We start from the raw sequence: 72,089 nt of genomic DNA on the forward strand, positions 1-72,089 counted from the left end.
GGAAAAGGCTACACATTGGGTGCAGGAACGTCGAAGAAATCTGTTGTCCGAAAGAGCGGAAAGACAGAAACGTTTAGAACTCAAAGATGCAGCCAAACAAAAACAGAAAGAAGAACTGGAGGAATTAGCGAAACAGGAACAGCAGGAAAAGCTTAAGAGAGAGGAAGAGGAACGGCAGCGGCAGGAGACAGAAGCGGCGAGAATGTTAGCCGAAGAAGAGGAGAGGTTACGTCGCGAGGAGGAGGAAAAACTGGAGGAATTCCGACGACGGCGTGAACAGTTGTCTCGCCAAGAGAGTGAGACGGCGGCAGAGCGCGTGCCCGCCGCCGAGGTGCAGGCCGGCCCGGAGTCTCAGCCGCCGGAGCAGGGGGCGACAGTATCGTGCGGACCGGAGCCGGAGGAGCCGGCGGCTGCCTCGCCTCCCACCGGCACGCCGAGTCTGCCGACGGCGACGGCGACGGTGCCCTGCCCGCCGGCGGCTGACGCGTCGTCATCGGCGCCTGAGGCCGCGCAGGAACCCGCCGCCGCTCCGGCGGCAGCCGCGCCAGCAGCCGTCGCCCCAGTCGCCCCAGCCGCCGTCCCAGCCGCCGCCTCAGCCGCCGCCCCGGCCGCCGCTCCGGCCGCTGCCCCAGCTGCTGCCCCAGCTGCCGCCCCAGCCACCGCCTCAGTGGCGCCCGGCTGGCCGGCGCCGAGTGTCGTCTCGTCAAACCCGTTCAACCCATTCGCGCGGCCGGCAGGCTCGGCCGTGCTGACGCCGCAGTCGTGGCAGCAGCCGGGCGCCGGCGCCGCACCCTTCCGCGGCAGTGGCTTCAACTACCGCGACTTCGAGAGCCAGGCCAGCGACCCATTCGACAGCGCCGAGCTCAAGACCATCAACGACATGGAGGAGCTGGCCTGCGTATTCCGGCCTTCTGCCAACGCCGCCGCACCCGGCCCATCTCACTCGTCGGCCGCATACTATCAGCAGGCGGAGCAGCGGCAGAACCAGCAGCAGGGACCACAGCCTCCGCAGCAGCAGCAACAGCAGCAACGGCAGCGGCAGCAGCAGGGAGCACAGCAACAGCGGCAGCAGCAGCAGCCACAACAACAACAACCACAACAACAACAGCAGCAACTGCAGCAACAACGACAACAACAACCGCAGCAGCAACAACAACAGCAACAACAGCAACAGTCGCAGTCGCAGCCCCAGCAGCGACCACAGCAGCAGGTGCAGTCGCAGCAGTACTTCCCGCGCGCCGGCGGCTCCACCAGCGGGCCGGTGTCCGCACCGAGCCCGGCCGTCACCGGCTACAGCTACCAGCGCGGCTTCACGCCGTACCCGGGCCAGGCGTACGGCCGGCCAGCTTATGGCCCGGTCGCCAAGTTGCCGACCGACCAGACGGGCTACCGGTACGCCGGGTACGCGTACAGCGCGGCCGGCGGCGGCGGCGGCTCGTACGCGGCTCGTAATCCGTACCCTGCGGCGACCACCGCCGAGCCGACGGCCGCCTACCCGGCCGTGTCCTCGGCATCGAGCGGCGTCGTGGCGCCGGCGCAGGCCGACGCCCAGCAGCTGCATGAGTTCTACACGCGCTACTACGCGTCGCCCGGCCTGCGCAGCAGTCGCAGTGTGCCCGACCTCTGCGAGGAGGTGCAGCGCGAGGCGGCCGCGGTCGGCGACGTGAAGCGCACCAAGTCGCACACCCCGCCGCCGCAGTGTGCGGCTGACAGGCCCGCCGCGGCGCAGGTGCGTGGCGGGGATAACGCTCGCCTCCTCTGGGAGGTCCTCGTGCTGGGTCTGTGGTTGAATTTCGGTCATTATGATCAGGGTGGAAAGGCCGGTGCACGAGTGCAAGTCGAGTACTAGATTAGCTTTGGATGATACATAATTATTAAACTGTTAATGCCATTTTATTTCACATTTTCCAGCAATGTCATGAATGGTGGTATATGTTCTTCACGAGTAAAAGGCTTAAAGGCCAAAAGGTACGCGTGTCTTGTTGCGCTATGCCGCCAAAAACGTATCAGTTTACGGAATGTTTGTTATTAGCTGGTTCTTCGCAAACATTTGTGTAGGTGGCGGATGTGATTTTTATGCTTCACAATAAGTTCGAAATGATGTGGTTGTGGTATGGTGATCACGTGTTCTTTGTGTGCTACATGTAGTGCATATACATCAATATGTGTCTTTTCCCTTGCTACGTCAACATCGTTGTTCGGCCTGGTGCTCCGCCACGATGTCTGGAATGTCAATGAACTGCCAATAGTCGGACGTGCTGACGACTTGTGACTTGACACGGCAGGGCCTGGTGCCGCGGCCCGAGCCGGCGGCCGAGGCGGCCGACCCGCTGCACGGGCTGGAGCCGGCCGCTAAGGCCCGGCTGCAGGAGCTCGGTCAGATGGGCTTCCCTCTGGACCGGCTCAGGCGGCTGCACAGCCAGTTCAACGGTGACGAGAAGCAGGTAACGGGGCCCGACCGGTGCCCGACGGTCCTGGCGACGCCAGCGTGGTAACGGGGCCCGAGCGGCGCCCGACGAACCTGGCGAGGTCATCCTGGCGGGAATAACGGGCTCACCTGGGCTCTCCATCTGGGGGACGAACGGGGATTCTGTGATGCTAAAGCTGCCGGTGCGGTCCTGACAGCAGGTTTGGGACAGAAGATGTCATACGTTTTGATTGTGACTGTGCGTACCTGGCATGAGCCTGTGCTCTCAGTTGCTGCCTCTGCTCCCGGACGCCTCCTCTGCTCCCAGTCGCTTCCTCTGCTTCCAGTCGCCACCTCTGCTCCCAAACGCTACTTCTGCTCCCAGTCGCCACCTCTGCTCCCAGTCGCTTCCTCTGCTCCCAGTCGCCACCTCTGCTCCCAGTCGTTCCCCCTGCTCCCAGTCGCTTCCTCTGCTCCCAGTCGCCACCTCTGCTCCCAGTCGCTCCCTCTGCTCCCAGTCGCTACCTCGGCTCCCAGTCGCCAACTCTGCTTCCAGTCGCCATCTGTGCTCCCGGCGCTGCTTCTGTGCCCGTGGCACTGGCTTCGACAGTGATCTTGTGACACTGACGGGTCACGACGCCGTCTAACTTCTCACCGCGCGTGCCCCGCCGCTAACCGCGCGCTCTCCGCCTGCGGCAGGTGATCGAGTTCGCGCTGTCGGCTCAGCGTCTGGAGGAGGCCGGCCACTCGGCGCTGGAGGCCGAGCGCGGCCTGCTCGAGTGCGACGGCGACCTGGGCCGAGCCGCCGACTTCCTGAACTCGCTGGCCCAGCTCACCGGGCTCGGCTTCCCGGAGCCGCGCGCCCGTGACGCGCTCCGCCGCGCGGACATGCACCGCGACCGGGCACTCGACCTACTCATCCAGGGCTAGCAGGCACTGTGACCGGGCGCTTGACCTGCTCATCCAGGGCAAGCAGGCACTGTGACCGGGCGCTCGACCAGCTCGTCCAGGGCTAGCAGGCACTGCGACCGGGCGCTCGACCTGCTCATCCAGGGCTAGCAGGCACCGCGACCGGGCGCTCGACCTGCTCAGGCAGGGATAACAGGCACGGCGATCGTGTGCTCCACCTGCTCAAGCGGGGTGTGCGTCGGACCATTCCCAGGCGGTAGTGCACCGTCGGCATTAAGTGCGGCTGTTGCCCGAAGTATTTGGTGGGAGCGAGCCTGCCACGTTCCGTGCGTCTGATTCCATCCCCGGTGATACTCCCGGAGCGGGGTCCGTCTGCCGCTCCGGGGACGGGCATAATCGACCCTCCGCTGTTCCTTATGCTGCTCGGGTGGTATCTGTGACTAGTGTTTCCAAGATAGTAACTGGACATGGAATCTACAAGTCTCTGGCAGGGAAAGGCTGGATTCCTAGGGTCCGGCGCGTCCCGTATCCCTGACAATACGCGAAGGTGGCCCGCTGGTTGCACGGTCGGCTGTGCAATGTATAGTTGTATAATAGGCGCGGACGCGTCGGCGGGCGCCCGCTGTCCAGTTCATCTGCGGTGATATTCGGTGGCTGGCCGCCGCGCCAGGCTGTCGGGACCACGTTCAGGCGGCGTGTTGCCGTGTGTGCGCCGTCGCAGGCCGGCCACCGCGGCGCGGCGCGGCTCGGCGCCCACGTGTTCAGGGACAATGGCGGAGTCGCGATCTGAGCGCGGTGTGGCAGTTCACTTGTATTCATGTCTCTGCACCACGCGCTGTATGGTATATCAATATATTGGAAATGTAATCGTTCCGTGTGCTGGACATGGCTGACCGCCGAACTGTAAATCCAGCGGCGGTTACGTGGCGCGCCGCTCGGAACGGCACCTCTCGGCAAGAACAGACACTGGAGGCGGACGGAGACGAGACGGCCGTCGCAGGCCATGTCCCGGCTTGTTCCTCCAAATGTCCTGCAAGTGGCTGATGCAAGCCGTTGGCCGGCGTCGTGTAGGAGAGAGCAGATAGTCTCTGTTCACGAAGGGGGAGATCGCGTGTGGTACGCCAACGCCATCTCGCGGTGGATGGGCTATCAATAGGCGGCAGCACATATCTTATTTGGGCTCCAGGACGCTCTTCTGTGAAGGGAGTATCATGACAAGCCTGATAAATTGCATGCCGGCTTGCAATGATTCTGTTAATTTAAATTTATAAAGAAACAGACACGTATGTACAGCTATTCGCGAACAATTAAAGGACCTTATGCCGTTAATGGATTCTAGATTCGTTGCGTTAGCGTGAAAGTGAAGTTTGTAGGGAGTGTTCCACTTTTAAATGGGGTTTTCAACTGAAATAACCATCTTGACAGCCTTTCGGCGCTGTTCAAAATCCTGCCCTTCTTAAGACCTAAGCTTCTCTAGTTTTCTGAGCTGCACGCCCGCGAAAATGGGGACGGGTATACCAGCAAACGTATTTCAAAGTCACCTTGGCATTCATGACATTACAACAACAACATTTAAATCCTGTCATTACATTAGCTTTGCGGCGATTAAGGCCAAGAATCATACAATTATCGAGGTGTTCATATCTGGCGATCGTGAGCGCGATTTCCAAACATTAATGTCGTCAATGCCCCACCAATGCTGTGCAAGGTACGATGATGCAATTAAACCGCAGGACTTTACAAGGAAAAGAGCGAACGGCCGTCCAAGCAAGACATCACAGTTTTTGCTCATGCCTGTGTAAACCATGCATTGGCCCTCGCATTGATTTCGTGACGTTATGCTGACAGGATGGTTGCCCGTCGCGTAATGAATGTCTTTGAGACACTGGGTGCGTGGGTATCTGCGGAATTGTTCGCGAATAGTCGTACAGCTTGGAACATTTTCTGGCATGCCAATTTACACAGTTCCCGAAGTTTCTTGGAGAAGTACGTCAGATCATTGACAAATAACTTCCGGCTGGGGTTCGTTGAAGTGAACCCTGGTTCAAAGTTACATCTACAAGAAAATGTTTCTCAACGTGGTTAGTTCTGGTTTTCATAGTTTTTCTACGTTGCGGTTTTACTGGTCTGCTTACTGGTACGCTTACGTGGTCTGCAAACGATATTTAAAGTCTCCCCTATGTCACAGACCTGGATGGAATTTAGTTCTGAATCTTGGTAAAAATATGCATGTAATGGAATCACGTCTCGTATATATATATATATATATATATATATATATATATATATATATACATATACAGATAGGCATGTGTGGGAGGGGGGGTGCATACCTTTGCCCTGAAAGTGAGGTTCTCACCAGTTAATGACATTCTTTCACCTTGTAAGGTTATTTCACGCCACCAATCTAAATTGTGCTTTGGATACAATCTTTTGCATCAGAGAGAATCTCGAACATTCCAAAGCATTCAACTTTGAAATCAAGGTCATGGAAAACCAACGGCCTGATAGTTGATCCTAGCGGTAAACTGACACGATATTTTATAATGTAAAAGGTGATAAATCAATGTACACAGAGAGTTAATATGATGAAAAATGCAATGAACATAGCATTTTAGTTAAACACACATTTAAAATGCCTGCGGATTCCGTCATCACCAGCACCTTATGAGGCATAATTCAAGTATTGTGGGCCTAATATGTCTTCCATCACAGCATCACATGCAAACATGACCTCACTTAATACTGTATCAAACTGCAAGATTTCCTTAGCTTCGTCTGTAATCGTAGTGTGATGGTCCGTCTACTGCCCCATACCTTTAGACTAACAAGTAGACTGATTTTAGGGCTACCCGCCGCGCGGAATATGTGCCACAGGCTATCAGTTCGACAGATATCAGAATAATACGGAACCGAGTGAGATGCGGCCTCTGTTCTTTGCTTTCACAGTACGCTGAGCGCCTCATTTGGTGTCATGAGGGATACCTGCTCCGTGGTGGCCATCAACAGGATGAGATCAACGCCGCGTTTATACATTAAGGAATAGTGTTGTTGGCCTACCTCGGCATGACTCGTGCTAAGCCTTTCTGTTGCGGACTGCAACACCTTCTGAATCCTCTGGCAAGCAAAGGTATTTTTGATATTTTATTCACGCTTGGCATTAGATCACGTTTGTGATTAGCCATTGGATACGTGCTTTTTCCCACTGTTTGAGATGAACAAGACAGTAACCAGGGGCGAACGCAAATTTGCGACGGGGAAGGCGGGCACAACCAAAAAATATTGGCCCAAAATTCATTTAGGTGTGCAGGAGCCGCGCAAAATTTCTTGCCGGCAAGAAAAGTACGAACGAAAGTTGTTTGGAACAATGCATGACATCCATCAACATCTTGTGTTTCGATCAGTATAGTTTTACGTGTCTACATGCAGTTTCTAATTGCCAACATTTTTTCACACACAAACTAATGCATGCAATGAATTTGATACGGGGTGGAAAGGGCACGTGACCCTGGTGCCACCGCGATTACGCTAGCAATGCCTTGATATAATGTAGTAATGCTCCGGGAGTGATGCCTTTTTAAAAAGCACGAAGCTGCTAGCCCAAGTACGAATGATCGCTTACCGGGACATAGAGGATGTTATCACGCAAGCCATATATTGCTTGACATCACTCTACAATTCATAGTGTTGCGAACGGCCACGGAGGTTATGTTGACCGATTTTACTGAGATGCACAGATTTCCACGCAGAACAAAAAAACCGTTTGTGACTTGGGTCCTGAAAATATGTGCGTAAATAGCCGAGTATAAAGCGAAACACTAAGTCGCATTCCCTTCATTCCTCCGGGCCAATTGTGGCCAAAGAGTTCCTGGGATGGTCATTGGCTGTCGGGTGGCAAGCCACCGGGATCTGCGTGTGTTTTGCACATGTGCGGTACGCTGAAGAAGTCTTCTTGACCCTTGAGATGCTTTGAGAAGCAGCTACCCGGAAGTGCAAGGCATTGATAGCGAAGAGCAGGCACGTACCGCTCACAGCCTCCCCCCCCCCCCCCCTGCAGACGCGCGCTTCCGGCGCGGGCACGCCGGACACTCGGCTGACGTCACATCTCTGACAAGCGCTTGGCCGAACCCTCGCCTGACCGGACACCGAGCGGGCCGGACGTCGCCCGGCTCCGCGCGGCGGCCGCTCCTAATGACACGGTGCGCCGGGTCGTTCCCGCAGGGCGCCGTCGCCGCTGGCGGCGACTGTCCGGCCGGCTTTGATGCAACATCGGGCTGCAGCTGCTCCGACCTCACGCGCCGTCCAGCGGCGCTCGACGAGCACGCCCCTCGCCAGCAACAAGCGGCACGGACGCTCACATTTTTTCGGCCAGCTCGCTAATCTGCCGTGCCGGCTGTCATAACAGCGCTCTCGCTAGGCCACTCTCTCATTTGATATTCATAAGCCAATTTGAACCAGTCATATTGGCGGCGGCGGCCGAGTCGCCGGCGCCGCTCGCTGCTCAAAAGGCGGACAACATTCGGCCTGGCAGTTTCCGATGAGATGTTGTTTAGCGGAGCCCGACTCGGCGCTCGTCTGTTTGATGATGCTCCCAAATCGATGAAAAAGTCCAAAGCAGCGCAGACCGGTTGAGGAAATTTGTGTCGGGCCCCAGCGTGCGTCTAGAAATGGCGGCGCGCGAGTGAAATGGCCGGATGCCAGCCATAAACTGGCGTCTGGCATCAGTTAACTACCACAAGCAAAAACTACCAGCAGATATGAACAATCGACTATTCCCTCGGTGTGGCATGTTTAATGTGCATTCATTTGGCGTACTGCACCTAGCTTAGCCTTGTACGTCCCCTATAACAGTATTTATAGGTGTTAGTGCGTATAACGTACGTGGTATACACATCTATGGTACATGTGTACATGCTGTATTTATAGAACTACATCATGATCTACCGCCGTGAGTGCCCCTGAACGTAAATGCGAAGGCCATGGCGCTACAGATAATTCATGGTGCATGACCTACGAAAGATAAGTTTTTCAGAATTGCGAAGAATATGTCAAAGTGAAACGCTCAGGTACTGAAAGCTTCAGTGCCATGCGTTCCATAATTATTCACTCACTCTGCTGACATTTCATACAGGACCAAATGTGCGCCGATGTTTTTTTTTAGCCTGCCTGTCCTTATGTTTATTATGTGTGAACATTTGGACAAGCAGAGCATACACGGATGGACCAATCGTCGCTAAACCTTCATCGTCGGATTCGACGCGACGGCAGACAGCTTACAGTGCCGGTTTCGAGCCGATTGACGCCTGTTGACACGGGCCACGCGCCGGTCCTCAGAGATATACAAAATTGAACTGTCACGAGTGCGGGTCAAATGGACGGCCGCACGGGCGCACCCGTCGGCGAGAATAGGACCGCAGACGCGATCTACGATCGTGTTAGTGTCCGGCCCGCCTGCGCGGGCGCGAGCCTTCGTCAGGTACGTGTGTGGACCGGGACGCCTCCGGGTCTCCGACGCTCCTGAACGCATCGATACAGTTGCTTGGCCGTGTGCGGTTATCGTCAGAGTCACGAGTGAATTCGAGAGGGAGCGAGTCGAGAGGCTCAGCTCAACTCAAGCTCTACCAGACCTACCCCCCCCCTTCCGCGCCATAATGCACGTGGAGTCCAGCCTCAAAGTCAGGAGCATAGTCGAGAGCAAGGGATTCGAGACGATCAGCTCAACATCAGACCTACCCCACCCCCTCCCTTCCGCGCCATAATGCACGTGTGAGGCCAGCCTCAAAGTCAGGAGCAAAGTCGAGAGCAAGGGAATCGAGAAGATCAGCTCAACATCAGACCTACCTACCCCCCCCCCCCCTCCCTTCCTCGCCATAATGCACGTGTGAGGCCAGCCTCAAAGTCAGGAGCAAAGTCGAGAGTAAGGGAGTTGAGAAGATCAGCTCAATATCACGCCTGCACCTCTCACACATGGGGTGGGCTGTGCCCATATAAGGAGGACCTCGAGTTGCAAAACTTGATACACCGTTGGTATGTACAATATTCAAGACCAACATACCGGCAGATATGCTCCTGCGATTTGGTACTGTCTGCAATGGGCGGTGCGTGGTACATGCGCAGACCTTTTGATGCCCCTCAGCAATTTCCGTTGGTCAGGTGGTGCTCCATGCAATGGATTTCGCATACAAGGTCCTTGAAACATTTCAGACTCACCGGCACGCGTGATTTACCTGCGCGCGGTCGGCAACAGAGCTGGCAACTGCACCCTCTCACATACACAACCGTCACGTACCAGACGGGAGGAGTCCATAACGAGATGAGCTAGGACTACGAAAGCTGGTGCACTTCACGACCTATGCAGCTGCTATGAGGGCACTCACTTTTCCGTGACATAGTTGACTTGGGTGGCTCGTGGCACACGTAGTCGCGTTTAATACCCCCTACTTCCTATAGCGATGTCTGACATTCAGACGTGAGGTTTGGACATTGCATGAATGTTCCCTAGGTCCACAGATTTTGTATGCTGGCCATGCCAGTATTTTGTTGGAGTTCGGCCAGTGTCGATACTGGCAGGTACACGTGCAAAGTGGCTCCCCCTCCCCCCCCCCACACACACACTGGGAGGGGCCGTGTCGGTGATGGAATGAACCAGGGCGGCCAAAGTTTGCATGCGGCTGGATGTGCGGAGTGCCAAGATGGATGCCAGTATAGTCACATTTGTTTCAGAACGTCGCGTTGAGATGGCTTATGAGGCACATGTGCACTCGGGCATTCGCGCTTGCGATCCTAGAGGGGCCCGGTCCGCGAGCAGCATCGGCTGCCCCGGCAGGTGCACGATTCATGTTTGATTGCAGTGCTTCTCCCCTGAAGTCCTGGAGCCCTCAAACTGCGCATGTGAACACGGCATAAGTGAGGACATCAGGCTATGTGATAATCGTAGCGACTGAGCCCCCCCCCCCCCCCCCCCCCATTAGCATGTGTCACATCTCTCGTCCTTAACCGGGCCATTGCTCGTGTTCGGGCGAGGTGTTTGTAGTGTGACAAGCTAGATGGAAAAGCGAAGAGCTAATTCAAGGCATTTGCATTAGGTGCAGGATGCCAGTGAAGTCGGACTGCACGTGGAAGTGGTTTGCCCCCTCCCTCCCCCCCCCCCCCCCCCCATTACCGTCGAGTGGCCAGTGCCCCGTGCGCGACAATCCGGGGCACTGGACCTTGGAAGGTAAGACCATCATCAATACACGTGTTTAGGGCCAAGTGCAGTCAGCTTCGAGCTAGGCGGGTGCAAGCGCAGACTTGCCAACAGCTACATGAGTCGAAGTCACCACAAAACGTGCAATGATTGACGCTCATAGTTGTTCGCTGGGAACGAACCTTGTCGTGCAATAGATAGGACAGTAGTATTAGCATTATTCCTCGGAAAAAAAAACGGGAGAACAGGGATATAGTTAGGTTCATATTTCGGCTACAATGCTTTTCTCGAAACAAGAGCAGAAGACGGTATAACTGTCATAACAACAACTGTGACAATAACTGTGACAACAACTGTGACAATCTCTGTGACAATAACTGTCTCATCTATGTGCCTAATGTTCCTCGGTAATGCACCGAACAACTTGTCGTGCAACAGCTGCATTGTGGGGCACGTGGGAGCGCAGGCTTCTTTCCAATGCTAAAAGGCCGTGTCCCACAGCTGAAACTTGGCCCACTAGATCCTTATGGATCTGTACCTGATCGATGGGCGTGTTCCATCTGGGTCAAACCTACTGCATGTTTACCATGCCAACTGCAAGCCGCAGACGTATTCCATCTGTCATATTTATCATCCGAACTGCAGCTACAGGCGTGTTTCATCTGGTCATGTCTACCACCCGAACTACAGCTACAGGCGTGCTCCATCCGGTCATGTCTACCATCCGAACTGCAGCTACAGACGTGTTCCATCTGGTCACGTCTACCATCCGAACTGCAGCTACAGGCGTGTTTTATCTGGTCATGTCTACCATTCGAACTGCAGCTGCGGGCGTGTTCCATCTGGTCATGTCTACCAGCCGAACCGCAGCTACAGGCGTGTTCCATCTGGTCATGTCTACCATCCGAACTACAACTACAGGCGTGCTCCATCCGGTCATGTCTACCATCCGAAATGCAGCTGCGGGCGTGTTCCATCCGGTCATGTCTACCATCCGAACTGCAGCTACAGGCGTGTTCCATCATGTCATGTTTATCATCCGAACTACAGCTGCAGACTTGCCTTCTGACCGAACATCTGGCGAGCTGTGCCAAGCACGGGATGGCATGGAACCGACAAATCTGGTGCACCGACGTGTGCAATTGTTACGTGGCCACGCACATTTTCTGATGTAGGTGCGCTGCGTGGCTTGTGGTCCATGCGTCCATATCCGTGCCCTTCCTTCATTCAAGCCCCCCGTCTGTAGCGCACTGTTTGGTGCCCGCCATCGCTATGTGAGCGTTTAGTTCTTCTTGGGGTAGGAGCGCTAGTTGGCTTGTGGTGAGCGAGCACAGATTTGGTATCAACTACTGTATTTGCTGTAGCCTGTGTTTAGCCTTCGTGTGGGCCATTTTGGCTTTTCGTTGGTGTTGATGCATGATGGCGTGCCGCTGTAAGGGGCAGCCGTCTTCGAAGCGATGGTCAAACCTGACCTCGAGAGTGTCATGCGCGAAAAGATATCCTTAATAACTCCCGGGTGATGCTTTCTGTTCCCTCGGGGAATGTTCAAAAGCAAAATTTATCTCGCTAAAGCTACTTAAATTTTCTTTAAAGTTGAGATGTGTATTATTCTTTACCCAACTTGAGCCACCTGGGGGGGGGGGGGGGGAGCATGAGCGGTTAGACCTCATTGTGTCTTTCCTTGGTCAAAGGTCACAGCGCTCTTTCTAGCTATTGATGAGCACACATATGCCCACTTCAATCAGAATATCGGGCACAGAGTGTGCGCGCTGGCCCGCCGTTGGCTTGGTGTTGCCCGATCTAACAACTGATATTTAAAGGCACACCACATTATGCTGTCATCTCCTCGGCTATTTGCGGTCGCTTGGTCATAGACCTTGCCTTTGACGCAAACCAATGTTGGGTATATTTGGTTGACTCCAGTTATAAGCGGAAGCAGAATATAACAAACCCTACATGTGTTTACGTCACCCAGTCCTATGTTCAATAGCGCCACAGAGATGATAAACCACCAGGCCTCATAAGCCAACCGTTGGCAACACCTTCGTGCCTCTTGTCTTGAGGCGCAAGAACAGAAACGGGGTTTCGTAGCTAGTTAGACAATGCGACCTTTTGGTAGAATATGTGAAATAAAGACACCATCTAATATACATCTTTGTGACTTCATGGTTGCCGTTCAAGTCAGCAATTGTCTATCTGTGTTCAATTATTTGATGCAATCGTAAACCTTGGTCTGTCCCATAACCTGGCGTTATGTACTTACGCAAATTTCTCCCATGGTCATTGCATTCATTTGGCAACGTTTTGTGACATTGAGAGGATGAAGGTCATTTAAGCGTTTTGTAACTCTATTTCGTGAAACACGGAACGAGTTCCTCGCATGCAACTGCCAGGACATCATAAGGACAAAAACGCTAGCCGAGGGGATTTCCACGTACGCTTAAGGAGGTGAAGCGCTTGCCATAAAGCCGCGATTTGGCCCGCCAGTTCCATCCAGAGGCGTCACGAACAGCGTGTTTTAGTGCCGCGCGCCGTTTCCTTCCAAGCTGTTGGCTCGATAGCCGGATGGCGGCACCCGCCGTGGGCGGCGCCGTGCCCGGAAAGCCCGGGCGTGCCCGGACCCTATGGACACACCATTATACGGACAATCACGCCCGCATCGATTTTCGCCGAGACGCGGCTCGCTTCGGGCGCGGCCAGGCGTCGGCGGCGCCGCTCGTGAGCTGCGGACGGAGGAGACGAGCTCTGGCTGAACTGCAGGTGGATGAGGCGAGATCTGGCTGAGCTGCGGATGGATGAGACGAGCTCCGGCTGAGCTGCGGGCGGATGAGACGAGCTCTGGCTGAGCTGCGAGTGGATGAGACGAGCTCTGGCTGAGCTGCGGGTGGATGAGACGAGCTCTGGCTGAGCTGCGGGTGGATGAGACAAGCTCCGGCTGAGCTGCGGGTTGATGAGACGAGGTCCGGCTGAGCTGCGAACGGATGAGACGAGCTCTGGCTGAGCTACGGGCGGATGAGATGAGCTCCGGCTGAGCTACGGACGGGTGAGACGAGCTCCGGCTTGGTTTCTTGACGGATGAGACGAGCTCCAGCTGAGCTGCAGATGGGTGAGACGAGCTCTGGCTGAGCTGCGGACGGATGAGACGAGCTCTGGCTGAGCTGCGGGCGGATGAGACGAGCTCCAGCTGAGCCGTGGGACGCTCGCTTCGGAGATATCTCGTCGCTGACGGTCGGTTTTAAGATATGCTTCTCGTATCTCGGCATTGATGTAAAGTCCGGATAGCTCGAGTTGCGTTGATTCTTGAATGGCTTGATTTCTTGCATGTAAACATCCGTACGGTATATGTGTGAAGTATATTTATGGGTAAAAGTATGTTTAAGACAAAATGCAGGTAAAATGCACTGTAACGCAACTATGGCGCTATTAGCCTATATTAGATCTTTATTTTTGTGTTAGTAATGACATCGATGACACAAAAAATGTCCGGAGGAATCTGAATATCCCACGTAGCTATAATATGGCAAATAAGTGTCACTTGATCCTGTTGCCTGGCAGCACTTAAGTCGTACGGAAACTCGTCCCTCACTCTCCCCCCCCCCCCCCTCCCCCTCACACGGCCATCCCCCATCAGCAGCACCAAGCCACACCCGTGCCAGGGGTTTGTGTGTGAGTGGACCGCCGTTAGGCCGAGGTCGAGGATGGGTCGGCCCGGGCCGGGGCGGGGCGCCGGCTGACACCGGTCACCGCCGCCGCCGCCGCCGGCTGCCACCGGCTGTCACAGCGCCGGCTGCCCTCGCCTGCCGGCGGCGCGCGCTTCCCCGAACTCGGCCCGTGACACGGCCGTCACGTATGTCTGTAAGTGGCCGGCCCGCTGCCGGCTCGTTAGCGAGCGCCTAACCGGGCCGGACAGCGTGCCGGCCACGGCCGCTGATGGACCGGAGCTGATGAAGGGGTCGCTGAGGACCAGCTTATGTTAATAAGTCAGGCGGAAATTGCCTGATGCGGACATCTCGCGGTATTTCGGGTCGTCGTCTTTGTTCGTGGACTTGTTCTTAACTTTACTGCCCTCGTTCCTAATGGGTCAAGGGCTGTGAATAATTCGTGGGGTGCAGTCAGGCTAGCCGAGTTGTTAACTAGCAGGGCGGGTCATAGTGAACTTAGGAGCCGTGGCTGCGCCATTAACTTGATGTTGGAGCTGAATCGGTTATTAACATGAAGACCTCTGCAAATGATGCGGCTTATTAGTACCACTTCTGCAGGGGACTTCTGCCGTAGGCGTACGTATGCGCGCTGTCTGCAAGTTTGCGTCAAGTCAGATTTGTTTCATGATTAAGCTACCACGCCAAATGTTTGTTGGGTAAAATATTGTGCTTGTAAGAGGAGTTCGAAAAAACGTTTGCAAGTGCTCTGTGAGTTTGTAAAATGTTTGCAACTACGCTGTAAGTTTGTAAAACACTTTGCTGTTGCAAGAAAGAGAACATGGCTAAGTTACAGGCGAACATGCTATGATGATCCTGAATATCACTGGATACCAATAGGCGCATTCAAAAGCCCCAGTAGGGCAGAGCAGTTGGGTGACGGGATTGCCGCAGCCACAAATGTGAGCGTCATTCCCCCAGTGAAAATGAGCCTAGCTTTGACATGGACGGTGATCCAATCTAACCGAGTCTCCATTCACATATTAGCGTCCTCACAGTCACCTTTATGCCAACTGTACTGCTCTCGCGGTTCGATCAGTGCTCTTCACGCAAGGCGTGGGAACACCAGCGCCTCTTAACACGCGCCTGGGTGGCCGGCTAGATACCCTTCGCTGGGGTGGGGGGGGGGGGGGGGGGGGGGAGGCAATTTGACCCCCCTGAAGTCTCGAGAACTAAAAAAGCTAGATACACCAAACTCACAGCGTTTGTTGACCTGTACGTGGACTTACTTAGGGCAAAGTTTGAGGTTCCTAGGTCATGGCCTTCAGGTTAAATAAGCTCAAACGAGGTCAAATTCCAGGTTGGTCCCAAAGTGCCCCAGAACCTAGACAACTGTTTCTAAGCAAAAGGTCATGTGCTCAGTTCAGGTCAGTGACCTTATTTCACCTTTTGAAGATCATGGTGACCATGATCCTGACCATACAAGACTGCTATGAGTTTTGCATTTGAATAAGTGACAAAGATTACGCTAGGTAGTATGTTTCTAAAACAAAATATTGGCCTGGGCCATTTTAGATCTATGACCTATTGCGACCTCTAAGAAGTCCATGGTAGATGTAGAATGTGGTTCCTGCAATCAATAAATTCGAAATGAGCACCAGAAACTATCTCATACAGCAAGCCCTAGGGTAATAAAAACCTTGGTTTTTATCATGGTCTGACCTTTACAACTGACCTTGGGTCAACGTTATTTGCTCATGCAATATTTATGTTGCGCAAGAAAGCATGTCAGCGATGTATGGCTTCGTCTAACACTCCGTTGTTGCATCATATTGAACGATTCCCTAAAAATTGGCTTCGCAGAAACCATGACTGGACTTTGACCTGCCATAGGTCAGCGACCTTACAAGGTACATATAAATTGTTGATGCCAAACGATCTGCTATTCAATTGTCTACAGCTATGCAACATTTGGCGCGGCTGCGCCGCGCCGTTCGGAAACCATTCTGGGAAAACCTTTGGGAGGTCAATTTGACACCCCTCCCACCCGAGCGCATGCCAATGCTGTGCTGTTCCTGAGGAGAGAGAGAGAGAGAGAGAGAGAGAGAGAGGAGAGAGAGAGAGAGAGAGAGAGAGAGAGAGAGAGAGAGAGAGAGAGAGAGAGAGAGAGAGAGAGAGAGAGAGAGAGAGAGAGAGAGGAGAGAGAGAGAGAGAGAGAGAGAGAGAGAGAGAGAGAGAGAGAGAGAGAGAGAGAGAGAGAGAGAGAGAGAGAGAGAGAGAGAGAGAGAGAGAGAGAGAGAGAGAGAGGAGAGAGAGAGAGAGAGAGGAAGAGAGAGAGAGAGGAAGAGGGAGAGGGAGAGGAAGAGAGAGAGAGAGAGGAAGAGAGAGCGCTCTTGCAAACTGAGGCTCACAATGCTGCATCGTCTAGCGAACAGGGCAACGAACCACTACGGCAAGGAAAGCAAAGCATTTAATGCAGTTATGAACATTTATGAAATCAAAAGACGAAGCTACGCTGTTATGTTTTTGGAGTGGTACTTGAACCAAACGAACCATAGTTCGACCGGATCAAGGGTATGATTTTGACATGCAAGCCTCTGTCGTATGACTTCAGGTTTGAGGGCCACAGCGGTGGTTCACTGGGGAAAGACATGCTGTCCGTGCGCTACTAACGTGCCGCGCTGATAATGAATAACTTTGATCCAAATTTAGTGATGCCTCATGCACATTCATATCTCGTGCAAGGACAATGCGAATCAAGGCGCTTCAGACTGACACGCCAGATATCCAATCCAAAAATATTGGCTTACATCGAGCGTATTCCAATGCGGAGGGATGTAAGCCTGAGCAAGACGGCCATTGCCGTGGCTTTTCCGGCTCCGTTGCTAGCTTGCGGCGGGACCCGAGTCCACGCGTCGTTCTGATTGTCCCGGGTCCTCTCAGCAACTTCAGCGAGTCACGCCACCGTGGCATACGGCGTACGGACAACGTAATGATCAACAGTTTACTTGGACCAGTGGTGTCTTTAATTTTGGAAGACGGCTCAACCCACGTGCCGCTCCCTGTTTTCAGCGATTTCCAGCATGTTACAGCCGGTGTTGCTGCTTACGGGACCTGCGGCAGCGGTTCACAACCCGACTTTATCAGAGGACGTTGCTATATTTGTGTCCTTCCCCGACACATATTACCCTTAATTCATACCGAAGGCGCAGCGCACAGAAGCTGAACTTAGGGTTATCAAACGCAGTGTGCGATCACCCCACTGGACATATTCAGTGCTTACCTCAAGCAATAGGAGTAATGTCGGCTACGAACTGGTGATGTGGTGACATACCACTGCCATTCTGGCCGCAGTTATGGCATCGCAGCTTGGTGCGGGACATGCACAGCATGTTCTTCCTCGAAACAGCACGCATATGGATGGTCGCTAAGATCCACCTCAGAGGCCCGCGCTATAAATGGGCTAGTCTATAACTCGCCGATCCACGCCCATAAGCTGTCGGGCCCGCACGCTGCTGAGGGGAGGTCCCGCGTGTCCGCGAGCATCTGCACCCGCTTCTGGTGATCATGTGCACTTTCATCGCATAATGTGGGACTGAGCGGACATTTACATTCGTCTCACGCATACCGAACGATTTTAGGATTCAGGTTATGTCAGGTCAGTGCCCTAAATGCATTTTAGTCAGGACATGTCAGGCCAAACCGTCAATGAAAACTTGCAGACGGTGTTCCCAAGGCGGATGAACGCGGCGCGATCGGGTGGAGGGCCGGGCGGACCAATCTGACCTCCCATGGGACCTCAGATCGTAATGGAAATAAGGGCATCTACCTTACAGGTCAGGGAAGGCTATGTGGAGTTTTGAGTGGAGTTGAATTCGCGGTATGCTTGCATGTATCCACGAAAGGTGTGCTGAATAAAGCCTATACGACACTGTACTTGGCTTAACCAGCAAATTTTAATGTTATGCTTATGGTTTGATACCATTTGCCTGCTGATGTGGCGTCACACGGCTTTCATCAGTGCATTAGAAAAACAGATTTTGAAGTGCCCTCGGACCTTCAAAGGCAGCTACCCAAAACCAAAATATATTTTCGACCAAACAGTCATCAAAGGCTGTCTCGGGTCAGTGACCTTATCTGACCTGCACAAATGGAGAACACTTTTAAGATCATTTTGGTACCTAAACATCATCTAGGCAGCAAACTCTTTCACGCAAAACATGAAGTAGGGTCATTTGGTCATTGATTTCCCTCGAAGTATTTATTATTTGCAAGACCTATTTCAGTTATGCAAGTGTTTAGAAAGTTGCATGCAAATCGAATGATGTCCCCTAAACTATACTCCCGCATTAATTTGAAAGCTGCCCTAAAAGATACATTTGCAGACAACCATGGCTTGACTTTGATCCGCTTGATGTCAGTGGCCTTGACAAACAGCTTTTTGCAGCACATGGTTGGCTATAACAGTTGGCTACAGCTATGCTACCGGCTTGGGGTCACCACACTGTTGTTCGAAATTTGTGTTGGAAGCCTTACTAACTTAGAAAAGGGCCTAATTGACGCCCACCCGGGCTCGTGTGGATGCAGATTTTGCCATCAGTAGGTTTTCTTTGGTGATAAGTAGTTCTTACCCATTTGTATCCCCAAAATGTAGCCTTATTGTCTGCAGTTATGCGTTGAGATACCTGTTGGTAACTGGCATAGACTGACCTTTTATTCTCAAATGGTAGTAATAAGTGTTCGAAAAGTGGTCTCATGTTAATTTCATCCGGTTTCCGTATCGGTCCAGCAGTCTTGCAGGCAAATCGAGTTCAAGAATCTAAAGGTCACGAGGTGTTATTGGCGTAGGTTATCCTCTGGCACTAGTTTTGATAAAAAAAAATTTGTTTCGCTTTCGGAGGAGGAAGCGTCATGCTATTCTAGCCATCCCACCAACAACTTGCATAATTCTGCATGAGGTTACATTAAGTCACTGACCTCGGTTTAACACGTTGGTTACATTGTTTGCTAATAATCGTTTCGGTGAACGTTTTTGTTGTGATGTTATTTTCACATCTCTCCTTTCTATCAAATGTAATCTATAGGATAAAGTGATGTAAAGGCGATTGTGATACATATATATATATATATATATATATATATATATATATATATATATATATATATGCAACCCGTCATGTGTCAGTTTACCAAATCATACACAAACTTTGATTGCATGTATTGCAACGATGCTTGCCTCTTTTCTCAAATGTGTAGTAACTATGTTTATGCCATGTGACAACCTATTTTCCCCCTTACACAAACGTATTACACAGACACATTTTCCCACTAAATGGGAGTGCCTTCGCACGGACGCTGCCAAACATGTAGGCAGCTGGAAATCGATGGCACAGGTTCTGGTCTGTCACGAGCCGTCCGCCAGCCGGAGACGGCGCCGGGCCAGCGGCTGTGCTGTATGGCACAGGTTCTGGTCTGTCACGAGCCGTCCACCAGCCGGAGACGGCGCCGGGCCAGCTGCTGTGCTGTCACGCAGGTGTTTTATGACCGCATTTGTTTTTGAGCACGCCTGTCTCAACTTGTCGACGGTGGTGGCAGTGGAATAACCTGCACAACGGAACTGGGTTTTACACTTGTGTGATGATGATTGGGGTTTTAGGGCACGTCGACTTTTAGGGTCATTTTGCCCCCATTTCCACGTGTGTGCGGGGGGATAGAATATATCGGCCGTTTGCTGACTAGATACGCTGAGGCCACATAGAAGTAAATACGTGATCACTTGCACCGTGCCTTTGCACAGCGTCTGTGTTTGAAGACATCCATTAGCGATTTTAGAAGCCGTCCAGGTGCTCTAATAACGTCGTAGAGGAGAAGACCCGATCTGTCACCGAGTCGAGCGACAAACAAAAAATCAGCGGCTTTTTTTCGCCGGGTTGGGATGAAGCCTAAAAAGATACCATGGTGCCCTAGGGTACAAGGAGCCTTAACGGAAAGGTTCACTTGTGTTGCGTGACGAAATGTGTCACCAGGGAGGCAAAATAGCTAGGTATGGAGGCCTTATGTTCGGTTCTGCATAGTGCGCTGCATTATTTTGTCGTGGCTGTCACTCAAATTTCTCTCAAAGGCATTTTTGGTACCAAGCTTCGCTTGAAAAAATACATTTTTCGCCGACCTTATCCACCAAATCGGCACGTTTTACCACCCCTGGTCGGCAAAGACACCACAACATATAAAGTGATGTGCACCAACGAAAATCGTGAAGAAATGAAATAGAAATTCGTGCGGAGCACAGCATAAGAGAATTGGATCAAAAACAAGCCAATGTTTTTACCCGTCTGGGGCATGGAGCTGCCCACGTTCCAGGCACCGTCCATGTTTTTCACCAGTGGATAGCGTGAAGATGTCCGCGTTCCTCGCACTGCGCATGTTTTCACCGCGTCGGGGTCTGTTTGCGCCGAGCGCCGAAGTCGCGCGAACCCTCCCACCGGCCGTGGGTGGGATGGAAGGAAGGCGCCCTGTTTACTGAGCCACTGGAATGAACCGAATATCAAAATAACGGTGCCATATGTACGCAGCTCAGGTAAGCATAACTTCGTGAAAGTATAGCAGAACTAATGTCGGCTTCTTTCTTTTCTAACTGCAAATAGTTTACGTCCATTCCAATGGTGAAATACTTACGCGACAGCATTGGGTCGACTACAGTTGGAATTATGAACACAAACAAGAGGTTCTTTCAGCGAGGATGAACCAGTCAATGGGATGCACGGCAGATGGCAGCAGGATCTGCTTCCAAAACAACGTCTAGGTCAAGGTCCAGTTTTTCTCACACTCTCCGAAAGCGTGCAAGGTCGTCTTTGCTGCCTCGTCCCAGCGCAAGGAGCCGCTGGTCTACCAGCGCACCAGGAGGTCAGAGATGATCTTATGTTGTAACGTTACGAAGATGCGGACGTGAGTGGTGCCATCATGAATAACTTCATGAGCTGATGCCTCGTACAACGCCGGCCGTCGTGAATACTCTTCACCATGTCAAGTGCCGCTTGCACGAACGCCTACCGCATCATCACGAGAGACCAGATCTGTACCGCCGCCGACCAAGAGCCCGGAGGACGGACGGGTTCTGTACGAGCGGTAGGGACGGAGCTGCTCGCTGATGAAGGCTGACCACCACGCTGAGCGGACGCGGCAGGCCAGGATATCGTCAGGCGCTCGTTTGTGAAGGCCAAAGAGGGGTCTGAAGACCGGGCGTGCGATTGTGAGGACACGGGCAAGAAATCGCCCTGCGGCGGGAGCTCACCCATGACCCGTCCGAGCCAGTAGCCTGCTCTCCAAGGGAACTGCACCGAAGGCCGGCCGCTGCACCGTCCGACTCCGCGCGAGTCACGGCGAAGGAAGCTAGCGCGCTCCGTTTGATTCGATTTTGGCCGTTCGATGCTCGATTCTCGCACACCTGGTGCACGAGGTGCGAGTGTCCAACGTTTAGCTAGTACGGTCAGCTCACGAGTATGCGCACTCTCAGGGCGGCGAAAAGAAAGCTTCTCGGGCACAAGCGCGAGGCACCACTGTATTGACAATGTGCTCCTCTCGTGCCAAGATTATGTGCTCGTCGCTGTGTGTGTTTTCATTGCGTGACAATACAGCCATGCTATTATCAGTCCGAACTGTATTTATTACACAGCTCCTTGGCATTTAGACTGCAATCAGTAACAAAGCACGCAATGCGAAGTAAGATCTTCAAAAATGCTGGTAATCCTAGGCCACGGGCCCAGGCGGGCTTTGGCTCTTGGTACAACCGTTTTTTAGGAGGATGATTTGCCGATTTTGGTGACCTCTTACCAGCCGGCGTCATCTGTTCATCTCAGAGTGGTATGTTGGCCTTCGCTGTCATCACTGATCAGGTTATCAGGTCTTTACCAACCTAATAGACCTTGGAGTCTGCATTTCAAAACAGTGTGGCTCAACACCGTTATGCGTAGGTGTCATTTGAAAATGGAATTTACTCGCACGCAAGCGTTAACTTTGGACCACAAAGGTTATCTGATGGTAGTAGCTGTAGTGACTTAGCATGAGGATGATATGTAGCATGTGATTATCAGTGCTTTCCTGACGTCAACTTTGCAAGCGTAGGTCGCTCTTTCGACCACTACACACTCTTGTCAAGATACGGTGCCGTGGCCTAAGGAAGATAAACATGGGCCACTGGCCTAAGCTGAAAACGTAATCCAGATTTTCAAGTCAATCCTGACACCGCGGCGGGGAGACAATCAACAATAATCGTACATGGCAAGCAAACGCACTTCTTGTTCAATGGTAACAAGAAGTAGTTTTTTGATGATGCATTTTGACCGCTAAAAGTACCTTCGTTTGGTATCAATAGTGTCCCTGCAATCTTGAAAGCGCCATGATAGTAAAATACGCAGAGATAAACTAAAGAGCCGTTACCTTGAGAAAACCCGATCACGCAGGAAAACATATTGGCATAATGTGGCTTTGACCGTTACCTAACGCCCAAACATATTTTCAGAAAATGTTGTTGAGCTTTGCATGACTTTCCAATGATATTTCAGTCTTTTCCAGCCTCCTCCAGTCCGACAATATCAGAGGGCATGCACATACCCTCCCTCCGTCAGGACGATATTGGCGCAGACCAGGGATTAATGGCCCTTGATGTTCACCTAGAGTTGTCTATGTTTCTTGTAGTAACATCTGGAACAGTTTTCTAAATGGAGGCAAGTTACAGATAAACCAAGAGGACATGTCTTGATTTTTCGCGTGCATGCCACCACGTAAATATATATATATATATATATATATATATATATATATATATATATATATATATATATATATGTGTGTGTGTGTGTGTGTGTGTGTGTGTGTGTGTGTGTGTGTGTGTGTGGGTGTGGGTATGTGGGTGTGGGTGTGGGGGTGTGTATGTGGGTGTGGATGTGGGTGGGTGTGCGTGGGTGTGTATGTGGGTGTGGGTGTGGGGGTGTGTATGTGGGTGTGGATGTGGGTGTGTGTGCGAGGGTGTGTATGTGGGTGTGGGTGTGGGGGTGTGTATGTGGGTGTGTATATGGGTGTGGATGTGGGTGTGGGTGTGTATGTGGGTGTGGGTATGATGGATACGTCATGGTCTGTGCGTGCAACTGTACAGGGTGAGGCGTGTGACCAGCAGTCGTCAGCCCTGTGGTGTTCAGTGATACAGATGTAAGGGGATGCCAGTGTCGATGCTCAGTTATAAACCTGCTCGACCAATCGATAAGATCGGTGTGCTTCGTGGCGCCAAAGTTGATGTTGGACAGCTAATGCTGACGCATTGGTGGTTCCTGATCATTCCTGATCTCGGTATTAAATACCCATAGCCATGGCTTCTCGACGGATCTACTCGACGCGAGCAGCGAGCATGGCCAAAAGTATAGCCTCTGGATAAGCCTAATATCCGGTACTCATTCCGCTGGATGACTGGTCGGGCTGGTGTAATGCTATGCTTTGTACGGACGGAGCCAAAGCATGGCTTCTGGACAAGTCCAATATCCGATATCCATTCCGCTGGATAACTGGTCGGGCTATGCTTTGTACGGACGGAACCAAAGCCTTGAATGCCTGGAAGCTTAGGAAGAACTGCTGGAGTTCTTCCTACAACGCCGGTGTCAACACATAAATTCGAACCAGACAGGCATGTAGTAGCTTACAATTAACTTCACAAGTTCTTATAGCGTTTCATATTAGACCGAACATGCCCGTGTTTGATTCCAAGTAGGCTTTCGTTTTCGTTTGATGCGTTGCCATAATGATGCACAAACAGCAATAACTGTTTGTCGCTATTGACCTTACCGATGTCGTTTGTCAGAATAGCGTGGCCGCCACATCTATCCCATTCTTAAGTGATATTCCATTTTGTCAGCACAATCTGGCTTGACGACTGTTTCGTTTTCAACGCTGCTGCCTACAGATAAAATCGGCTGGAAGTGATGTGGACAAACCACGTATGCTAGGCCGGCTTGCTGAGACCATCCATTTTTAATTGCTGCCAAATCAAATTTTTGACTTAAGCTCTAATGTGTCGGAAAGATACAAAGCCATCTCAAGAGTTTTTAGTGCATTTGTTTCTACCTTGTTACATGCCCGAGCTGAAGTTGAAGTAAAAAAGAGCGCTGAACTGAAGCTGAAGCTGTAATATTTAGGGGCTCCATGCCTCTCCTCAGCCACTTCCAACCGATCGCCCACAACGTTTAGCTGCTGGTGTTCTGTTTAAGCGCCTTAAGACCCGATTCGCAGGTCGCAGCAGCCAGTAAACTGCTCTTATTACTGTCCCACTCGAAAGATAGTGCTTGAGAGCGTATTTCGAAATCGGCGCGGAAATTGCAGAAAAGCGGTTTGATTATACGAGCATTATAAAACAGCATGTAGACGCGTATGGGCAGTAAGCCACGCGTGCATGATGAAGCGACACAAATCACTTTTGAGGTCAACTAGCAGTGATCATGAAATTGACAGTTCAAAAAATCATGTTTCGTCATGTTTGAGTTCAAAGTTTTAAAGAAGCATGCAAAAACTCACCCAGCAAACGGCCGGCGGCGATCTCCTAGCTTGATCTATAAGAAAAAGCAAATGACACCATCCAGGTAAGTTTGTATGATGTAGCACTAAAGGATTGCACTATTCATAAGCATTTATTTTACGAAGCGGCCCAATATGCATACCTTTTCAACCACTGAGATGTCTTTTGTGATGTGGGATCAGTGGCACGATCGCAGACGTATGTGATAGTATCGTACCAGCGACACCAAAACTTTATTATGTGGAGACCGTCTTCTCTGGAGCACCACCCATACGTGCCTTATCGATTAATTTTGGCATTTCTTGAGTCTATTCAATGAGCTCAGTAGGTACAAGTATACTGACTGTACACTGACGCTCAGCATTCTTGTACAAAAACACGAATAGCATTGCATTACAGGGTTTGTTCCTCATTTGTATGGGACTTGATCTTAGATAACCACATTCAGGACCAGTCAATGCAGTTCACGGCCATGCCCTTTTTCAGGCCTAAGCCCTGTGATTCCGGAGCTTGAGGCCCGCGAAGATGTGCTCACTTTTTGCGCAATACTTTTTCAGGGTCACCCTGGCATGCATGGCGCCATAGAAACGTAATACAAGCGCCGTCATCTTACAGGCTGTTTTCTGTCCATAATGAAAATACAGCATGGTCGCTTATGCATTCGTGTTAGCGATGATATGGCACAAATGGTCCAAACTTCGGTAGGTTATTGGCTACTAGTCAGATTTCGCTGCCGAACCCGCGTTTCAAACGCGACCGTAAACACTGCGGTTTTGCTGCGCCGCTGCGACCGTATTTCGCTACGGTAAATCTGCTAAGCTGCTTTATCGAATTTACACAGGTGTAGTATGCGCACCACAAGTGCTGCGTGTACGGAGGTGACCGGGCGAGGTGGAATCAGATGGCTGCGTTCGCGTATGTACCCCACTCCCAGACTGCAAAATATACCACAAGTGCCGCCCGTCGCTACCAGTTTTAACGTGTAGAGCCGAAGTTTCTAAGGAGTTGTAATATTGCCAAAATCATATCAGACACAAGAAATCTCTCAGAACATTGTGAACCAAAACAATTTACAATTTTGACACAAGTTGGCCTGGGTTGCGTGCAGTGTGCCAGCGCCTCAGGTCCAGCGCCCTGATGTGCAAGTATAGGTGTAGATGCCCAGTGCTGTGGATGGATTGCTTTTAGGCACGGGTCTAGGTCAGATTTCTCGTTATCTACCTGTGTGGATTCCACATTCGACCTGAATTAGAAGGCTGGTAAATGGAAATGCGCTTTTGTGGTGGATAGTCAGACTACAGTAAAATGCAATTTAGAAAATTGCAAACAAATTATGTCCCATACATGGTATTTCGAAGCTGTTTCCTGGCATCAGTGAGCACTACCAACGCATATTAACGCGTATATTAAATCTGAGTGGGCACAGTTTAGCTTGTTCAGCTCGCTTTTGATATATTTTGGAGTGGATATTTCCCCCTGTTGCCCGCTCAACCTACTGCCTCCCCAATTCAATTTGTGAATCTACACCCTGACCATGTGATTTAACCACCTACCTGTCCAAACATAGGAATTTCAGAATGAATCATGCAGACAAACCGGACCCATAGATATCTGGCAAAAATGAATCCAGTGCACCAGATGCCGAAGTATGATCATTGCGCTGAACCGTTTACTGAATTGTATGTACAGAAATGTGATGCATGCCAAGCTGAGCATTCAAAGTTGGCTCACCACGGACTGGTTGAGCAAGTCCGGCTCGACGACATGCTGAGCATGTCTGGCAAGATGAGCGTGTTCTGTTATTTAGTGTGCAATGAAATGCTATTCAGCGCTATTGTTGTAAAGACGGCGGATCTGAACGTCGGGGCTAGGGTGAACGACGGAATTTGATAACAAAATGCATAGAGCCACATCACTACCAGCGCGAAGACTCACCACAGTTTTCTAGTCAAACAAGGGTGTAACATACAGGCTCACATTGGCCAGTCCTGTCCACTTTTACCACAACAGTAGTAAAGATCTGTAGATTAATTCACGACTTGAGTTACGTTTTTTATACTCTGACAGCTACAATTTGACACAGTTACACTTTTCTGTTAGCCTTTGGATGCAAATGAACATTCAAGAACAAAGTACAAAGAAAAAATTGCAGGGCACGTCGCTGGAAGTGAACATTAATACTACAGCACTGCATAGAATGAAAGACCAAAAGCACTGGATTTGTATCCACAGCAGTCTTTCGTATCACAATCATGACCCTATGACGGTTTCGACAACCTGTCCTGACTTGTTATTACTAATATAGTAGGCAATTATTACGTTGCGGATGTCAAACAGTCCATCTAACCTTTATCTATGCATGGTAACCAGGCTCTCAAATCGACAAAAAAAGATCCTTATCTGTACCACATTCTCATCCACCACTGTAGCCGCCACGAAGGGAGTCATTGCGCATTCCGAGGTATTCTTTACGCCTGGTTGCCAGTTAATGCCAGGTAGCCCAGACGCTACAAATCCATTCCACGGCGTAACCAAACGATTACGTTATGTGGAGCATATTTACTGATAAGTGAAGTTTTGTTTGGTCGAGAATTTTTCAGCCTTAAATGCACACCAATAGCTACAAGTCAGCTTTTCCATCATATCTGCTGCTTGCCCCAATATTTTCAAACGAGGAACATTTCCTTTAAGTTTCACTGTTCTCTGGCCTGGCGAGGTCCGGAAACTTTAATTGACCACTTTTTAAGCTTGAAGTTATCTACATTTTTCGTGACTTGTAGCCAAAGAGTTGAAGCCGTAAAACAGCCTGGCTTTATGTCGCTCCACTGCGGTCTTTTTAATTTCGTAAGCCTCATCTTCAAATTCCCGTCAGCAGGGCTACGGTGCGTCGCATTAGAAAACGTGCTGGGCGATTAAAACAAACGAAAGGTAGTTAGAAAAGGTGAAAAGAGATAGACAAATTAATACCACTTGATTCTGGCCTTCCCCTGGCACCCACATGGGTTAGACGGTGCACCAGAGCACAGCTTCGTGATTTGCAAACGACACATGTGTCTGCTCAGTGCAGTTCGTTTAACGGTGTGGTCTGCTCCAGTCTCCGATATCTCATATTAGTCCTTAAGAACGCTCGACGCTGTCGATCCATGGTTCACGCACGGATGCGTGACTTGCTGAATACATCGACTTGCTCTTTTACAACAAGACTACCCGTCGTTTCCCCTGACAGAATGCGTTGTTGCCGTGGCCGGTGCAAGCGGGCTCTCGGGACCTGCATCTGCTTTCAACTTGTGTTATTAAGCCTTTTCGCTGAATTTTTGGATTTCTGAGTGCTACCTTTTCTTAAATAAATTGCGTCACTTGTTGGGCAAAACTGCGTGTTAGTACCACAGCGACTGCAAAAACATACGCCCATCAGAAGAGTGAATTATCGAGCCGGGCCACTGAAGCTACAATGCTACCGGTGAAACGAAATCAAGATTCTGTCGGTCTGCGTCCTCGCTCCTAAAGGAGTACATCCCATTTACTGAGCTCAATGCCGAGCCAGGCGCCTCGCTTGGCGAAGAGTCCATACAGGCGTGTTCGGTGGCACTGTAGGAAGTGGCAGGCCGTCGCTGCATGCCCACTTACACACAATAGCAACTTACATCAATGGCACGACCTGACATGCAATAAGTGGACAATTCTGTTGAAGCCGTGGGCATTTACACGTCTTTAAGCCGGTGTAGAGGCACGGCCACTTGCAAGACATCAATAAAGCACATCACCCCGCACGTGTATTGCCGCGTGCATGAGACCCTCCGGAAGCAGACAGCAAAGTGTCCAACTGCAGCAGATCCCAACGGGGCATCGATCACCTGCGGTAAGTGTAACTGTGCAGCCCACTCAGCGGAGCCATCAGGCAATGGCTATAGTTTGTCAGGCCGGTACACCTTCCAGCAGTAAATGCTCCATTATCGCGGGCGCCCGTCGGTCGCGCGGCGCGCGGCCGACGCCCCCGGCCCTACTGCCGCAGTTTGGATCGCGCCGGTGCGTAGCGGCGGGTCGGAGTGGGCCCGACGGCTGCACCCATCAGTCGAGCGGCGAGGGCCGGCTCGTGTGGCAGTCATCGGTCCAGCAGGCACGTACGCGGCGTCCTGTTTCGGAAGCGCGAGATCACACACTATTGAAGAAAAGTGCCATGTCCGAACGGGAGTACTACGACACAGAAACTTTCCTAGCGCTTCAGCCAGTTGGACTGAGTCAAAAGACAAGAAATGCAGGTATTATTCTAGTAACTTCAGATGTTGGACCGCATTAACCAGGACCACCAATGAATCTTGTTAAGCGGTGGGTTTTCGAAAAGGAACAAATTCCCAGGGCAGTCAACGAGATACGGGGTTGTCAACAGCCTAGATAGATGTTACAGGGCGATACAATGGAAAATTCTGGAACCGCAGAGTGTCGAGAGTGCCTATATGCAAATGTATGTCAAAATATGCGTTCTTTCCGTGCAATGTTCTGGACGGGGGATTCGGCTTCTTCATCTCCCGAGATGTAAGCATTGGACCAGCAGGCTGCCTTGCAGGTGGTGTTATTAAACGCCTGATGATATACTGGTAGAATGGAAAAGGATTCTATCTGCATGCAATCGGAGAGGAAACCTTTCTGCCATAGGTAGAGTAGCCCACAAAACCGAGTTATTTACGGCACCCGCGATGTATAGTGATCTAATCGTGACATTAAACGTAGCGCACGAATTACGGTGGAAAGTGCGAAATACTCGCGTTATATATTGTTATGAATGGTTTTAAAGAATAAGTGTTATTTCTATTGAAGGTACTCGGCATTTCAATCTGAGCTTTTGAGCATCCGTGATCATAAGCACAGGTTAAAGCATTGACTGTTGTCAGTGTAACCAATGTCTGCTCTGTAACGTCAATTAACCAGAACTACGGGTATACTTAAGGTCGGCAACTCAGTATTGAACTCATAACGCCAGTCAATTTTTTGCCCATCTTTATGTTCATTGTACGACATACGTTTGATAGGGGCATCCACAATGCCAGCGATATGTGTTGAGTGATTGAAGAGTGATGTCAGACAAAAAGCAACGGAAATGTTTCAGGCTCATCGTCCAGCGATGGTAAAATACGGGGTCAAATAAGTGATAAACCCGAGCTGGAATCATTAGCTAATCTAACGCTGGGACAAGAGGAAAAAGCAACTTTGATACCATGGGTTAGATGTGAGCATTGAATATGCTGACGTAGAGAGCGTATGGACATATGTGTACGCAGTTTGAGAACTGCATAGGCGAGAAGATTTCGTGTTATTTATGAGACAACATGCTCTCGACTGCGCGATGTCCGCACGACCACGGCAACAGCGCGATACACAACATTGCTCAATGTGACGATCTGTTTCTGTTGACTTGTACACACAAATTGTGGGAGAAAACTGTGCCAGATTAACGAGTTCACAAGGTGTCCCATTATGTTGCAAGAGTGTTCACAATACAGATGCCACGTTTTGAAGAACGAGGCTGCACAAGCGCACTCAAGCTGTGCTAAACACGGATTGCAACCGCAGCTTCCTGTCATGCACACGACATCGCAGCCATATACAATAAGTAAGTCGCTTACACGCCATATCACGCTGATATTTATCTGCCGAGCCAAGTAGCGGCGGAATCTTTCCCACCTTCGGAATGGTAATGTAAAAATTAAAGTAATGATAGCTATGTTTGATCATTTATTCCTGATCACTGCGCTTATGGCCAGCGTTAAATTTTTAGAAAGTTGTGTAAGCTCAAACCCCAGGTGCGTAGTTCCCGCATTCCTGGTAGCTCTTACGCATGACAGACTATGTCCGTTCCAAACATCTTGTTCAATAATCAGACTGCTCCGATCTGATACAGGAAACAGCGCATGCAACCGCAGGAACGTTATAAAAATCCACTGCCATTGGTATATGATGTTTGGCGGCATAATGTTGACGCGGTGGATCGCTATCAAATACCCTTTTCAGTTCATGCGCCACCAATGCCGTATAAAATCACATATATGCATATATATATATATATATATATATATATATATATATATATATATATAGGTCCGATACTCCATACAACAAAATCCGACATCACTAACGTCAAAATTGATCGCTTTTTTAGACGGAACAGTCGTCTGTAACAAGTCATAACACATAATAAAAATCAACAATGACGATGCTTTAGATGCATTTATATTTTACAAGAACGGTATCAGCAAACATGACGGGATACAGATACTTTTCGAAGTTTGTATGGCTCGGAAGTTATTGTACTACCTGCACTGTACCAATCCACTCACCATTTCTGCATTATTTTGCGCGCGTACGTATGCCTAATAAGTCGTCATTGAAGGAGGGGCAGGTAGCCTAAGAACATCCGTGGCGTATTCCATTATGCTGCTTCCTTTCTGTTTTACCATTACAACTGTTGTTTTTACTGCTTTACCATCATAACTGATGTTGTCATATATATATATATATATATATATATATATATATATATATATATATATATATATATGCTTATATACACGTATATCTATATATGCATATATATATATATATATATATATATATATATATATATATATATAGCACATTGTGACAAAGACCATATCGACCGTGCCATGACATATGTCAGAGATCGCATCGATCATGACATGACATATGAGAGAGATTGTACCGCTAATGACATGACATATGACAGAGATCTTATCGATTATGACATGGACATAGGACAGATCGATCGAGGCGTAGTTGTTGTCCAGGCCTGAACTACGCCTTGCCATAAGGGGATGTCTGCAAGACTTCATTGTACTGTGCAGGATCCGAGCTATCCATTAGCATAACATAAATGGGCTGCGGTAGCGGGTTCCAGCGTAGATTCGCCTTTACGCAGGGTCGTAACTCCCACGAAGTGAGGGGGGGGGGGGGGCGAACGCCACATGCTTGAATTTGTTTAACTACGCCGCCGCATGATGTTGAATATATCATCCAACTTGGAGGAGAAAGTGCAAGCTCCACCAAAGTTTGAGGGTTGCTGCCCCGAACCGCCTCCCCCCCCCCCCCCCCCCCCCTTCCACCCGTGCCCTTACTCCCACCTGTATTGGAAGACCCCAATTTCCTCCATGGTTTCGTAAGGCATCGCAGTCAGGACGCTGACGGAAACAAAACAGCTTGCTCTCCCGCCCCCCCCCCCCCCCCCCCCCCCCCCTCCTAGCGTACCGCCGCCGTGACGGCCACTCCGGCCACCGCTGCTGCGAGTGAGCGCCGCACGCGTCGTCCCCGCCCCGGGCCGCTCCATTTCACCGCGCTATAACTCGTATGTAAACAAGGCGGCGGCCGGCGCCGGCTGCCGCTCATTGCGTCTTGGGCCGGCCGGCGGACTCGACGCTGATTGGCTGGCGGCATCGATGAGTGCTATATGGCCGTAAGCACCGCCCCTCGGCCGGGCGGCCGCGATTGGCATAACATTCTGTTTGATTACACTAAATTGCCACGAGTGGCGCTTTTGTCATCCGCGAACAAGTGGGCGCCGCGGCCGAATGGCAGCGCGCGGCACACGGCGGCGGCGCTGAGCGGCGGGCGGAGCGCAGCGGCGGCGGCGGCGGCGGCGGCGACGGCGCACGCGGTGGGGGCAGCACGCCGGCCGGCGGCGGACGCGTGCGACATGTCGGCCTCGCCGGAGCGGCCGCAGCACGGCGGGCCGCAGCCCTACGAGACGGAGCGCTGCGAGACGGAGTCCCGCGAGACGGAGCGCTGCGGACCGGAGGCCTGCGTGGTGGAGGCGTGCGAGCCAGCGCCGGCGGTGGGCCTGAACCTGAGCACGCGGCCGCGCGCGTCGTTCATGATTGGCGACATCCTGGCGCGGCGGCCGGCGCTGGCCGAGCCGGCTCTGCTGGCCCGGCTGGCCGAGGAGCGCGCCTCGTCACCCGACTCGGCCGCCAGCGCCCGCGGCAGTCCGCCGCTCAGCGCCTGCGGCGATAAGCCAGGTCAGTGGCCCTGCCGGCCGAGCAGACCGCGGCCACTCAGCTCTGACGCCTCCGGTCCCGCTCCTGTGTCCCGGCACCCCTCTGCATGCGTATGTGTGTGTGTGTATCTGTGTGTATGTGTATGTCTGTGTCGTGCTGTGGGGTCAGCGTTCTTATGCTGGGCAGAGACGGCTGCCGGCGGAGCTGGACCTAGTCACTGTGCATCATCTTGGCTTACCCCAACCCGTCCGGTGGACGCCTACAGTCTTGCACAAGTGCCCGCCAGGCCCAGGCAGAGTAAAAGCAGCACTTTGGAGCTGCTGTGGTGGCCTCTTAACTCGCGATTTGATGCTCATTCTGGCATTAACCAGGCCCTAATTATCAGCTCAGGTAAAACACTCAGCTGGCATGGCTCAGCCCTGCCCAAAACTGCCAAAGTACGACCACTTACTGCTCTGCGCGAGTGTCAATTTCTGTTATTTATCAGTTGCGGGCGGTCGTTGACCCTGAGTTCAAGCCGTTCAAGCCCAAAAGGATAGCAGGGTACCGGCGGCCAGACTCCGGCCTTGTTAGCCACCTGAACCGTGAATGACCTTGCTGACGTCCAGTGACCTGCCCGCGGCGGCTGGGCGTCCGGCTGCTAGGCTGAGTGGCTGCGCGTGCTGCTTGCAAATGTGCCGTCCTCACAAGCTGACTATACAAACGACTGGTACGCTGGCAGCATGAGAGATGCTGCGGGATACCCCCTGATCGGCAGCTTAAGGTAGGCAACACGAAATAAAGTCCACTATTTTTGATAAAATAGCAACTGTATGCGGGGTTATGCGTACGGAGCTCGCACTGGACCGCGGGAGTTTGAAGCATATGCCTATTTGCTGATCGTCTACTCTGTCGCCATTGGTTACACCCTTCTAGTCGTCCGTTTCTCAGGTAGCCCTTAAGCATGGTGCCGGGTGTCGGTTGTCAGCATGTAGAAGCCGGAATGACTGAATGACTGGTGGCTTAAAGAAGTACATTTCTGGCCTTAGATTCGGTTATGGTCATCGAGACCTCCTGGCTTAGACGTCCGTTGTGCAGCTCTTTACAGAGGTCCATGTATCGTGCCTCATTCTGAGATGCATTACTGATCGATCATCTTGGCATCTTTTCATTGGCGGAATCTGCTCAGATCCAGACCAATTTCCTTCCTGTATGCACGTCATGTTTTGTAATATTAACTTTTGCGCAGCTTTGTACACTGGTGACGATAGACCCTGCCTTTTGAAGTGAAGTTCACTCATGAATCATGCCAGCTCTACACGGCCGCACAAGCCAGAGGGTCTCGATATATTGAAGGTCGGCTATTTTCCACAGAAAAACTCATGATGCTAAGAATCCAGAAGCTGAATGCCTTTGTCTTCATATGACCTTCTGCTGAGAAATCCCTCCTTAGCGTCCTGAAACGGCACAATATATAACAACCCTATTAACCAAAACAACTTGAACTTTTTGGATGGTTGCGTTCACTGGCGATATTTGACAGCGTTATGCATTCATTGTTTTTTCTTGCGCAGCTTGCCCGGTGCGCAGATGCTCTGGTTACCAAGCAATGAAAGGAATGATTTAGGGATGATGATTTAGCGCAGGGCGCTTCAACAGCTCGGTTATACAGCACCCACGATCACTAAACTAAGAGATGTGAAGCAAATTGGTTTAAGTGCACAGTTAGTTACGTTATCGTGCCAGGAAAAGCACACAGCAATTAACTGCGATGGGATGCACGCCCTGTACCTTCCACCGTCCACACCTGTCACTGTGCAGCCGCCTTCCATGCCTGCTGTGTGAGCGTGGACTTGATTTACTATGCGATCATGATTATTTGCGATGACGTTTCCTTTGGGTGCGATCTTGATTCATACTTAACATTTTACCGGGAACAGAAAAGGCATGCCAGCATTTCGATTGGATTTCCATGGCGAGTGTATTGAACGAGTGATGATAAATATGGAACATATAGAACTTTTGGTAGTTTCGATTTTCGGCTCCCCAGACACTATTGGGGAGCGGTGTGCCAGAGATGTCCAGAGAACTTGCTCGTCCTTGACGGGGATGAGTCTCTTGGAAGGGATTCGCTTTTCCCCTAAAATTTCATTTTCTATCGTTCTTTTTCGTCGAAGAGAAACATAGCTTGAAACTGCACCAAATGCACATTGTTCTATCGTGTTACTAGCGCATAATGCATTGTACTGCAGTTTCAGCATCCTTGCTGCAAGTTATGTACCAAAAATTGATTCTGTGTGGCGTTAATGGCTGACTGTCGTATGCAGTCACCAGCTATTATTTCAGCTGTGGATTTGCCCTCCGATGACAAAGGCCGCGATTGCATAACCATTACGATGAGCAAGCCTGGCCGGCAGCAAGTGTTTTAAATATGCGTCACCGTTCTCTACGTTGTTTGTTGAAGCCCGAGCAGAAACATCCACCCTTCAAAGCTACCGGCACCTTTGTTTCTACCCAAGATTAACAAGCGGCGGGAAGACGTTCTTGCAGCGGCAAGTGTCACTGATGGCTACTAAAAACACACATTGATAGCCCGGTCTGGTGGCTCGCTATAGCATTACCCTTTGCCATTGGGAACACACGTTTGTGTGCGCGTCAAACAAAGCTGTTTGTTGCCACCGCGTCTGTGTGTACTGGTCCGGCTCAATCAACAATCTAATTATGTCACAAAAAGTAATCTCGCCTAAAGCAAAGATAACCTTAAAAATATATCCCAACACCCATGTCACTGGATATTCTAAGAGAACAAGCGATTGCTTGGGGCCTTTTAGTGACCCTTTAGGACACCACATGTGTCTTCAGTTTGCATTACTTCCATGGCAGCAGGGCCAGCATATCATACCGTTTAAGGCAATGCCAACTTACCATGAGGTTTCGACGAAGTAAGTATACATGTATCGCATATTGCAGATGTTAGATAGCATCGTTTTACGGGTAACCGTTGTGCGTTAAACTATCTTCATGGAGCTGTTATCAGCGCTGGGAACGAGGCTTCGTGCAGGCCGTTCGCAGCCATCTTTTCAAGCTGACCAGAAATCGCGGGCCATGTCAAGAGCTCTTTGGAGCTTGGAATGGCTGGACCATCCTTCGACGCTTATTTCTTCCGAAAAAATGTTACTTTGTAAGCGGAGCCTTACAACATAGATTTGAGGTGGTCAGAGTTAAAGTTCCCGAAAGCGTGAGAGGTTTGCCTTTGTTGGCGTTTTTGGACAAGTATTTGGCGATTTAGGTCAAACGCTGCAGAGGCCGAGACAATCGTGGGGGGGGGGGGGGGGGGGCAAGGCCCTTTGCTATAACTCCACTGTAATGGGAGAACACTACACGTAACTAGGGCACAACCATTTTTACCGATTTATGAGCTCGTTTTGACAGGTACAGGTGACACAGAAGGATTACACTCGAGAGAGTCGACTCTGCGCTGCCTGCAGTGAATGCGAGGTGGAAAGGCGGCGGCCTGTAGTGATGCAAATTTACTGATCACATGACGTATTCAACCTGAAATGGTTTTTGAGGTCAGACCCTTTGAGGTCAGAAAACATCCGCTGTCTCAACTGATATTACACCAGCTCAGATCACAGCCAGCGTGATTTGTTATTCGAATTGGTGAACATGCAGTTCACATATCTATGCATGCCAATCGCCGCGATTTCTGATTTGACATTACCTGAACTGAGCAACAACGAGGAGGATAAAAACGGTAAGAGCAAATGCATGTCGTAGGTGGACACAGTTTGCATAAGCCATTGGTATCATGTTGCAAGCCTGTAAATAAGTCTGAAATATTCATATGTTCGGAACAAATACCGTGGCACTTGCTTTGCCTCCGACTTGGTTGGACTGTACGATAATGTATCCCAGGTAATTGAAAGTAAGCCATTTCCTAAAAGGGCCTAGAACTCATGATCATTCGTGCCGTATGCAAATACCGGATCAGCGACACACTATCTTGGCAGCCCTTACCTGCATGGCCCTGACATGGGAACACAAACTGCCTTTGACAGTCGAAGGTACTCTAAAATTCCTTGAACAGTTGACCGTCCACTGTATCTGGTTTGTTATTTCATGCTTGCTTTAGGTGGTACGGTAATACCCTCAAACAGATAAACTGCCAGCTTGATAACTTTATTCAGTTTCCTGTTACCTAAAAATCTATTATTTGCTTAACATCCCGTCATGTAAATTCAGAGTTTAAAGAAACAGAGCGTAGTTTTTCCACGTGAAGCAGCAGCTTAATTAGCAACCAAGCGGTAAGGAACTCGATGTTAATAAGAGCTGTCCCGGCTAGTGAGAGTTCGAAGTGAGGTACACATTTTGATGGCTATCATGCAAACCCCCTGCAGCGTCTTTTGATGCTACCACAGCTAGCCTTTTGATGGCTTCCACACAAACCCTCCGGAACAAATCCGCGAGACTAGGATTTGTAGTGCGCGACGTTACAAAAGATGCCTGGGCAATCAGTGCATCAGAAAATCAAATAATCTTGTCTCATAAACCGCAGCGAACACGCCGCGTCACACGCCGCCGACGGTCCAACACTTTGTACAGCTGCTATGACGTCATCATCGGGGACAGAGAGCCGAAGTCGGATGACTATTGCAGAATGGTACTACCAGCGGCTGCGTCAAATCGTCCTGCCTACGCGAGCGGAAAGACATCGGTGTTGCTTGCAAATGGACCTCGTTCTTAAAGTACGGGAGAAGTGAAATTAACATGCTGGAAATTCTCTGCCAAACACGCAGGCACTCGCAGCTAGCACAATGAGACTCCGACAAGAACGGGAAATCGCACCTACACCCGGTTTTTGTGATGTGCACCGCCTGGTGTAGTTAAATGTGGTGGCCATCAATGACCCAGCCGTCTCAACGTCGTACCACCACTCACGCTTCTCAAAGGTGCGCAAGAATTTGACCGGGAAGCGCCACTATCGTTTGTCAGTGACTTGTTCCCACATACAAAACGCCGGGGCATAAGCCGGGAGAGACAGGCGCATAAAAGTTAAACAGCTCGAATTAAAAAATATGAGGTTTGAAGCAGTGTCTCCAAGCATACTTTAATGAAGTCAACACGGGGCAAGAATATCAGCTGAGTTGAACGGTGTTTGAACAGGCTTTAGTCTGCGTACACGTTGTGTTTCTTGATCAAGATACACTTGGTTCTTGACATATGGATGAATCAATGGCAGGTCCGAAAGGTCGGTGACATCAAAACTGATCAGAATAAATCGCAATGCACTCCAAGAAAAAAGTTTGTTTTCGGATTTGACCCACAACCTTCCCAAAATTGGGGGAGGGAGCCGACCCGAACAAGAAACTAAGCTACTGGAAGTAATTTAATGTGTACTATGTCGTATGTGTATAATATCTGTTTTGGCTGCTTTGCCATAAAGAGAAGAAAACAAATTCTACAACAGCGCGTCTCCATCGCATTATTAAATCTAGAACCAGCTGCAATGCACGTGGATACACGTACACGTAAGAAAGCGAAGCAATGCGCCCCAGGACGTGTCATAGGCGGATAATCTCGACTGGTCCTCGGCTCGTACACTGTCGACGAGGCAGATTGGTTGTCGGATTTGTTCGTGTGTTCGGCTTCGGCTGACAGCCTCCGTCACGCGTGACATTGGCCGCGGGGTGCCGGCGCCGACGCGAATCCCGCAGCGCGGCCAGGCGGTCCGCGGCGGCGGCGGCGGCCGGCCGCAAATCGGTTCAGCGCCGCACCGGCGCCGCTGCCGGAGCGCACCAAGTGTTTACCGTATTGTGGGCCGCACATGTGGCTCATCTGCTCGCAATAAAGACAGACAGCCAGCCGATGTGGAAACGCTTGTGTGCCACTCGGCCCGACAATGAGCAGGCCACTTACGCGGCGCGGCGGCCGAACACCTGTGCCGATGGGTGCCGGTCGGCCGCGCTGCGCCCAGCCCTCCCGCGCCCGTCCACGTCGCGCGCTACGCCTGAGTCACAGTCGCACCGCCGTGCGGCCGCCGTCGCGCTACCGCCAGCGCACGCCGACACCCCACACAAAGACGCGTGGGAATCACAGTCAGCGCCACTCACCGTTCCCGTCGGCCAGCGTCAGCATTTCAACAACCGGCTGTGCGCTCTGTTGCCTTATGAACCCGTTGTAAGGTGGTTGGCATTGACTGGTAATTGTTGCTAAAAGCGTCGCGTGATTCGTTTGTGGGACGTCTAAGGCAGGTTATAAAATGTTCAATGGCAAAGTACGGCGGCCACTTTAGTGTTCAGCGAAGGCAGCACCATCATGCCCGCGTTGGTTCCCGGCATCGTACTGTTCAGAGGAGTCACCGGGCATGCTCCAAAGTTGTTAACGCTTCCCTGCGCCGCCTGTTGATGCGTCGTGTATCGCTGCCTAATTCGCCTTCTGTCGCCCTCTCATACGCCTTCTGTCGCCGCCTGATACGCCTTCTGTCGCCGCCTGATGCGCCGTGTGTCGCCACGCGATGCGCCGTGCGTCGCTGCCTGTCGCGCCGTGTGTCGCTGTCTGATTCGCCGTGTGCTACTGGTTATCACGCCGTGTGTCATGACCTGATGCGCCGTGTGTCACCGCCTGATGCACCGTGCGTCGCCGCCTGATGAGCCTTCTGTTGGTGCCTGATGCGCCTTCTGTCGATGCCTGATGCACCGTGTCTCATCTGATGCGGCGTGTGTCGCCACCTGATGTGTCGTGCGTTGCTGCCTGATGCGCCGTGTGTCGCCGCCTGATGCCCCGTGTGTCGCCGCCTGATGCGCTGTGTGTCCCCCGCCTGATACGTCTCCTGTCGTCGCCTGATGCGCCGTGCGTCGCCGCCTGATGCGCGGCGTGCCCGCGCCGGTCGCCAGCTCGGCGGGAGCCGTTTAGGCGCAGAAAGTGATGCGGTAATTGTGAGAACGTCCCGGCCGCTGATCGGGGCGATATCCGGCGGCCACGCTGTGAATGTATCATTAGGCCACTCTAACCCCATATGCCGCCGCGTCGACGCCGGCACCGAAGAAAGTGGAGCACATTTTCTAATTAGGCCCGCCGTTGGCGCGCTGCTGCGAGGGCGCGCGGTGATTCGCGCGCGAAACGGTCGCGGGGCGGCGGGCGGCGGGCCGACGGCGGGCCAAGCGTGAGGTCGGCCGCGGGCTAACGACGCGCGCAGCTGAGCAGCGCCGGGGAAGGAAGAGGCCCACAATGAGGACTGTAAGCCAGGTGTCACTGTCAGCGTGCGCCATTCGCAGTATCGTTGAGCACCAGCCCAGCGCAATATACGCTGGAGATTGACAGTTCGAGTGTTGACCGCACGCGAATAGTGCTAGGCTAGTTAATGATATGCGTAGCGACATGGTAAGACCCTCGCTCAAAAGTTGTCGTTAGATCGCAGGTACCGTTTCGTGCTTGTTTACTTGACGAACTAGTGGCAGGGACCACTCATTTCGTCCAGTTTAACTTTTCATGAACGTCAGGCAAGCGTGGTGAACGGACAGGCAGCGGGTGACACAACGTGTTGTATCAAAACACAGTCGCAAATCTCTTCAACTTATGAGCTACACCGTAGTAAACGTTGTTTACAACAGTGAAGTACTTTTGTGGAGTGTTTTGCACTCATTAATGGTTTCCGCAAACGAAACTGATGTCACTTAGTTACAGGCATGAGAAAAGTGCACGTTATCAGTGCACGATGATCTCTTGGTGGCTTTTCTTAGGGGGCTACATGTATGCACAAAAATGAAGTGGTCAAAGTCACATAGCTAAATGTCCCATGCTCCATTATGTAGTGTGACAGATATTTGCAAGATTTCTTGGTGACATGCTGCATCAAACAGCTGAGATTTGGAAAGCTTGCTAAAGTGGTTTTTGCACATTGTTTTCATTCATTTGTTTCAATTTTCGGAACACCAGGGATATTGTTTCATATTGTTAGGCGACATTAGCACTCCCAACTCTAATACAAAAGTGGGAATAGGCTTAGCTATTTTCCCTGAATTATTTTGAAATATTGTGCCCCTGAGTAACACCTTGCTGAACCTAGAAAAACAAGGCTGACAAAGTCCCTGGTACGGTTCAAGCTCTTACTGCTTGCATTGGCACCACTGCTGACCACAGAGAGGTTTTTGCTGGATCCCAGTTTACTTGTGAGCTGAATCTTGGTTCCTGCTGGATCTCTTTATGTCCCAGGCCAGATTGTGGCTCTTGCTGGATGTCTTGCCGTAACATGAGATTGAATCCTGGTTCTTGCTGGATATTTTGACTTGATATGAGGCTGGATCCTGATTCCTGCTGGATCACTCGGCTTGATACTAGACTCGTTCCCGGGTTCTTCCTAATTCTGAAATATAGACGCAATTTTCTCCAAAATATCAGTCCGCCGCCCAGCCCGCCCCGCCCAGCTAGTGACCCAGCCCGCAAAAACTCGCTTTGGTGCTGATTCGCCATTAAGCCGCAAGTACTAAGTTATTACAATATGCATTTTATTATCTCACCTTAATGCCGTTACACTAAAGTGTGCATAAAATGATATTTAAGTGCCATCTAATGCGCAGTATAATTTGACGAACACCAGTGGTATTGCTCAGAGAGCAGTAATCCAAGTACCTACACAATGGGATTTAGAATGTATCAATATAAATCTTCGACACTGTAATGGAAGTTTTCAACTAAAAATGAGAGACAGAGTGTGAAAATTAAATTTGCCCTTAAAAAAGGTCCGAAAGATTTCACACCTTCTACATCATCTCAATAGACCACCGGCTATTTCTGCAAAAATTGCATGCGTCAACGGATAGCTTTGCTCTGACAGAGTAAAAAATGCGGGATATTTCAAGTCATGGGACGTCTTAGTTTATTACAATGCACATAAGCTTGATCATTATTCGACTGCGTCACAATCGCTATGTCATATTTCTTATTGAAGAAACAGAGCCAGTTTCCAATATGGTGTGTGCTGTCATTAAGTGGATACATCATGTAACAGCACCACGTAAAACCTCATGGTAGCTTTGAAACGATCCACATTCCTCTCTTACCAACCACCATCCGCATTCCGTCCCACCACCATCGCCGCGACGCTGTGATATGACGTGAAAGCAAGGGAAGCAATGTTTTGTCCAAGAATATTTTTCCCTCCAGTGACAACATTGACATTTATCAATCCCATCAATAGCTCTGGTATATTGTTGCATGCTACAGGAAAACGTGTATGAAAGCAAACGAACGCTGTAAGAAAAATTTCAAGACCTTTTTCTAGAGTTAACACGGCTTGCAGTATGCAACTTTCAATTTTTAACGAATGCTGTATTGACGTCATATGTCGAGGTGAATTTGTTCACACAGATCCACATGCAGATAAAAGTATCGGAATAGTGAACAAATCAGACAGAACAAAAGCCATTGTTAAAAATAGGTTGCGGAATAGCAACAATCGCTGTAAGGAAACCCGTAATGTGTTAGTGCCCTGTAGCCGTGGTCGCAAATTGCATATATTTCCAGGCATAAATAAGCAAACTCAATGCCACCACTTCTTTTCAGTTTCGACAACTGTTGCGCCTTAAGTACGCCAGCAACTGCTGGCTGTGCTGACAAGCGGGTGAAGCTAAGGAAATGGAAGGCTTACAGCTTCCCATACATTTAATTAATCATGGATATTGGTTATGATTTGTGAGGAATGGTTTTGTGTAAACCGAATAAGGTTAAGTGCACCTCACTTTCACAATAGCAGCCAAGTGCAGCGCGTAGCCGTAGTTATCTGAAGGACCCGCCTAACTGCTGCTCAATGCAATCAGGCTATGGTTGAGAAAATTTGGGTTGATTTTCTTGATTTTTCTGCGAGACGTTTTCTTCAAGCCGCTTGTGCAGCCTGGTTTAGTGGTGCGTGATGTCTGTCATGGGTTTTCTGTCACTAGTTGTTTCATGATTGTGTGTTTGTTGGTACACTCTGGTTTGGGGATTATCTTTCATTTATAAATTCAACATGTCAGGAATAGTAAAAATACCTTATCTATCCGTTTATATTTTTTACCCGCAAAAATTCGCCAAGTCTGGTCCATAACCCAGGCAAAGGCCCGCGGGTTCTTGCGGGTCAGAAATTGGCGGGTTGGCGGGATGAAAGGCTGCGTCTCTATTCCCGAACCAGGAACCAGGAGGCGGTTTCCGGCAAAAAATATTGGGAACCAGACACATGCTTAGTATGGACTGGTTCATGCTGCGTCCCGCTGGAACAAATAGCGCAGTGGACCGTGCATTATTGAAAGCAGACACTGTTCAGAAAGACTCCTACCGGGGCCAGCCAGCATTGCATGCCCGACCCACTGTCTTTAACGTTTGTTTTATCGGCTGATTTGCACTAGTCACAGTTGCAAGTCAATGTTTTTAAATCAATTGAACAGCCTGCTCGGAGCAGTTTTCCAGATTGACGGCTTAGAATGGGGGTAAATTGCACTTTGCAACACCTGATTTCCACTTTCATTCGCTACAAAACGGCCGTGAAATTTGCATACGTCAACTGTCATCTCGACTCACTGGTGCGCGACGCTGTGCTGTGAATAATGCACCATAATGCTTGTGGACAGTGGCGCAGGTAAGGGGGGGGGGGGGGGGGCACAGAGGGCATGTTCTCCTATCCGTTAGGTTTCGTTACCGATTAGTAAGGGCCCGAAGGACCCAAAAGCCGACCAGAGAACGCATTCACGGGTCCGGCTTGCAGGACCGGAAACTCCAATGCCAGGCAGAGGGCCCTTTGCGCCAAGGGCCCCTTGTTCCGGGGCGCCTGAATAGATAAGGGACTATGTTTCGGTCAGACACCACCATCATGACACAGTCCGCTCTGTTTCGGTATGGGCCTTAGGGCCCATTTTCAAAGGAGGGACAAAGCCGAGACTAGCCATTTATATTGGTCGGGACCCCTTCGTCTGTTAGAGCCCAAAACGTCCAATCGGGGGCACTGTGTTGATAATTGGTCCCCAGTCGGGGGTCTGCAGGGTTGAGTCCTTAAATGGCAGTGAACGGACCCTTTGCGCCGATCGAGGACCCCCTGAGTCTATAAGGGCCTTTATGTCGCCCCGCCCGTAGAACCATGGCCTCAAATGTAAGGCAAAGGGCCTCTTGCATCGTTTGAGGGCCCTGGGACATTTCGGGTCTCCACAGTATGGTGACACTAAGCAGTCGGTTCCGTGTCACTCTAAGCCGTAGGGTCAATTTCCCAAGCACGTGTAAGGCCGTGCCCGCGATTTGCATTGTCATGGCCATTGAAACAATGAGGGTGCCGGCTAGGGGCCCACAGTGCCTAACAGGGGCTCCTGCGTCAGGAAGCGGCCTCGAGTCGGCCAGGAACCGTGCTTGAGGGGGCCCGAAAGGGAGTCCGAAGGATCTCTCGATACAAAAGATCGGGGGCTTATTGGAAGGCTGAAGGGTCGAAGGGCTTGCTGTGGGTCATAGTGAGGACCCACGCCAGTGGTTCCGTGATCCCAAATGTCATTTGCGCCATTTGGGGACCCCTGAGGCAGTGCGTTTCTCTATTCCGGAAAGAGATCACCAACATAGAACAGTCAGCTCCGGGTCGGTCTGAGTTTTGGGGGTTTATTTTCGAAGCAAAGACAAGGTCGGATCCGCAATTTGCATTGAACGGAGCGCCTACAACAATGTGGGGCCTCTGTGTTGGTCAGGGGCCCAAAGTTCTCAGTAGGGTGCCCTGTGTCAACAAGAGGCCTCGGGTCGGTCAGGGAAGCATTTACTGAACGGGGAAGGGGATTGAGCCCTGAATGCCAGAGGGCCTCTAGCGTTGTTCGGGGCTCTCTGAAAATGAAAGGAATCACGATAACTTATCATTCGAGTTGACATTCAGACCATGAAAGAGCCCTGTGTCATTCAGTGTCTCCAGTACCGAACGGTGGACCCTCCAGCCCAATTCCAGCCGTGGGTCCGTTAAGCCGAACTCTATCCGTATGCCCGGTTTTGGATCAGCTGTACGGCGACCAGGGATATTTTGCGTCATTGAGGGTTCCTGCATCGATCACGGACCAATTGCGCGGGTCAGCAGGCGTCCTGCGTCAGAGAGGGGGCTAATGTGATGTGATGTGTAGCTCCAAGGGCGTCCAGATCGACAAGGAGATCTCGCCCCGCGTCGCCAGAATGGCGGCCTGAAGGTACCCAGCGCTGGCACGAAGTAACTCTTTAGCCCTTCATCGGAAGCGATAATGTGTCCCCTAGTGTTATGCTCAATAGGATCCCTTGCCTCCGGGAACGATGCTTTACCTTCCCCGGGAGGCATAATGTGTCCTCTAGTGTTCTGCTCAATAGGGTACCTTGCCGCCGGGAAAAGTAAAGGGTCTCATTAATGTTGAATAGATTGAGTCGAAATGAGTTCAAAAATGAACAAAGCTGACCCGTATTCACTTGCAAACGTTCAGTGTTTTTTCACAATGTACTAGTGAAACAAATCGCATACAATTTTTTAGCCTGCGTGCTCTCAATCTCAGGAGTGATCAGCACTGTAGCCACAGGAGCGTAGTGTCACAAAATAAGTTGGGGGGGGGGGAGGCTGAACAGGGAAAAATGATCCAACCTACCCCAAAATCAGCTAACAAACAGGTCTTTCTGCAAATTTGGCCCGCAATCCTTCTCAAAGTTGGGGGAGGGGGCTGAAGTCCAGGTTGGGGGATTCAGCCCCCACAACGGAATAGGAAACTACACCCATGCTCCGTAAAACCGAACAGAGTAGCACAGCAATAAGGATCCTATCTTTACTTTTTCAGTTTCACCACCACATTTCAGCATTATTTCGCAGTGCTGTAAACGTTAATCTGCTCTTACTAACAATCCTAAAACGACACAGGTGAAATGTACGTCCACAATGCCTTCTCAAATGTTCGAAATGATGTCCTAAAGCATTCAGAGGCACTCCTTTCAAATGCGTCTCCATTTCCGTCCGCCCGTTCACCGCCCTTTGTTGTCAGCTGCTAGTCCAACGCCGCGTGGCCGGTGGAGGCTGCAACGCTGTGTTTGTTAGTTTTTGCTGTTAAGAGTTGCAAGTGTGTTTGTTAAAACTGCGTTACATAATTTTTATCGGTAAGCGATGCTGGCTTAATGTTGAAAATTTCAACACAATCATTAGTTGGCAATGTCAACACCATTTTTGACCCATTTCTATATTCGATCTACATTAACCAGGTTATCAATATCTTCGCAGTAGCCTCTTCAGAATTCTGGGAAGGCTTCTTAGCTCCATCCAAATTTCCATGATGTCATTTAACGCCTGTTTTTTCAATCTATTCACTTCAAAATGCAAACACTTCTAGTTTCTGTTCCAGTGTAGGAAGGTAAAAGTCATAACAAATAAAAGAAAACCGTACCCCGCGTTCACAAATGGGTCATATCCGATGATTTTTAGGGGGGCTTTCACTATGAGGGGCCATTTGTCATTTGTCAGCCCTGTGCCCCCCCCCCCCCCTCTTTGCCAAGGCTTTAGCTCCGCCGCTACTTGTCAGTGCACCAGGTCTTCTCTAGTGTTGAAGCAAAAACTGTGCATGGGTATATGTTTCGGCAGCGAACGGCAGCGACAAAAAAACAATGAGAACGTGGATGGGGAGGTAACACCGCAACTTTTTGGCACCTGAGAATGTTGTGTACAGGCTTAACCCCCCCCCCCCCCCCCCCCCACCTAGTCAGACGTCATTCAGCTCAGCCATGTCTTGCCACTCTAACCCGTGTTTGGTCCAGCCATTACGGCAACGGCGACAGTCTGCCACCCACCCGCTCCAATGTGACACTCCGTTTGGGGCTCTGAGGGGAACACGGTCGCCGTGCTTTACGCCGCGGCAGTTCTGGACTTGGAGACCGTCCCACACCCGCCGCGCTCCGCTCCAGACCGTTCCAAACTCGCTGCGTTCCGTTCCAGACTCTGAGGAGGACACGGCCTCAGTGGCGGCCGACTCCCAGTCAGGCTCGGCCAGCAAGAAGTCGAGGAAGGCACGCACCGCCTTCACCGATCACCAGCTGCAGACGCTGGAGAAGAGCTTCGAGCGGCAAAAGTACCTGAGCGTGCAGGACCGGATGGAGCTGGCGGCCAAGCTGAACCTCACCGACACCCAGGTCAAGACCTGGTACCAGAACAGGAGGTGAGTAGGGAGGCATCAGGACATATTATCAATACCGAAGTCAAGATTATGCACCAGAGGAGTCTATGAGTGACTGTGGCCACAACCAGATGATAAACCATATGCAAGCTGGCGGCGTCACAGTCGCAGGCCGACCAGCTTAGGCTCCTTGTACTGCGGGGGAGGGACAAGGGAAGCTGATTGCCGACTCTTTGACAAGCGGCCATTTTCTGAGCTGAGCTATTGTTCACCTGAGTTTGTGTGTGGGTTGACAAGACTGACACTATCTAACAGGGGAAGGAGGGAGAAAGGGAAAGGAAAGCAGGCGAGAAGTAAGAAAGACTGGACGGGTGCACGGACGGACGAACGGACGAAAGGCAGGAAGGATAGAATGGCAGAAGGATATTTGACCCACATTTGCCTAAAATGTATTTGCTGAGTTTATGGCACAGCCCATTTACGAATTGTGTTACATAACTCAGTTAAAATATCATTCCAAAGCGCTTCGCAATGTTTCCGCTTCGAGGAAAAGAAACACAAGGCTAAGGATGGACGATATATATATATATATATATATATATATATATATATATATATATAAATGTTGGTTAATTAGGACTTGTGTGCTCATGTCTGTCATTCGTTGGCGTTTACGTGAGTGGTATATCGTTTCCTAAAGCAACGCAAAAATAGCAAGGGTATGGGAATGGCGATCATGCGAAAAAGAAGAGTGCAATTGATTTTTGGTAATTTGTTCAGTCAACTCGGTCGGGTCAAGTCAAGCCATGGACTGAGAGCGTGGTCTACATTTTTACCCTTTGTTCGACTCGCATGCGTCTCGTCGCAACCTTAAGCTTGAGATGTCTGCACGGTCTAAGCAAATGTCTGGGCTACAATGCACGAGCATCTCAAAAGTGTCAAATCCATAGCTGCACAAGCATCCAATCGGAAATTGGGCGTCGCTTTCTCTGAAACTGGTCTCGAGCAGGAGACGCTGTGCTCTGAGCCAGGAGACGCTGTACTCTGAGCCAGGAGAGGCTGTGCTCTGAGCCAGGAGACGCTGTGCTCTGAGCCAGGAGACGCTGTGCTCTGAGCCAGGAGACGCTGTGCTCTGAGCCAGGAGACGCTGTGCTCTGAGCCAGGAGAGGCTGGGCCGTGAAACCTGCACGGGCGTGCAGTCTTGACATTGTCGCAAAAGCACACCCATAATGGCTGGGTGTTGTCGTTCAGATTAGCCTCAAACCTTAAATCATTTCATTGTTTTCGTCAGCTGAAATTGCGGACCACTGATGAAGCCATTCTATGTGATGTTGAAGGATCCAGAGGTCGTGTGGATCTGACACGTTGTCCCGGATTTCATGGAGCTGTATAGTGTCTGTGCAGGGTATAGTTGTTGACTGGCATCACGTTGGAATGACTGAGCACGGTTTTGAATGCTATCTCAAGCACCATCCACCACACACCTTTTGGACCCTGTTGCCGTACCTGCGGACTAAGGCACGTGCGGACTAAAGCATGCCTTCCCCGGACAAGGCGTACATTACGCCATTAGTCCTGAGCAGCTGCCTGGCGGGGCGTGGGCCAGCGGACAGCGGGTCTGCCGTCAGCATCTAACGAGCCTTCTTCAGCCTGGTGGACTCCTCATATGATGCGTCCTAGCCCGTCCCCCCCCCCCCCCCTTTGCGACGGCTTTATCTTTGCCTTCGTACAATAACGATTTAAATTCACTATCTGCGCAGTGTAACGTGTCCATCTGGTCAGATAGGTTGTTGGCGGCATAGTTTCCAGGCGCATTGTGCTTATGGTCTCGTTTGTAAAGTAAGACGCCTGCCGCGATAGCGAAGATCACGGCTCGCTACACCGTGGTAGTGACAACAGTGAACTGTATCCAATGCTGCTTATTACGCCCCGCGCCCTAGCGATAGAGGCAACAGTGAAAACACAGGAGTTGGAGTTGTATGATGGTTGGTGTTGTACGATGGTGCCACCAGTTAGACACCGTATTTGACATGGTGCGAGCTAGGTGATGAGAGATAGGTGTTGCATCGTCAACATGCTAAATATGCTTAAATCCGACATCATCGGCCATGGCGCCTCTCAGGAGAGCCTAGATGGCGAAGAGGCTCATGGACCTATCGTCCATACGTTCGTCGCGCGCAGCTTTGCCTCGATGTCGACCGTCGACGGTCCGGGCCATTTTGGCCAACAAGGGTGATAATCGCTGTTCATTTACTTTCGCATCGATTGCATCTAAATGAGTCAGATGCTCTCCATGTTGTGCAGGGATGCTACTTTCAGTGGAGAGAGCCAGTCGTGTCTGTGATTTCCATGACCTTAGCTTCTCCGTTCAGGCCCCAGAGATCGGGATCCAGGACCGGTTCTTAAAAAGGCTGCCATGACCTAGCATGCTGGCAAGGTGATCTATAAATGGTGCAGAGGTGCATACATGCGCCAACTCCGTGCAGTTGCTTTCAAGCCTTATTTGCTTTGGTTGTAGCGATCCGATGGTCAGACCCAGAAGGCATCAAAACAGGTGGATCGGCGGTGTGGTCCGCTGGAGCACGTGGAATGTATTCTGCCCGCAATCTCAATCAATGGTGCTGCTCTCGTCTTACAGCAACCTCGGGTTGTGACCGTGGCCTGATCAGACCCGTGGCGAGCCGGTCTTTTCCAATTCGCCAACTGTATGCCCCGTACATTGATGGACCACGAAACAAAAGCTTGGTGCTACTGCAGTGCTACAAGGAAACCACACCTAATTAAACAGCTCACATATAAATGTATTTAACATTCCACAGTATACCTTCGTATCTTGTTAACCGCTACAGGTAGGTTCGCACTATGGTGATTTCAGCACTTGTTTTGGTGCACCGCTCGGTCCTGGATGTGGGGCTCTGACGAGTGTCCCGGCGCGGTATTACGTCCGTGGCGCCCGTTCTGGTGCGGCGTTGAGTCCCGGTCGTGTTCCCGTGCCGATGGTTGACTAGGTACGGTGTTGAGTCCCGGTCGGGACTCCATCCCGCTGGTTCACTGGGTACGACGTTGAGTCCCGGTCGTGTTCCCGTACAAGTGGTTGACTAGGTACGGTGTTGAGTCCCGGTCGTGTTCCCGTACTGGTGGTTGACTAGGTACGGTGTTGAGTCCCGGTCGTGTTCCCGTACTGGTGGTTGACTAGGTACGATGTTGAGTCCCGGTCGTGTCCCCGTACTGGTGGTTGACTAGGTACGGTGTTGAGTCCCGGTCGGGTTCCCGTGCCGGTGGTTGACTGGACACGGCGTTGAGTCCCGGTCGTGTTCCCGTACTGGTGGTTGACTGGGCGCGGTGTCCGGCCGCGCGTCGTCCCCGCCCGGCCCGCCTGTCGCCGTCTCGGTCGTGGACCAGCCCCGGCTCGCAGCCAGCGCTAATCAACTGGAACATAACTGACGCGATCAGCCCGCAACTGGCGATATCGCTGCGTTTGTCATGGGAGAAACCGACCGCGCGGCCGGCCCGACGAAAATGGACTCTCATGCCGCCTGATCGATGGCCGGCTACGTAACGCAGTAATTAAATGATAATTGCCGCTGCGCCAGACGCGGCGCGACGCTCCGTTTGGCAACTGGTCCGGCTGAGATTCACACCGGGCCGGGCTGAGGCTCGCGACCCTCGCTGGCGGCGCCGCGCTGGGAACGCGGCGATCACATGCGAAGGCCGCGCTGTGGCAGTCTGCGCCGACTGAGCTATGGGGGAGCAGGGACGGAGCTGTGGTCATTGGCCACCGCTGTAGCAGTCTGCGCCGACTGAGCTATGGAGACGCGGGGATAGAGCTCTGGTCATTGGCCACTGCTGTAGCAGTCTGCACCGACTAAGCAGAGGCGCGGGGACGGGGCTGTGGTCATTGGCCGCTGCTGTGGCAGTCTGCGCCGATCGAGCTATGGAGGAGCGGGACGGATCTGTGGTCATTGGCCGCTGCTGTAGCAGTCTGCACCGACTAAGCAGAGGCGCGGGGACGGGGCTGTGGTTATTGGCCGATGCTGTGGCAGTCTGCGCCGATCGAGCGATGGAGCCGCGGGGCTAGACTCGGGTCATTGGCTACACTAGAACGCAATGACGCATTTCCTGAAACCACTGATACATGTTGGCGCGTAAGGGCTGCGCTAGCCTTGAGTTCGGCACTCGCCACTGAAACATGGTAATAGCTGGTGCGATGACGGTTCGGGTGTCCCGCAATACTCGGAGTTGGACAGAAGCCGCTGGGCCACAGTGAGCGGCTGAAACAGCCGTGGTCCTGACCTGAGCGGCTGGACTAGCCATGACTCGCGGTTATTTGGCGATGCATGCAACTGAAATGGCCGTTTATGACACAGTCTGTCACGCAATATTTAGTGGGAGATACCGAGCCACACTCGGCGGAGGTTCTCGGGCCACCAACCCTGTCATTATCACACAAATCGTCCGCCACTTAACTACAGAGCCACTCTCAGGCTGGCTGTTCATGGCCAGCACTGTGCGCCGGCTTCACTGGCGCTGGTGCTGGCGCTGGTCGGGACCAGATCAGCGGATCGGTGGCCTCCGGTCGGGCCTGAGCGTGCATCAGCCGCAGCCCGCGCCCGTCACCCACCAACACCCACAACATGACGTGCCGCGGCGCTGCGCGGCGTTGCATGCCGCCGTAATTGCATTTTGATTCGAACGGAAAGCCGCGGCCGCTCCGGCGGAATGGAAATCACTCGGGCCCGATTCAGTTTCGGACAACAATGCGCCCATTATCCGGTGATACTGTGCTGCCTGAAACGTGGGCGTGCTCGGTGACGGCCCGAAGGCTGCCGTCGCCCTCTGTGACGTCACTCAATTGTCAGTCAGCTGACTAATGATGGCAGGCGGGACGAGCGGGCCCGCCCGCGCCCCGCTCGCCCCGCGTGAAAACTTAATCGATTCGGCGGAATAAATCCCGCCCGATTGTCTGTGCCCGGCTGCAAGATGACGGGGCATTTCCGCTGAATGCAGCTGCAACTGTTTTGTTGTCGCGCCGGGCCGGTGGACGCGATCGATGCCGAGCGCGCTCGAGTCGGTCTCGAGTCGGCTCAGCTGGCGCCGCGGACATCTCGGCGCGTCTCCCACGGAGACCAGGCTCAGGCCCGGCCAGCGCCAGCGGCTAAATTGCCCACTTGCTTTAGGCAGAGGCGCGCACGGCCCGCGCTGAAAACACCAAAAGCTGCAAATCATTTTGACGGCGTGATGAATAATACGGGATCAGTTTGATTAATGTCGCGGCGTTAACGCCGGCCACAATGGCGCTGGGTGTAAATCGTCGACGGCGGCCGAATCGCACCCATCGCCAGCTTTTATGCCCGGTGTACATGAATACGCACTATACGGGTTCGTAACTGTATTCAGATGGCCGTGATAGTCCGGAAAAAAACGCCCGTCCGGCACCACTAGCGTGCTGACTCGCGGGAAGGGGTAGGGGAGGGAGGCGGCGACGGACCACCCAACATGGGCCAAATTGTCCTAGAAACGGGTAGTGTTTGCGCAATGGAGAGCCCTAGCGGGGATGTTGATATGAAGAATAAACATGGGTGCTGTGGTGATGAGAATTCCTGGGCTAGACAGGCGTGGTGGACATTTATAAGGACATTTTGAAATGTCATACGCATTCATCGCTACTGGCATATTGGTTTCGTTGTCAATTTGCCTTGATGATCTCATGATGTGACCTTCCATCTGCGATTTTGTCCAGATGGTTTGCTCAGAGTAAAAGATTGTTTCGGGTGCAAAGGTCGTGTTCAGCAACCAAACACATCAAGGTGATAAAATCAAATCAAACATTAGTCTGGGGACCATATAGCCTTGACCAGTAGCTCACTTTGCCGCGTACTCAGGCTTTAAAAACCTGTCGACGCGTGGCAAGCATGGCGGCCTTCACTTCTTGGCACGTGGGTAGACGTCATTGATACCAAGCATGCAGTGATCCACTCGTATTTGAAATAATCATCGTCACATTTTCATCACATTCTTTTCCAGCAAGCAAATAACTGTTCCGAAAAACACTTTCTCCAACACTGTTAGTAAAACATTCCATGATGCTGGTTCCTCACGACTCGTCAGAATGCAGTAGTGCTAGCATATGTGAAGGACAACGGGTAACCTCCACTTCACCCTGCCTTCGTGTACAAGACATCTGCTATGCTGGCCTTTACCAAACAACGTCGCGATCATTTCCAAGCACTCCATTATTTGCCAAATGGCGCCACGTCTTCTGCATTGCTCTGTCATCTGAAGTTTTTTTGTTTTGGTGACGTGAATAAAATCAGCACAAATTATCCAATGCTACAGCATTTGGGGGCCTAGATCACGACCGAGTGACCGCAAAAAAGCTGTTTTCACCTTTTAAGTTTGTGACTGGAGCGCATATAGGTGCACATGGTTCCTCATTTCGAGAAGATGCTGGTGATTACTGACTGCCATCGCTTCGTACCACATATTGGCGTGCTATGAAGAGACTCTACCGGGTAAAAGGTAGGAAGTGGTTTGAATACAATTTTACGTCCTGAAGTGGTGCGCTTGCTGCAAGGAACCCCGAAAAAATAACGATTCCCTGAATAGCGAGCCACTCAGGTTAGTAATAAGCGTGCCGAGGACGTTATATATATATATATATATATATATATATATATATATATATATATATGAGCGCAATCGTCCGAGAAAGGACCTCACGGAAGTTCTACAGTGGACAAAGGTCGCCTTACTTGTAGAGGCCTAAAAAAGCCGGATAGCGGTGCTCCTGCGATCGTGGGGCCCCCTGAGCCTCCCAAAAGAAAGCGATTGTCAGAGGTCATGACATTGTCTAATGATAATGAGCCAAGTGTGTGGTAAACAAGGAATCCTAGCAGTCTGATCTAGAGTGGGCTTGAGAGAGAAAAGGAGAGAGAGTGAGGGGGAGAGAGAGAGAGAGAGAGAGAGAGAGAGAGAGAGAGAGAGAGAGAGAGAGAGAGAGAGAGAGAGAGAGAGAGAGAGAGAGAGAGAGAGAGAGAGAGAGAGAGAGAGAGAGAGAGAGAGAGAGAGAGAGAGAGAGAGAGAGAGAGAGAGAGAGAGAGAGAGAGAGAGAGAGAGAGAGAGAAGTAGTAGAAGTATATGAATATATATATATATATATATATATATATATACGTGTCTGTAACATGCAAGTTACAACGTCTGCACTTTTCTGCTAAGTAACAGGATGTATTCTCTGACATTCTTATTGTCGCCGGCCATCTCAGGTAGCCGTGCGAGTGAGGATTACGCACAGGCCAAGGATCAGCAACGTGACCGCGAACCACTGCCGGAGGCTAGGGTGGAGCAATGCTTGTCTCTTCGCCTCCTGCATGTATAGACAAGAACTGGTTGGGAATAGGTCTTCTCGGTCAGCTCTTCATAAGAAGGCAGTCATAAAGGGGCTGAAACGCACCACGGGATTTTATGTGGATAGAAAATACGATCCCATTGGTGACGGCAGTAGTCCAGGCGGGCAGAGATGTAAGAGGCGTGTAGCATGCACGCGTAAATGCCACGCAAACCAAGATCATATTGTGTTTGTGGTTAGACTGATAGTAGATAACTACAATAAGCGTAAGAACAGATAGTTTGCTATCCATTTGCCGTATTTGTGATTTGGGGAATTTTCCTGGGGCGGGAGCCTGTTTCAATAAGACCCAATTTGTAGGGATCCATGACCCGTAAAAGCACTTAACACTCGCAAAGCGGAGATTTTTGCACTCACCATTAGAACGGGGGGTTTCTGAAGCCTCCCCCCAAAGACCCCGAAAGCTAAGCAAGCTAGAGCCACACGGAAAACGGCACTGGAAAGCTCAAGTCTGATGTAGTTTGACCTGTCAAAGCGGTCAAATTCGCACCACTCAGACCCGCCATTTTAACCTACGAACTAAGTATGATAAGCCAGTGTAAAAGATGGGACGAATAGCTCTTGGAAAACTCCATCAAACAGGCACTAATGGACCTCGACATTTGACCTGTCATGTCATGTCAGGTCAAAGGTGAGGACTATTTTTGCATTATCCCGTGCGGCTATATCAAGAATGTGCAAGACACATCAATGGGGAAAACATGCTTAGAAAAGTCTTCCCAAGCCTAGAATAAGTGGCATTATGTTTTAAATCGTATAACCCTCAGATGCTCAAATCCGGTCACAGCGGTCAAAGTTTGATGTGGCTTGACTCGGGGCGGTCTGACCTTGCAAAGGTCACCAGAACGATAGTAATGCACTTCAGGGTGATAAAGTCTGGAAAAGCGACCAAAAAGCAGTCTAGTAATGCTCTTTCAAATGCTACTCTACCAAAAAAAACTATATCTGCCGCTTTTGAATAAAACATCACTGACATGACCATGAGGAAGAGGTTTTAGATCTTGAGTCGTGGAGACCAAAGACGTCAAATTTTTCCTAGAAGTGTACAGACATTAACTCAAATGCCAAAAATTTCACCGCGTGCTAAAAGGCACTTGGAAGCTATTTTTGGAAAACCTTAAGGGTCTTTGATGCACTTTCCCTAGTATGGTGAACGTTTAAGCTATATTCATGCTATACATCTAGAATAAACTGCACTCAAATGCTGCTTGATTATGCTTAAAGGGGAGACGTGTAGTCCTCCAGCTAGCTTTCACCTACTGCAAAGACATGCATGGAATTCTGTGCCGACATGTTTTCTCCGAATGCTTTTCATAACACTCGCTTGTGCAGTTCAGTGTGTTCCCCTCCGGTGTGTGACGCGCGCTCGAGCACCAATTGAGTGATGTTCTGACCCAGCGCTGCGCGTCGACGGCGTCTGAGCCGTCGTGCGCCGGCTGGAGACGCCGTCTATAACGCGCCGGCCGGGGTTCCGTCGCTGGAGGTGCCGTCGCCGGGGTTGCCGTCGCCGGGGTTGCCGTCGCCGGGGTTGCCGTCGCCGGGGTTGCCGTCGCCGGGGGTGCCGTCGCCGGGGGTTCCGTCGCCGGAGGTGCCGTCGCCGGGGTTGCCGTCGCCGGGGTTGCCGTCGCCGGGGTTGCCGTCGCCGGGGTTGCCGTCGCCGGGGTTCCGTCGCCGGAGGTGCCGTCGCCGGGGGTTCCGTCGCCGGAGGTGCCGTCGCCGGGGGTTCCGTCGCCGGAGGTGCCGTCGCCGGGGTTGCCGTCGCCGGGGTTGCCGTCGCCGGAGGTGCCGTCGCCGGAGGTGCCGTCGCCGGGGGTGCCGTCGCCGGAGGTGCCGTCGCCGGGGGTGCCCGGAGGTGCCGTCGCCGGGGGTGCCGTCGCCGGGGGTGCCCGGAGGTGCCGTCGCCGGAGGTGCCGTCGCCGGGGGTGCCGTCGCCGGAGGTGCCGTCGCCCGCCGTCTGGCCGTAACGCACCGCTGCGGGTGTTGCAGGACCAAGTGGAAGCGGCAGACGGCCGTCGGTCTGGAGCTGCTGAGCGAGGCCGGCAACTACGGCGGCCGTGCAGCGGCTGTACGGCACGCCCTACTGGCCGTACGCGTCTGCCTCCAGTGAGTGCTCGACGCCGGCGCATAGCCGCGCTCCCCCGAGCCGGCGGCCGCCTCTCCGGCTGTCCGGCGTAGATCCCGAGGAACCGCCCGCCCCGCCCGGCCTCGCACGATGCTGCACCGCAGCTCACATCTCAGTGCGCTACCCATGTACTGGCCACGATGTCAAGCATTGTATCTGCTGCTCAGCGATGGGGGCGTTGCCAACGCAGGCGACGAGCCCCTAAACGCCTTTGTTCAAACTGTCAGTGAGATCATGAGCTGACCTACAGTCAGTGACAAAGCAAATTACATCCTTGCGAATATATTGGCCCGAGTGCACCCGTAAGGATCACATCAAACCTATCTCTGAAGCACAGTCGTTGCTCCTTCACAGCAGCGAGAGTAAGTGTACAGCGTCCCCTCCGCCATCATACTTCTCCTCCGCACTGCATTCTGCTCCTGCGAGATCGCACCGACGCATGTATAAGCACCTCGCCACCCTCCGCGCGCGCTCCAGCACTCGGCGCGACGGCGCTTATCTCTGTTGTCCGACGTCCCACGGTTTTCTGGTGCAGACGCGGAGCCAGGCAGGCTGGAGAACGCGGCGGAGCCTCCAGCTACCCCTCACGATGCCTGGGTGCGCGCCTGTTCACCATTCTGCGGTGGTCCCAATTTAGCCGCTCCAGCATTCAGCACGATTTGACACCACCTGCAGATGGACCGCCCAGCCACTTATGCATGCTCGCTGTCCCATGTAGCTGTTATGTCGATGCAATCGGATGATTTATGGCCATCTGACGCCGGGCACCGTCGCAGGGTGCGCCTGAGGCGCCGTCTCTGACACCCTCTGACACCGGCGTCACTCTGCGCGCAGATCTGGACTTCTACTATCGGCAGGCGGCGGCGGCGCTGGCGCAGCGCTCCGCGGCCGTGCCGCGCCTGCTGCTGCCGCCGGCGGCCGGCGCCGCGCCCGCGCTCGCCTCCTTCGGCGGCCTCCACTCGGCCGCGCACTACCTGACCGCCCTCTCCGGCAACAGCAAGCCGGGCGCCGAGCCCACGTGATCGCGCCGCCTCGGGTCGCCGGTGGGTCGTCAGGTCAGCCGGGGTCAGCCGGAGGTCGGCCGGGGCGGCAGCCGGCGTGACCCGATGACCTCGGGGTGGCGCGCGCACACCCCGTCCCGGGCGGCTAGAGACGGTCTCGACGGCTGTCTGGTTGCCCGTCGGTGATGCTGTCGGAGCTGAGAGACCTGCCGGAGGGCGGCTCCCGGCCCTGGTTCCGCCAGAGGGGCCGTGGCCGACCCTGGGCCGTGTACCGGCGCCGGGCCGGCCAGCCGCGGCGTCAACGCTGTGATCGTGCCGCCGCGTGCCGTCGTGATCACGCAGCGCTCCGCGGGGTCGAGCGCCGGACCGTCACGACCCGGTGCGCCGGCGGTTTGACCCGGCTCGCCCCTGTGTCACGCAGGCACGCCGCCGCCGGAGGGGAACGCTGGCGGCCGAGGACCGCGTGCGTGCCGCGGAACATTGGTTGTTCGAGTGATGACGTGGGGCGAACGCAGTCTGCGTCAGTAAACCTGGTGATGACACGCCAGTTGTCAACTGGTGAAATGTTGGTTCCGTTTAATGTGTTGTGCTCTCGCGTCGAACAGTATTATACGCCCTTAGTTAATATGGGTGGGCTCCTATCGTAGCAATTATTTCTGCTGCATTGGAGTAAAGCATAATTGTTACGGAGCACGCTGATTTTTGTCACTTCCTTTTTCAGTGCGATTTTTGTGCGTTTGGCTAGTATTTGGTCTGCATTGTTTTGTCCTCCGGTTGTTTATTACTGACCGTCAATCGATGGACGTTAATCGATGATCAATAACGTTAATCGGTCGTTAATCGTTCGAATATATAACAGCCGATCGTTTATCGATCGCATGCATTGCAAAGTTCAATTAAAATATTTCCCTTACTAAGGCGCATGATGAATGAGTGGCATTGCTGTTATCTATGTGGGTTGAGAGCGGAGATTCCACGCTGTTTTGCTTTGTGCTAGTAGCACTGTTTCAGGATGATTCATCCTTTAATACAGCCATCACTTGTGAGTGTGTGTTTTTCAGGGCAGACAGCAAACAGGTGGGAATGGTTATTGCGCTGTTGAGTGCAATACGCTCGAGTAAATGTATATTTAGCGACTTTTTGAAAACATGCAGCTTGGGAGCAAAAAAAAAACATCATAATGCGCTAACTAACCTTATCAATTTAATTGTCCCAGTTAGCGTCATGCCAAGCAAACGGAAGCAGAGGATCCACTACGTGGTATGCGTCTTTTTTTCTTTTTTTAGAGTTGACTGAAATGCCTACCTTCACCTTCAATGCTATTATTAAGTCTCCTCCAGATTCCCACACGGTTATTACCAACAATTAAAACTCCTCATTGCCTGCGTTGCTTCCCGATCTACGAGTAAATAAAATATTGCAGTATTGGCGCGGGCTTTGAGCATGGTTCCTCCTCCTCATCAGTGATCCTGATCTGTGAAGCAATCGCCTTTTCATTTGACGATACCCGGCATTGGTGAAAAGCTGCACTCAGGTGTTCCTTATTATTTCTCGATTATCATTTCGCGGTGTCTAAATAGTTGCCCAATAATTGTAAGAAATGACGAGCATGCACCTCATTGGTGGCTGTGATTGACGATCCGCTACGAATTGGCCAGCTTTTCTGATCGGCGGCTTGTCAATTTCTATTGAAATCAAACATGCTTAGAGCTTAGGCTACCAGAGAATTTTTACGCACAAACATGTAAAAATGCGCTGCATCCTGAATTTCTGTGACAATGTTTCGTTTGTTCGTTTTTTTTTTGTTTTTTTTTTGCTAGCCATTTGCTTTTCACAATTTCTGGCTCTAACTCGCGCAAAGAGAGGGTTACCAAACGTCAGGGCGTATCACGTCCGGCTCGCACCAAGCCGAAACCAAAAGTTTTCTGAATTATTGCAAATGAAAAAGCATCATACAAACAGAAATATAAATGCTATAAAATGCAGGACAATTTGTAGCAGTCACCTACGTAAGTTCGTGACACGTAGGGTACATCATTGCTATATTTTCGATGGCTTCTATATTTTCTGGTATCTTCCCTGGAAACGACAGAAAGGTTTATGCAAGGATTATGCAAACATTATATAAGAGTGTTATAAGCAAGAAAATATTGAACTCCTGATTTTTCGACACGACCAGTGTAGAGTACCTGTGATGACAGTTTTCAGTTCTTCCTTATACCATGATTTACTGACTGGGTGACGTTATCAAAATATTGCATCAGGTTAGCCGTTTTCACGATGGACTTTTGATTCAAAACTAAATAGTTATTTAAAAGTTTTAGCGTCTTTTTTGTACTGGCACAAATTTTAGCAGTGATTTTAGGCTACCAGTGTCATGCTGAGGTTTGAAAAAGACATCTTCGTACAAACGCATGTTTTTATAAAACTGCGGCCGGCAGGCTATTAACAAGAAAATAATTATTCGTGTTCCTGTTCATGGCTACGCGGTGCTTGTAGGGAGAACATATCTAAGGATAACCCACGGTTAGTGATGCTTGAATTGAATTATTCTTGAAGCCCGCCTGGCCTCATTCATGTATGATGTAAGCAATAATGGCGCAGTCAACGTCAAACGCCCTGCACCAGTCCACCTAAATGATCATCAGATCTGGTATTCTCTGAGAATTTGAGCCAAAGGCATGAACTGAAGAAATAAATATTCATAAAGAGTCTCGTTTCATGTTTTGTATATCAGGCTAGCACGTGCTTGGAAAAGCGTGGCTTAACCGCTGCATGCTAATGAAATTGCCTGGAAACAATAATTTCCTTGTAAGGGAGCACAGCACATGCTAAAACTTTATGGAAACAGCTTTAAAAACTTTTCAGCGCACTTATCCACCGTGAAAAGGGCTATTTTCAAAGCTCCACGTTTAAGGTTAAAAGAAATTCACATTTTGCGAATTAAGATATTTCAATCCCGACAATCAATGCATGGAATTCGTACAGATACTGTAATACAAAATAACTCTGAACAGGCCATCATTCGAGCTCCCCCATTCCAACATCCGATACATGGTACCTCGACAGAAGCTTTCAGCCGGCGGTTAAGCCTGTGTTTCGGGCAGCCCCACAAGAGAACCGAGAGCTGGGTGCTTGGTCTAGGAGCCTGAACAAGCAACATGCTGGTGATGTTCGCGTGATGTTCGTCATATCTGTCGTTCGAGATAAGTAATTTTCTAACGTTCTACATGGTATCGGCCATTGTATGATTTCGGCTCAGCCGTCTGTGTTTGTGCGACTCTTGGCGTACATATGACCCTGTATCAGATATAGGATCTGGTAGCTCGAGAAATTGCCTACTCTGGCATATCCTTGCTAACCATTCCCTGACAGATTCAATACATGTTCCGGAATTATATGTATTGACTATTAAAATGTTTATCCGTGACAATAAGCAAAGCTTAAAACGTCCCGTTTTGATATAAAAAACAAAATTTCCCGTGATAACATCGCGTAACTTCTTCTAGTCCCTGCAGTTCTAGTCCCTGAAGAACTGCCCGCCGCGTTCGGTCGAGTCCACAAGACGAGTGTCCATCACAAACTTGTGGACATATGGGCACCCCTGTATGTTGCTAAGGTGGATTCGACACTTGCTAGCTGATGGTAAGGCGAGGGTCCTTGGGATGACGCACTGCCGACCGAAGTCAGAATGATTGAAGTGTTCCCGCAGGGCGGGTTCTATCATGTTTTGCTCCCTTAATTTTATTTTTCTAACCATCACCCATGAGAAGACAAGCAGGAACGCTCCTTCCACTATCCCAGAGCGCAAAGAACCGTACGTTAACACCAAAGAGCATAATGAACAAGCCGCTGCACTCTCTGCTGAGCGGTGGGAATGTGCTTAAAACAACTTGAAAAGCTCAGCAACAGAATCAGTGTTAGACGTTTACGCATGACGTAACGGGGGGTCAAAAGCAGTTATTGCCACAGTCAGCTATAACTACCCCCTACACCATGTCAGGAGGTCCGCTCGCGTTCGTCATGTTCATAGGCCACACGCACACACGGGTCGAAGGGACTGGGCTCCTCTGTCTATGTTCTTTCCTGGGTATTCTTCCGCCTCCAATGAGTCCACCCAGCTAGGTGGAGCTCGTTGCTGGGTTTGCGCTTTTCTGGGTTGTCTATTACAACGACCTCGCCCTGATGCTGTGTCGTCGCCGAGTCCGGCTAGGTATGTACGCAAAAAACATGGCCATTTACCCGGACGGTGGAAATGTAGAGACCATAGTGCTCAAGGTACAACCCGAGGTTGGTACAAGCCGATGTTGGTGAGGTGCTGAAGGGGGTCAAACCAAGGTCAACGGAAGTCAGCAAAAACAAGATCAAGATCGCACTGTGCACGTGGAACGCACGCAAAGTAAAAAGCATAGTGTTCTCATGTGCCTGAGTCACAAAGCGGTGGAGCAGATCGGTAGCCTATTCATGCTTGGTGTCACTTCGACTCATATTTGACCTTTTCATCACACGTCGAACAGCTGGAGATCATGATAGTGAAACGGCTCCAGATGGTTAAACCCGTGGACGGCCATACGGCGGACTGCAGTGCACCTGTCCTCCGTAGGAAGTAAGTGCAATTCATCCAGCAAGTGGCATTGACAGCAATGCTACACCAGTACAGTTTATCAGCCAGGCAAGCAGAGACAAGGCGACCAATTTGCCGTCACGGGTGTGCAAAGCATTATAGGCTGCTCCGTTGGCACCAGGGGAAGAATTGCACTCGCCGAAGCAAACGTTAGGAGTATCTTTCCCTAACAGAACAGCGAGGGGCGACACTACGAGAGAGGGTCCCGCGCCTCCCACCGCGGGTCCCATCCTGCCTTCCGGCCGACAGGTAGACGCAACGCAGCCTCCGGAGCAGGAGAGCCTAAGAGTAGCAAGCCGATCAGCTGTCTCCCATTCAAAGGGGCTTCACTGCCCCAGCGTCCTCTCTGGCAGCGCACTGGAAAGGGCACGATCGTGTTCGGCACATCGCCCATGGGAAAAAGAGACGATAGACTCTTTGATTGACAACGCAGCTGTACCTGCAGCGGACAATATTTACTTTACCGATGGCTCTCCTGAGTACGGGTTCGATACGGGCTATGATGACATCATGAGAGGAGAACGACACAAAAGAAATTTCGCTTGGAGCTAACCCGGCGATGGGTGGACAGGCTTATACCTATGAGAACGGGGGGCACCTTAGAACAGGTCCTAATGGCCTCTCAGAACACCAGCGAGTCCTCAAATGATTTCAAGACTAGCAGACTATGCAAGGACTCACTCTCTCAGTGTCCACCTCCACAGAGGCGCGAGGAACAATGGCCTGAAAACCATCTCGAAAATATGGTCATCCATGACCAGCCTGAGCCAGGATAAGACGAACGTGAAGTCGTCTGGAAATGGGCCATGCGAAAATGGGGAACAACGAGGAGGCGGATGTAGCAGCTAATGAGGTCAGCAAGCTACCCCAGGAAACTGTAGGCGTCGACCTCCACTTGGCTAGAGTGGCTTTCCAGAGTGCGTGCCTGAAGAAGTGGAAGCGACTCTACCACACACAGGAAGTGATGCTGGATTAGTTCCGCGGTGGCAAATGCCCGATGTTTCCTTCTAGGCTGCTCCCGTGGAGCAGCTGGACAATGACCCCCTGTGCCCAGAGTGTGGGTTGAAGGAGACACTGAACACATCACCTGTGATGAGAACCCTCCAAGGCGGCTAGGTCAGCATTCCTTGGGCACACCCCAGCGCTAGCAGTGGTGCCGAACGACTCAGGCGACGTACTTCGCTTCCTGCAACGGACAGACCTCCTGCGGGAGGGGGAAGGTGGTCGGCCCACCAGAATCGCAGGAGAACAGCAGAAGTCGAAGCACAGGACTTCGTATGACTTGTTTGACTGCGACGCTTTGCGTGCGCACAGCGTTGTACCGCATGCCTCTGACAGTTGTATTCGTAAGCTAAATATCTGTAAGTACGAAACTTCGTGAGAAGAAACCTTTGCAGCACCGCTGTCGTCCCTGCAAGCCTTGTTACATGGAATTTAGCGAGCCGCATTTGTGTATGCATTTTGCCGTACCATATTTTTCCGCACACGAAATTGTTCACATCTGTAATGGTTGCTATCTCATTTGCTTGTATCGTTTTCCTTCGCATACGCAATGCGTCGTTGCGCATTTCCCCGAAGAAGCAATTGTTTGTGTCTGCTGTGTCAATCATTAGTTGTGTGAGGATTGTTTGCAACGCCCACCACTGGCTTTTGAAAACTAGTTGGTATTTTACAGGGCAAGGGACCAGGGCTGATTTTGTGGATGCGCACATGGGACGTACCTCTTCGTAACTCCAGTGAAGACCTCTCCGCCCGGAAGACAGATAGGAGTGGATGTTTCGTGCAGCTGGTGTATATATTCCCTGGAGACTCAAGGGAGACAATAGTGCCGATGCATGAAACCCAATTAAGCTTTGGGGGCATTCATAACTAAAAACATACAGAGACCCAACGACAACAAACAATGGAAACATCCGGATTGAGCATGCCCAGGGGAGTTATCTTTAAAACTTTGATTGAACTGGGCAGTTGACGAAATAGTGTACAGGGTTCTCATAGGATTGGGAACTACTGTCTCCAGACCACCCTAGACAAGGCAGCAGGAAGCTTTCGGCGTGTGCTTTCTAGGATGCAAGCTCAAATGTCTGATACGCTGACATGAGTACCCAACGTCCTTTATGAATTAGTGCAGTCGGAAAACAAATCGAACGTAGTATTGTGTATCAGATACCCATCTCTTATATGCTGACAAACACTTAGTGCATAAACCGTGAGCAGGAAATTGGCCGTTTGAAGTTTTAGAGCATTTTGACCAAGGCACGAGGCTGATCTTAATGGTTTTGATATTGGTTCTACATTTATTCCGGTGTCGGTTACATGATCTCTTGACCTGATACCACGCTATCTGTAGTGTTTTCAAGCCGTCTGCAAATAACCGACTTAAACGATCCATCGATTGTCGAGGGTGATCTTGATCTGAATGTATTAAGGTGTTTCGCCTTGCAGCCTAACGATGGTAGTTTGCAACTCATTTTACGAACAGCATTTCTCTCTCATATAGTTCGTGGTACGCTGTTGTGGGCATATATTCCCGTGCTCTTGAAAGATCTGATGTAATTATGTGCAAACAGCATTTGGGTTTACATAATCAGATCAGGTTAAGATCTCTTGAAGGCGTCAAGAGCCATTAGCTGAATTCGCAGCATGTTCCCAAGCAGAATGCTACTTCGCCCTTGTTTGCAGACACATTTGCGATTACATTGCATGCGGCTTACGATGCATTTTGATGTTGCAGAAACATTATGGTCTGTATATTTATATTATATATGTATATATATATGTATATATATATATATATATATATATCTATATATATTATATATATATATATAGCACCACTCACATGAAAATTTCATGTTGTTGGTGCTACAATTATTGTTATTCCGGACAATACTAGTTTAACAAAAAATCGGCTTTCTGCCATCTTTTTCTACAAATTAGGTGTGAAATTCGTCGACATTAGTTCCATGCAGTCCATGAAAATATGGCTCCATGATCAGTAGGCACCTGAATCACGAGACGATACCGAAGTGGTATGCTGTCATGTAAGATGCCTTGGGAAACTCAAGCTAATTACTTACTTTCTGATCATCGATACTTGTAATGGATGGTTAGGGTGTCAATGCCCAGGCGAATCCGCCACGTGTTTTTACTGCACTGACAAGCTGAGCACCAAGGCTCCACCGGCCCCATGGTGCGAGTCAAGATAGGTAATAACGTTGCATTCTGAATTCATTGCTGTATTGCATGCATAGGGATAAAAACTTAACACTCCGTCCCGATATTGTCTTCTATGCACTTTAGCATCATAATTGTGCAGCAAGAATATTTGCTTAAGCCCCACATGCACGTTAAGTGTGGTGCGTTGCATTTTAGGGCCAGCGCCGATATAATAGATTGGTAAATTTTATTGCAAATCACCGATTCCATAGACTGCAATTGCAAGTCAACCTGAAACTATGAAGCTTCCCTGAGTATTGATGAAGGTATTGGCACAATGAGTCGCGTTCACCGGCTTTATAAGGTCATGTTTGGAGACAGGTGATGATAAGCTCCTAGACTGGGCATATCGACATTCAAGGTGCCAGGAATTTAGCAATTCAGTCATTGCAATTCTGGCACAATTCCCAATAATGACTGCATAATTTGGCATTTTGGAGGCTAGTCAAATTCGTGATAAGAGTTAATAAAAAACAAAAATCTGCAGGTCTTCTCTTGCTCATGTCGAGCCAGGTGACTTATGAGATACACGCCAAGGTGCCAGGAGTGCTCACTGGGACGGGTCATAGCCAGGAAGCAAAGGAAGAAGGACAAGATTAAATCAACAGCGTCTGTGCTTCCCATGCCACATGTTCCACGCAAATGCCTGCATACATCAAACATCCAGTCACAAAGGTGTCTACGGAAATATGCAATGTAAAAGGCAGTACAAGAAATTACATATCCTTCACAAAAATGGCACGAAGAATAGTGCTTACGAGGAAAGACGATACGAAGATATGGCTATGCGAAGATCTGGGGGCCACGAAATGGATATGCGTGCGAAAACGCGCTGCAAAAATTGCACATCGCGAAAAATTACGTGTTGAAAACTGCGTGCGCACGAACAACTGCAACACAAAAAATTACGAGCGAAGACTTGCGTGTAAAGAGCTTCGATACAAAAGCTTGTGTGCTAAGTTTGCGTGTGAGGAAATGCTTTACGATTACGCACCATACTAAGATCCCGGTAATCACGCATTTAATGCTGCTGTCAGTGCTGCCAGCGTGATCGGTAGAGGTAGATGGGCTGAACTGGTTGGTCGTCCCGTCAAACGAGTCACCCGAGACGCGTAGTAAGTCACCTGAGGCGCGCAGGGACTCATCAGCGGCAATATCACTTCGTGGGGGCTGATATGTTGCCCAATGCTGAGTTGAGCCCCCTAGTGTTCTTTGGAGCCCCAGCAATGCATTTAAGCGAAACGGGAATACTGTGCCAATAAAATGCAGCAAATGTCTGAATCCCTGGCACACTAGGTCCAAAAAGCATCATCTTTATCATCATTATAGATCATCGTTACCGATATCATATCGGCTTCAATGGGACGTCATTTCTCAACAGGAAACGGTCTTGGAACTGACGAAATAACTGTTTATTTTAATTTTAACCTGAGCGACTCGAATCAAAGTGGCTCAAATTCGTGGAAATACCAGCCTTTGGGGACAGGTTAGATCAACGTTACTGGCTTAGCCCTTTCCCCAAACCGATCTTCGAAAGTGACGCCCCTGGTCAGGAGCATTGGGTCCTGGGTCCACCATCGGTATGATTTGTGTCCGCTCCAGCTCATATCAATGTTGACCATAAAATGAGCTCACGCCCGCTTAAGCTGAGCTGATATTCAAGTGAGCAGCGTGGAGAACACCTGCCCCGGCCATACCGCTAGCTGAATATCTCGCATAAACACAAGTAGACGCTTCGACGTCACGCGATTGATCTTCTTCGATGCGGGGCAAACCTTTGCGTCGCACTCATCATGGCTGAGAACACATTTGTTGCTCTTGACACACGAAGTAGCCCAGGTGAATTCAGTCGCATCAGCCGAAGGACGGAGAGTACGCCTATGCCCAAAAATGACAAAGCGTTTGAATAATTAACTTTATTGTGGTGCGCGCGTTGTCGTAAATCACATCGTTTGCATGGTGATTTCAGCCACCTGGCGCCATTCGTACACCTGGAGCAGCGAATGTGTTTTAGACCATGATAGGTGCAATGCATAAAGCTTTGCTCTGAACACTGTTCAGTCTGCTAACTGCATCCACTTCACAGGAATGGAACCGGCCCTAACTCACAAAATCAAACATTTCAACGCGGCCCAATCCGCGTAATTTGCTATTAATGCTTCAATCCGGATAATGCGGCTGCGGCAATAGCGGTGGTGTGTTCAGGCCGGGCGCGGCACACCCAGCCTCGCCACAGTGCGCTGTCATACGCCGCTGCCGCTACAAATTGGCTGCCATTAAATCGGTAGCCACCTAGCTCTGCGGCTGCCGACCGGCCCTGTGTTGTCGGCCACGCCCGCGGAGGTCGTGGCGCGCACGGAGGCACGAACACGGCTGCGAGCGCAGGAACACGGACACGCGTGCGCAGAGCGCGGAGACACGAGCGCGCATGCGCAAGGTACAGAGACACAAACACGTCTGCGACGTCGTGATCATTTTTAGACCCGTACGATTACTTATGCTAGCTGCCGTCAAACATGGTCGCATTAAGAGCTTATTTGGGGACATTTACTTCAAGTAGACACACTCGACTGGCAACCCATTGCTTCACGGTTAAACGCAGGCGCCCCAGCGCTCACGACCATTCAGAGCAGCTGTGCTGACGCTCGCCGCAGGTCGGTGCCTCCACTCCATCGCCCATCGCCCTAATGAATTTACGCCCTGCTTACACGACGATGTCCCGGCCTCGGCCTGCTGACCAGCAAGCTGCGCCGCCAGGGGACGCCTGAGGGCAGGCCAGGGTCACGGTTCGACGTCGCTCTCCGGGCGAGGCTGACCTGGGTCCTCCGAGCCCGGTCAGGTCACGGCCCGAACGAGCCCGCGCCCGGGCCGGGCCACGCCACCATCGGCGTGTTCGGGGCGTCACAGCGCCCCCGTCCGTCAGTGGCGGCCGGCGCCTCTGACCCGACATTATCCGCTCCACAGCCGCACGTAATCCGCACCAGCCGCACCACCAAACGGTACACAAATGCGGCGCACCGGCGTAATTACATATTCAGGCGGCACAGTAATTGGAGTAAATATCGAGCAATTTCACCGAATCAACCGGCGACCGGCGATATGGTCCGGGCTGATTCCTTGGAAATGACCCGAAATACCGCGCGCTCGGAGGTCACCGTGTGGAACCACTCCGCGTGCCTCGTTCCATGGTTTTATGCAGATTGGTTCATATTCGAACCCGATCTTCTCATCCTTTGTCAATTGCAGACTGCTGGCTGGACGAGAGCGTGTTTATGAGAGGTAGGTGTATGAGCCAATTTGCAAATCCTGAGGCAATTGATTGGCATTTGTATGATCAACGAATGTTTCCGGTGAACTCTGAACTCGTCAAGAGATGGGAGCAATGCCGAAGAAGCCTTGATCCTCCTGTTTTTGGTATTGGGAGATGAGAGTTCTCGTTATGACAGTAATCGATCTTCGTTGACAAGCTCAATAAAGCCTATGGTTGCTGGATAACGTGGTTAACAAGTACTTCCTGGTATATTATAGGTACATTACTGTCAGAATAAAACTGCAAACTAACGACGTCGAAGAGCTAATTACAGCGAACACCGATACTTATGTCATTTCCAATACGATCGTTGACTGGACCAAATGGGCAATATTGCATGATGGCTTCAAGCTGCCCTGAAAAAAAAATGAATGAAGCACCGCGTCACATAACTCCTTTTAGTGGTTTATGAAGAATAAGTATAGATTAAAAATGCATGTGTTGTATCGCTGAGGTATATTGAAAATTAATGGCGGCTTTATTACTGATACAGCACGGGCCTCAAATCACGTGTTGTCATAGCTTGACACACCATAGGATATTCTGCACATGACCAGCCACTGCAATGTTTCTCTTAAACAGACCCGACCGTGCCGCGATTACGTCATTGGTATCTGACCTCCCAGTTGGCCTGTTTTGCGGTGTCCTTGGCTGTTGTGCAGCTGTTCAATAGGTATTGACCAGACAGCACGCCTTTGAACTGTACATTATATGTCAGCTGTTGCGTAATGTCCCCTGACGCTGATTACTCGTTAGACTCTCCTTATGCAAACCGTCGAGACAGGATAATTTGGAGTCCTGAGGCCAGTATTGTAACACAAGACAGCATTGCTGACTCATGCTTTTTGACAAGGCTTGCCATTTTTATTTTCATCACCTGCTTGAGCAAATGTGCATTTAAGAACCAGATCTCCGGGGGCTACTTCTTAAGGTACATTTATTTTGTGAGTTGGTTAAGATCCAGAGTAATCTAAGCCCAAGGGGGGAGGGGAGGAGGGCCTTATGTCAGAACTCCAAACCAAGAAACGCAGGGATCCTTCATGCATTTACAAAGAAACTCTGTAAACTACGACGAATCGCTCACTTAAGGTGCAGTTAATCACCCAAGTGTTACACTGTTTCCATGAAGCACGAAATACATTTTGGTCTCACACCACTGCAAATAATGTCCAGAAGAGGTTTGCCACCCTAAGCATCTTTGCAAAATTCAACATACGCCCAATGAGACCGGAAAAGCGGTGTGAAACCTCGCTCGCCCCCCCCCCCCCCCCGCCCCAACTTCATCACCGACTTGCGAAATTAGACAGGATATTTGTTGGACTGTTTTAGAGAAACTGGTCAACACCTGGGAACAGTCTAGAAGTTGTTTTTTTTTTTTTACTTCACAGTCTCGGAAAAAATACAGTTTGTGTTCATTCGTATAATTTCTAGTGGCACCATACATGCCAGCGGTTCGAGTTGCCCAAAACAGGAAAAAGATGACGATTGTTTTCAACCATAATGAACTACCCTGCTTCAATTCTGAAATCACCACCCTTGAGGAAGCACGTGAACTGCACACATCTTGTATTTGTGTGGCCTTAAAACTAAACGCACGGTTCTGTAGGTCCGGGGTATTAGCATATCCCAGCCTATGATATATGCCCATCATTGAACGTCAGAAAACCTACACACATCCCTCCGTCTGGGGGGTTGCCATCACCTCAGGCTGATTCAACTGACGCCCAAAAGCTCGTCCCGTCACCGGAGGACAGCCTCTGCAGCACCACACGGCCCGTGCCGTCGGCGGGTTGCATTTTCTCCGGAGCCGTCACCCCCGGAAGGCGGGCTGGCGACCCTCACGCCGGCCGGGTCGCCCGCAAGCCGCGGCTCGGCCGCCGGCCGGCGCCAGGCTTCCGGTCGGAAGTGCGCGATCGCATGCAGATCATCGGCAGCGACGAGCGCCGGTTGACGACGCAGCAGCGCGGCCGGATGCCGGTGTATGGGGCCGGCCGCGGTCGCCGGCCGCACGCCGCGTCGCATGATAGGCCGGAAAGCCGACAGAGATGCTGCGGAAGGCATTTGATTTGGCGTGGCGCGCGCGCCGCGGGGGGGGGGGCGGCGGTTGCGGAGAGGCGGCCATTCGTGGGACACGCTCGGAGACCACTGCCAACTGGAGGCGGCCGGGGATGTGACGTGGCCGGGCGACGGAGCAGCTGCTGGCATCGTCGGCCAGCGGGCAGCGTCCAGCGTCGGCCAGCGGGCAGCGAACAGCGTCGGCCAGCGGCCAGCGTCGGCCAGCGGCCAGCACCGGCCGGTGGCGGGCCTGCGCGACCACCCGGTGTCAACGGCCGCTCTGATTGGCTTCACTGCTGTTCAAAAGTATTTTAATTATTTGAAGTTATCCGTTCTCGGGTATTGCCGTCGTAAATGCAGCTGTTTAGTTGTAGTCTTGGTACTGAAATAGTGCTTGATCTTTGACTTCGCACGTAGCAGAAGTCGACACTGGTGCGGATGCTTTTCAAACAATTGGGTCCCAGCTCATGCCGGCAACGATTTGACGGAGCTACGGATACCGCTGCCTGGAACAAGGACGAAATCATTAGCACTTTGAGCAGTTTCTACCGTCCCCCCCCCCCCTCCCAAACAACGCAGAATAAAAGTGAATTGCCGTTTGTAAAACGGAAGATCTGGCTCACAGCACGCCTTCAGGTTTGTGCCAGACAGGCAGACGCCCGAGACCTGTAAGTGGCTAGCCTCTGGAGGTTGTGTAAGCTAGACCTGTAAGTGGCTAGCCTCTGGAGGCTGTGTAAGCTAGACCTGTAAGTGGCTAGCCCCTGGAGGCTGTGTAAGCTAGACCTGTAAGTGGCTAGCCTCTGGAGGTTGTGTAAGCTAGACCTGTAAGTGGCTAGCCTCTGGAGGCTGTGTAAGCTAGACCTGTAAGTGGCTAGCCCCTGGAGGCTGTGTAAGCTAAGTGGCTAGCCTCTGGAGGCTGTGTAAGCTAGACCTGTAAGTGGCTAGCCCCTGGAGGCTGTGTAAGCTAGACCTGTAAGTGGCTAGCCTCTGGAGGCTGTGTAAGCTAGACCTGCAAGTGGCTAGCCCCTGGAGGCTGTGTAAGCTAGACCTGTAAGTCGCCAGCCCCTGGAGGCTGTGTAGGCTTCCCTGTGACCGAAGACCCTAGTTCTTTCTGGTGATCAAAGTATTTAAGTATAGTTAATTGACTTATGACCGATGTGCCCCAGCTTTTCTCTGGAAGTCAACGTAACCATAAAAATAAAAATACTTTGCTATCCTTTAGTGTACGAAGCATCAACGGGACAGTTTCAGAACAAATTTGTTCATGTTAAGGCCCGTTTTCCTCATCCACAAAATGGCCATTTAACGAGACGATCATGCGGTAAATTAGGCGCCGAGAAACCTCTGGTATTAGTTAAACAACTTTAACAGGCGAGACCTCAAAGGAAAACTTGTTATCTCAACTAAGGCCTTATCAAAATCAGAGGCAATTTTAAAAATCTTCAGCAAACACTTAGTAGGGAAATAGAGAAGACTAGAAATTTGCTCCACCCAAATCAAACGCTTAAATTTTCGGCATTCTGTTACTCTTTGACGTTAATGGCATGGTTAACAAGCAGACACAA

General features: G+C 51.0%; 1 long non-coding RNA gene and 1 pseudogene across 1 annotated transcript in view; both read left to right on the forward strand.

The window, feature by feature from the left end:
• Positions 1-366, forward strand: part of LOC119101388 (uncharacterized) — a 3,493-nt gene extending 3,127 nt beyond the window's left edge. Inside the window, exon 3 of the long non-coding RNA XR_005094547.1 lies at positions 1-366. This exon is cut by the window's left edge and continues 17 nt beyond it. This is a non-coding gene — a long non-coding RNA (uncharacterized LOC119101388).
• Positions 367-32,400: 32,034 nt separating this feature from the next.
• On the forward strand, positions 32,401-57,812 carry LOC119100346 (homeobox protein B-H2-like; annotated as a pseudogene).
• The last annotated feature ends 14,277 nt before the right edge of the window (positions 57,813-72,089 follow it).

This window comes from Pollicipes pollicipes, unplaced genomic scaffold (genome assembly GCF_011947565.3).
Source record: "Pollicipes pollicipes isolate AB1234 unplaced genomic scaffold, Ppol_2.1 Scaffold_4881;HRSCAF=5763_pilon_pilon_pilon, whole genome shotgun sequence".
Classification (NCBI taxonomy): domain Eukaryota; kingdom Metazoa; phylum Arthropoda; class Thecostraca; order Pollicipedomorpha; family Pollicipedidae; genus Pollicipes; species Pollicipes pollicipes.